Source organism: Zea mays, chromosome 2, assembly GCF_902167145.1.
Source record: "Zea mays cultivar B73 chromosome 2, Zm-B73-REFERENCE-NAM-5.0, whole genome shotgun sequence".
In the NCBI taxonomy this organism is placed as follows: Eukaryota; Viridiplantae; Streptophyta; class Magnoliopsida; order Poales; family Poaceae; genus Zea; species Zea mays.
This window is the reverse complement of record NC_050097.1, coordinates 177,496,367-177,567,783: the sequence shown is the minus strand read 5'-3', so window position 1 is coordinate 177,567,783 and position 71,417 is coordinate 177,496,367. Positions and strand designations below refer to the sequence as shown.

Sequence of the window (71,417 nt, the reverse complement as noted above, 5' to 3'; positions counted from 1 at the left end):
CGGAGTTCCAAAGATGACGGGCATGTAGATGTGGCCCAGCGGGTATTCCCCTTCGGTCGGCATGATGTCGAAGAAAGGAGTGTCTGACTTGTGGAGCTCTTTGAGGTGAATTCCCAAGCCTTGGAGTGTCCGGGGGAAGGTGACGTTGATGCTGCTCCCCCCGTCCACTAACACTTTCTTCACCCTGCTCTCTCGGATCACTGGATCGACGAGGAGCGGATATTTGCCTGGGTGGTCGAAGTTGAGCCATTGATCTGCCCGAGTGAAGATGATCGGGTGCTCCGACCATCGGTACGGAGCGGGAGGACCGGTGGTCGCCACCAATATCTAGCGATCGTTGAGCTTTTGTTGTCTTCTGTTCTCCTGCGATCCGTGTCCGCCGAAGATGACGTTGACCTCCCCGTCAACGCACGGGAAGGCTCCGCCTCCTCCTTCCTCCTGCTTCTGGGGTTGTCGCGGTTCTCCCGGTTCTCCCCGTGGCGGAGGAGGAGGTAGAGGTTGGAAGGGCCGGCCGTGTCCGACGGAGTGCTTGAAGTCCCTGCAGTTCCGAAGGGTGTGGCGCATGTCCTTGTGGTACGGGCACTGGGCGTCGAGGATGTCATCCAGCGTGCGTTTGCCTCCACGAGGTCCTCCTCGGGCGCGAGAGGCAGGTGGTCTAGCGGTGTGCACTTCTTCGCGAGGCCTTTTCTCCCAGCGTTTGCCGGGTTGCTAGTTCGCGTCGCGTCGTGGTGCTGCCAGTGCTGGCTTCGCTCCCCCGATGAGGTCCTGAGCTCGCTCGTCGGTGGTGATGTAGAGGTCGGCTTCCCGGAACAGCTGCTCGGAGGTAGTTGGCGCCTTCTGCAATATGGCTCGGACGAAGGCCGAGTCATTGGATCCTCTGTAGAAGTCCTCGATCACGGCCGCCTCCGTGACCTCGGGGATACAATTTCTCATAGTCTGGAACCTTTTGAGGTACGAACGGAGAGTTTCGTCCCCCCGACGCTTGATGGATTTGAGGTCCCATGGTTGCGCTGGTTTGTCGAAGAGGGACTAAAAGTTGGCGGTGAAGCGTCGACTGAAGTCGCTCCAGTCGTCGATGCAGTGTCGGGGTAGATGTCGCAGCCATTGTAGCGCGTCTTGCCCGAGGACAATGGGTAAGTATGCGGTCATCACGTCCTCGGACGCCCCGGCAGCTCGAGCAATTTGAGATGTCAATGATGGGCGAGTTGAACTACTTCCTTGGGTTCCAAGTGAAGCAACTCAAGGATGGAACCTTCATCTCACAAACGAAGTATACACAAGACTTGCTCAAGAGGTTTGGGATGAAGGACGCCAAGCCCGCAAAGACTCCAATGGGAACCGACGGACACGTCGACCTCAACAAAGGAGGTAAGTCCGTTGATCAAAAGGCATACCGGTCTATAGGGTCTTTACTTTATTTATGTGCTAGTAGACCGGATATTATGCTTAGTGTATGCATGTGTGCTAGATTTCAATCCGATCCAAGGTAGTGTCACTTAGTGGCCGTGAAGCGAACTCTTAGATATTTAGTCGCTACGCCTTGCTTCGGGATCTGGTATCCAAAGGGGTCTACCTTTGACTTAATTGGATATTCAGACTCCGATTATGCTGGATGTAAGGTCGATAGAAGAGTACATCGGGGACGTGCCAATTCTTAGGAAGGTCCCTGGTGTCATGGAGCTCTAAGAAACAAACTTCTGTTGCCCTATCCACCGCTGAGGCCGAGTATGTTGCCGCAGGACAGTGTTGCGCACAACTACTTTGGATGAGGCAAACCCTCAGGGACTTTGGCTACAATCTGAGCAAAGTCCCACTCCTATGTGATAATGAGAGTGCTATCCGCATGGCGGATAATTCTGTTGAACATAGCCACACAAAGCACATAGACATCCGACATCACTTTTTGAGAGACCACCAGCAAAAGGGAGATATCGAAGTGTATTAAGTTAGCACCGAGAACCAGCTAGCCGATATCTTTACCAAGCCTCTAGATGAGAAGACCTTTTGCAAGCTGCGTAGTGAGCTAAATGTCTTAGATTCGTGGAACTTGGATTGATTTATAGCATACATGTGTTTCATGCCTTTGATCATGTTCCTTATGCATTTTGTTGTTTATGTATGGTGATCACGTTGTACAAGCACTCCCCGGACCTCATAAGTCCATTTGCAAGTGATGCACATATTTAGGGGGGGTTGTGCTACAACTTGATCCTTTGAGACTAACCATGTGCTTGAGTGTTCTTAATTTAGTCTCAAAGGTGGATTGAAAGGGAATGTTGGACTTGGACCATGAAAGACTTCCACTGCACTCCGATGAAAGAGTAACTAACTCCAAGTTCATCTTCATGCTCTTATTGCCTTTTCACTGTTAATTGAAGATTTTGGTGAGGCAATGGGGTTTAAGGGCCAAGATTGATCCCGTTTTGGTGCTTGATGCCAAAGGGGGAGAAAATAAGGCCAAAGCAACAAATGGATCAGCTACCACTTGAGAGAATTTTGAAAATAGTAGAATAGAGCTTTTGGTCTGTCAAAAATCTCTTATTGTCTCTTTTGTCAAAAGTTGGCATCTTGTGGGGAGAATGGTTGATTATGGGAAAAGGGGGAGTTTTTGAAATCTTTGATCAATTTCTCTTGGAATATCTTTCTCTATGCATCAACAAGTGTATTTGACTTAGAGATAGGAAATTGAGTTTAATTTGCAAAAACAAACCAAGTGGTGGCAAAGAATGATCCAAATATGCCAAATTTGAATCAAAACAAATTTGTGCTCTCATTTGTATTGATGTTGCACTTCTTTTAGTTGCTTTTTGTTGTGTTGGCATTAATCACCAAAAAGGGGGAGATTGAAAGGGAAATGTACCCTTGGGACATTTCTATAAGATTTTGGTGATTAAATGCTCCACACAAATGCTTTAGAAGTGCAAATCAAGAGTAAACCCTAAACCCTAAACCATTTGTATAAGATTTTGGTGATTAAATGCTCCACACAAATGTGCCAAAGACTTAAGAAGTGCAAATCAAGAGTAAAGGTATGTTTCTAAGACTTAGTACATTGTTTTGGAGACTAATGTATTGTGTCTAAGTGCTAGAAACAGGAAAAGACCAATTTGGAAAAGACTTGGCTGAGCAGCCAAGACTTTGCGCAGTCTGGATGCACCGGACAGTGTCTGGTGCACCAGGCTGGCGTCTGTCAACTGGCTGCTCTTGGGACTACGACGGCGGTGTACGACTATAAATCACCGGACTGTCCGGTGGTGCACCGGACTGTCCGGTGAGCCAACAGTCAGCCGGGCCAACGGTCGGCCGCGTAATCCGCGCGCGACGCGTGGCAGAGCCAACGGTCAGAAGGGCACACCGGACTGTCCGGTGTGCACCGGACAGTGTCCGGTGCGCCAACGGCTTTGAATCTCCAACGGTCGGCTTTGACAAAGAAGGAAAGAAATCCGCATCGGACAGTGTCCGGTGGTGCACCGGACTGTCCGGTGCGCCAGGCGACAGAAGGCAAGAATTGTGTTCCTGGAATGCTCTCAACGGCTCCTAGCTGCCTTGGGGCTATAAAAGGGACCCCTAGGCACATGGAGGAGAACACCAAGTATTCTCTAAGCATTCCTAAGCACCAAGACTCAAATTCCGCGCATTCGATTCTTTGTGATAGCAACTAGAGCTCCATTTGAGTAGAGAACTCTTTGGGTGGTGTTGTGAGCTCGAGTTGTGACTTGTGTGCGTGTTCGTGCTCTGATTTTGTGTCTTGTGTGCGTTGCTCATCCCAGCCTTACTTCCGTGCTTCTTTGTGAACTTCAAATTGTAAGGGCGAGAGGCTCCAAGTTGTGGAGATTCCTCGCAAGCGGGATATAGTAAAGTAAAGCAAAACACCGTGGTATTCAAGTGGGTCTTTGGATCGCTTGAGAGGGGTTGATTGCAACCCTCGTCCGTTGGGACGCCACAACATGGAGTAGGCAAGTGTTGAACTTGGCCGAACCATGGGATAAACCACTGTGTCTATCTTTGTTGATTTTCGTGTGGTTATCGTGTCTTACAAGAACTCCTCTCTAGCCACTTGGCTTTACTGTGCTAACTCCTAATCATGTTTTGTGGCATTAAGTTTCAAGTTTTTACAAGATCACCTATTCACCCCCCCTCTAGGTGCTCTCACAACTTTCACCTCCATGGCTGATGTGTTGCTCTCTCTCTCTCTCGTCTCTCTCTCTCTCAACATCTCCCTAATCGTCGGTTGCCACCATCCTCACTCCTCCCTAGCCGTCGCTCGAGGGTGCCCTTACCGCTACCGCCGGACGTGCCACCGCTCTTATGGTCGACATGCCACCCAGCCTGGAAGCAGAATCCCCTATTCCCCCACCTCACTAGTATGACTCATATGGCAACCGCTGTTGGCGTGCCCATCGGGGGCCTATTGGTCCTAGCCACCAAACCCCTATTCCCCACCCCATCGACTGTGTCCTAGTCGACAAGCTCTGCCAATGGGTGTTATCGCTGGCCATCTCCCTCATGGCTAGGTGGCCCACAACAAGGTGTCCAAAGCGCACTCCATCCCTCATCGTTGCGCTCGCAAGTCGTAGCAACCCGAGAGCGTGAGCATGCTACAACCTTCACCTAAGAACAAGAGAGCAACACCACTGATGCCCTTGCTCTCTAATGTGTAGAGGCTAAGTGCAACTCGGTATTGCCATCGTCACTGACCCCCTAGAGTACCACGAGGTCGAGATCCCTCAAGCGTATAAAGTCATGGTCATCACCAACCACCATGCTCTAGTGACTGGTATTCAGAAGATCCGGTCACTTATTCTCGTCCTCCTAGACCTGAGCTCCTCCTCTTGTGCCCGCTAGTGTGACCTCGTCCTCCTAACCCTTCAGTGATACGTCCTCTATGATCATGTATTCATCAACACTATATGCCCCACATTCCCATCCTAGTGCTAGCCAGACAGTGTGGTCCTCTCTTGGATCATCGAGATTATCGCCATCGAGCTACAAGACATCATCTACAAGCATGGTGGTATTATTCGCTAGGTTTGGGTTGCTATTATGAAGTAGTTCCTCGGGAACCACAGGGCTCATGCCCTCCACCTATATGTCGCTTTCCGCGGCTTCACCAGGGTGACCTCTCTACCATTGAGTACTACTATTACGCATGGCAAACTCCCTCCATGATTGTAAACCCTAAAATACGATTTAGGAGATTAGGAAGTTCCTTTGTTCTTTTTGTGGTATAATAATGGAATTGATCCTAGTACATGAATTATTAAGAAGCATATCTTTTCAAATGAATACATAAATAACAAAGTAATAATGGGAGTTAATAATTAAGATTTAAATTGGACTTATAAAAGTTTGAATTATAATAGTAGGGAGTTCTTCTATTTAATTACTATGAACACTAATATTACATCTAGAAGCATTTATATAAATAAATATTAAAAATAAGATAATAAATAAATATTCTACCTTTGCATAACATGCGAGAGATTCTTGTTTGTGCATATTTGAATTTAAAACCTAGACTCAAAAACAAAATTGAAAATTGAAACCCAAAATAGAAAAGAAAAGGAAAATAGAAAATAACGAGAAAATAAAAAGGGAAGGGGATTTGTCTACGTTGGACCGAAAGCTCCCTGGCCGGTCCAATTGCCTTCTCCACGCCAGCCCAGTTGAAACCTCCACGTTGACAGGTGGGGTCGAGAGATCAATCTCATCCCGCGTGCACGCGCCTACCTCTCCAGCGCTCACTGAGTCGTGGGCCCCGGTCCGCTGTGCTCCGCTTCGCGATGGACGCCGACTGGCGTACCACAATTGCCGCAAAACGCGCTAGACCTAGCTGGCCTTGCAACCACCTCCTCGCGGCTATAAGTATGAGATCACCTCGGCCACGCCCGTGTCACACCGCTTCCATCGGAGTGCTTGGTCGTGCAAAAAACCGAACTACCGAGAGAAGAGAGAGGAAGCCACCACACAATCCTAGGATTATGCGGTACTTTGGCGCCTTTATTGGTGACGGGATCATCATCGAAGAATTGTGGGTGCTGTGGTGGCAGCCAGGAGAGCTGGGAGCCATCGTGGTGCTCATAATTTCTCATAGTCGCTCAGACTCGGTCGCGGATCCACGTGGTGCGAGGGCAGCTACCCTTGTTGCCTAATCTCCGGTAAGTTTTCCCCCACTTGGTTCACCATGATCTTGGGATCGTACAGGGTTGTCCGAGGTGGGTGTCGGTGCAGCGTTGCGCTTGGGCAAGTCTCCAGCGAGTGTCTGCTACGCAGGCTCTGTGCCCCACCGCGGGTCGTGGCCGGAGGAAGAAGATGCTTGCACCACCATCGATGCTTTGAGGGACGGCCTAGATTAGAATCTCGGTACCGGTTGGACCGAATCAACCTGTGTCGTAGATCTATAATAGATGGCTAAGATTAGAAGCACCATAACCCTTCGTCGTATAGAATCACGACCATTGCTAGATAGATGAACGACACAGATTAGGACCCCGATGTCAATTCGGCATGTTTGATCTGAGCCAGTGATCGTAGATCGGAGGGATATGAGTGGTTCGGATTTCGTAAAACCAAGTTCATTTGATTGCTCTCTTGAGATGTGTATTAAACTGGGAGCAATATGAAAGTGAAGTTTAAGCACTAAGGAAGACATAAATCATAGTAAAGTAAAGTGGACAAGAGACAATGATTTTCCCGTGGTTCAGCTAAAGCCTACTCCACGTTGTGGTGACCTCCTTTGGTCAAAGGTTGCACTCAACCCCTCTCAAGTGATCCAAAGATCAAACTTGAGTGCCACAGTATTCTTCCTTATATCTCAACCCGTCTATGAGGAATCTCCATAAGTTGGAGTCTCTCACGCCTTACACAAGATGATCACAATCCAAAATCACATTAAGGGAGGGAGTAAGAACACACACAAGTACACGACGCAGAAACAACACGCATGGAAGCAAAGACAAGAGCGCAACAACAAAACGATAGAGTAACAACTCCAAAATACGCTCAAATCTCTCTCAAATCACTGAACAGCGTGGCCGTGGAGTCTCGGAGTTGTAGTGTGCACTTATGATGCTTGGGTACGAGGAGAGGGCGCATAGGGGCTCCTTTTATAGCCCCAAGAGGCCTCTGAGTCGTTGCCTTCTTCACAAGGAAGCTGGAAAACTTCCCTATTTGCGGGCTCACCGGACAGTCCGGTGCGCCACAAGATTTTTGGCCATCAACGGTTGCCCGACAATCTGATTGGCCGATTTCCTTTTCTGGCGTGGCGTCGGATAGTCTAGTGCGCTACCGAACAGCTGCCACGTCAGTTAGCGTTGGCGGCTGGTGCCCACCCGCATAGTGAACCATTGGAGACTTTGTCCGATGAACCAAACAGTGCATTGTTCACTGACCGATAAATAAAATTCCTGAGAGCGGTATCTTTGGCGTATGCATCACCGGACAGTCCGGTGGGTCTTAGAGTGGCCCAAGTTTGGCTCTTTTGAGCCAAACTTCTCCAGCTTCTTTTGACTCTTCTTGAGAGGTTCCCTAGCACTTAGACAAACATAGTTAGTCTAGAAAACAAATGACTAAGTGTAGGAACCATACCTTTTTCACTTCATTTTAAAAGGATCTGCAATATGTGTAAACTCAAGTTCGAAAAGTGCTTTTCTCTACAAAATAAATTAGAGCCCAAACACAAGTAATAGAAACGTTGTAATGGACCTATGTAACATATTTAAAGTGCAAACCTCATACTTGTACCATTTTACATCAAGTTGCTCACTAGGGTTCATGTTTGTGCTCTTTCGAACCTAATATCTTCAATTTGCTTTCTTTACACCCGTGTTCATTCACTTAGCAATATAGTTAGTTCAAAGTGGTGTGTTGGGCACTTTAATCACCAAAACAACTAGAAATGGCACAAGGGCACATTTACCTTTTAGGTACTATGTTTATCAAACCCGAAGAAACCTAACAGGCGACTATACCTTTGAGGGAACCTTTGTAAAGGCTACATAGTGAGCCCCTAGCCATTCACCTCGGAAGTGAATACCATGTCTTGCAAGACCAGGCTAGAAAAGGAAATCATGGCTCATGGGTAAAGTGTGCGACCTCTACAAAGGGTTAGAAACTGGTATATCAGCCATGCTCACGATTAAGAGCGGTCTTAGAAGCTCCTTTGATTAGAGATACAACAGTTATAATTTACGATGATGGCTTTAGTTATGATGATCCTGATTACATATTCTGGTATTTCCTCTATGAGGAGGTACCCTTTGGGTTAATAACTTGGGATTTATAATAAAATTCGGCTTATATTAATGTCTGAAACTGAATGAAATAAAAGCAATATGCTCTCAGCATAACTCCATATACAACTAGTTCACTTCAGCGAAATGAGGCATTTGTTGAGTACGTTGATGTGTATTCACCCTTGCTTTCACACAAAACATCATGTTGTCCCCATTGCAACCATTGTTTATGAGAAGACGAAGGTCTTGAGGTGGATTTCCAAGAGTTTGAGGATTTCGAGGAGTTCTAGACTTAGATTAGCGTAATCTCTCAGTCAGTTGCCTGTGTGAAAGTGTCACACCCGATTCTAAGGGCAAAACCGAATGCATAGCATATGTGTGCCAGGATCTATTTCCACACATATGTTGACGTCACAAGTGTAATATATCAAAAGAACAATGCATAAAAGCGTAAATAACGATTATATTAACATATTACACTTCGAACAGACATAATGTCTTAACCTTTATTCATCAAAGTACAACGAAACATGGACATCCATCCACAGGAAGATGACCGGGGGTATCACTAGACTAGCATCCATGGAGCTCAGCATCATAACTTCATCTGCAACTTCTGATCAAAATTTAAGCAAGGGTGAGCTCACTTATGGTCGGGGCTCAACAAGTGGGGGAAAATTAATGCAAGTTTAACAAGGTGAGGCTAAGGTTGAGCAGTAAGCATTTTAGTTGGTCAACATTTTATTATCAACACCAGATTACTAAGTATAGGTATATACCAAACCCATATTAAGCATATGAAATATTCATCAGCATATATATCATCAACATAAATAATCACTAGCATAAGCTCAAAACCACTTGAACCAAAAAGGACCACGATTTATTTTCATCTTCAAGTTCAATTATCATGTGAGGAGTCCAGGCTGCTCATAACCGTGAGCACAACTGATATATCAGTTTTACACTCTGCAGAGGTGGTACAACTTTACCCACAAGCCGTGTATCCCCTCTAGCCTGGATCGGCCAAAACCCGTAAACACTTCCGAGGTGAGTGGCTAGGGATCCACTATGAGGCTTCACATAATACTCTTAATACTAAGCAACCCGCTAAGGTTTCTAAGTCGGTGTGGAGGCCCTCTGGGTGAGGTACCTTAGCCAAGAATATGTCCCCATGTTAACGTGAGCTGCCATCACTGCCGCTCCCCCTCTTGCCCATATTTTAGGTAAGGTTGCTAGGTACTAAGCATATAAAGCTAATTACCAAAGCCAGAGCCATGATAGCACTTGTGGTTGCATTGTTTTCCCGGGTGGTCACTCCATGTTCCAATTATCACAATATGATCTGGCTTAGTCATCGGATTAACAACAATAATGTAACTTACCATTTGGAACATTGATATCATCAGTAGGAGTAACATCATAGAGTTAAAGTTGTAGCAATAGCATAGCTACCTGATTACTCATAACCCAGGTTAACAAGGAATAAGGTTGGAAAGGTTAGGTGTGTCTGAATAGGTAACCCATCAAATTATGCATATATATCAAAGAATAAACTTTATTAAATGAATTGTTTGGGATCAAATAGAGTATGCAGAGGGAGAATCCACTTGCCTTGCTTATTGAAAATTTGAGGTTCTTCGACGGAATAGCGCTTGATTCTCAACTATTAAATCAATCACTGAATATCACACAAACAAACAAGAAGAAACAAACACCACTCAATAACATACAACATTCACCATACGTAAAGCTAAAAGAAAGCCTGACGAAAAAAGCGCTCGCTTTTCAAAAACATTACACGCAAGGGTTATAATAAAAAGGTATTCTTTTCAAAAATGTGTCTATACTTTATAAAACAAAACATGAGCTTATAAATATCTTAATTAAAATATACAAATATTAGGTTCACTAATTTAATCTTTTATAAAACGTCGTATGTGATATGTCTAAGATTAATGGTTTATAGGATGATAAAACACGTTATAACAATATTAAAACTATTTAACCTTTTAGAAAAGATATACGTTATATCTAAGGTTAATGAGTTACAAAACACTTTATTAAACATTAATTTATGAAGCATTATGAAACATATTATAAAATATTGTTAACCAATCAATTATGACAAATTAAGATATAAGTCTAAATAGGTTTTATCTGAAAAGATCATTACTATTAAACAACTATTTATGGAAAGCTATGATATATGCCTTAAATGAACTTTTATGCAAAAGGATAATGAACAAACAACTATATTTTATTTTTATTAGAAAGTATATGTCTTATATTCTTTATTAAGAAAGCTATATACAAAACAATATATAAACTAACATTTTAATTATTATTAAAGAACATGAACACTAATTTCATTAGTTTATTCTTTAGGAAAAACTAAGTGATATATATATATATATATATATAATATGGACTAATTTGATGGATAATGTTAATCATGTCTAGAAAACTAGTTGATATATATATATATATATATATATATATATATATATATATATATATATATATATATATATATATATATATATATATATATATGACATGGACTAAGTTTGATTAAATGATTAATTAAGCCAATATAACTAGTTGTGAACAATCTGAAATATAAATCTAATTAACTAGACTATGTGAGAACATAATTACTCTATTACTTATCTTTACCTTTAGTTTAGGAACATGTGACCTAGATATTTAAAATGAATACTATAATCATTGGTATATTATTAACTATCGTTTTAGTTATGATGGTGTGAGTACTTAATTAAGCCATTATATCATTATTAGAAAAGTTATATGACATGTTACTATTGTAAAGCATATAATTATGGATACTTAAATATGAGACTAAATGAGTTTTATGTGAAGGGATAATAAATTATTATCATTCTATTAGAAAAAAACTAAATCTATATTTGTTGAGAAAACTACATTTAAACCGATAGGTCATTATTTTAAAGATATGAACACCAATTTTAGTATCTTTAGAAAACTCTATTCTTTCTGTTTTCTCCTTTCTTTTCTAAATAGAAATTATATGTATAACTAAAAATTGTTTATAATTCTTCTAACAATAATATTCTAAGAAGTAATTGTAAATTACTAAATGGGACTTTTAATAATCTATTCATGGTTATTATGACATAAATAAGTATCTTACTAATTCTAATTAATTAAGTGCTATGCTTATGAATACATTTATCATGAATAGTAATATATATATATATATATATATATATATATATATATATATATATATATATATATATATATATATATATATATATATATATTTTCATTTGACCGGAAATACGTGGCGCAGTAGTCCTTCTATTTTTCTTATATAAAATTATACAATACCAGTACTAACCAATATCGTTCTACACACTAAAGCGAATTTAAATCTGTGAACATTTTCTAGTATGAAAATCATGGCGGTAGTGAATAGTGATCGTACTCATTTTTAAAATTATAAAATCATACACATATTTAAAGTATTGTCGCAGGGTTCGATTTTGGTTACCCGTATACATCGCAATCTCTAAAATCATACACATATTTAAATATGAAATACTTAAATATAATCATAAAAAGGTAATTTTATAGTTGTTTATTTAGTACCTTTGATTAGGAAAAGGTGATCTACATTACTTTTAAACTTCATAATTAGAAAACTACGCATAAAATAATTATAACAGTCACAAATCAGATTTAAATTATGAAAACATGTGAACAATCGTAAATACTAACTTTGAAGGCCATTGATGGTGTGTATCAATGGGGAAGAAACGATCGAGTTAACGCAAGGAAGAACGGACGGGGGCTCGGCGCTTCGGGTCGTGGCTTGAGGCGCAGTCGGCATCGGCTTCATGGCAACGCTGGGTGTCGTGCTCGTGTCGCGGTCGGGCAGGGCGGATCCTGGTGTCGCGTCGGGTGCAGGGGCGCGGGATGGCGCGACTGGTCCTTGCGCGGGGCACGGGTCGAGGCACGACAGCTCGGGGCGGGGTGCCGGGGCCAGGTGGCCAGGGTGCGCGGCACGGCGGCTACAGGCGCGTCGGGCAGAGAGGCAGGGAGGAGGAGAGAGAAGCGGGAGAGGGAAGGAAGGGTGGCGGCTGAGCAGGGAGAGGAAGGGGGGCTGCCAACAGGGAAGGGAGGGGGCGCGGCTAGGGTTAGGGATGGGAGTGCGGCTGGGATGATGGGCCTAATGGGTCGGATGCGGTTAGGTTAGGTTTTCTTTTCTTTTTCTTTTTTTATATTCAGAATATATATATATATACACTACAGAAAAAAAACTCCCAAAATAATATTAACACAAATAAATATTTATTTTGTAGAAGAATATTGTTTTTAGAAAGAATTCTCTTTTAAATAAAAGATCATCACCAAAAGAAATTAAAGTTTAATAAAATGGAGGTTTTGCAAGCACTATTATTTAAATGTTATTAACAAAATAAAATACATATTACAATGGTAATATACTAATAATTCTTTATTATTTTATAAAACGAGATTTCCTTCATATGATTAAATCAAAAATTGTATTTGCAAATCAAGTCAACCAAAATTAATGCTCCAGCATGAATGCTTCAAATACTTGATTAAATTTTATATATTCAAGAAATTCTTCAAATTATATATATCAAGGTTTTCCTTATTTGAAAACATAAATATTTTCTCTTTCTACTAAAATTTAATAATTCAAATATGTTTGTTTGTATTTGCTAGATTTAGGGTGTTACAGAAAGCCTTTATCTTAGCTAGGTTCTACTCCAGCACTTTGATACTTGTTAAGCCAATGACTATGTGGATGTCTTTGACATCTGTTTGTAATAAGTTTAATACTCTTTATGTTATTATTCGAGCATTGTGCAATGATGTTTCATTCTTGTAATCGCTGTGTATATGAGTTCTGATCCTGACACGTATATAGTTAGTATTCGGTTTGCCTTCTAAAATCGGGTGTGACATAAATACTAAAAGACTAAATTCGTAGGTTGTTGATAAGTTTCACCCACATTCTTCAAGTCAAAAATGACAACAATCCACTTAAAGAGACTACCAACAAAACTAGGACATATAAAGTTTGTTTTGGATATTGTCCTCTTCGTCCATAAAAAATGACTGTAAAAAAATTGCTAATACGATGTCCGAAAACACTATTAATGAGTGGAGGACACTATTTTTCGAAGTGGCTCTATCCAATCTTTAAAATCAATATATACTCACAACTTTCCAAAGTCTTTCTTCTTAATAGGCATGCAAAAGGGAATCTAGCCGAGTCGGTTAGATGGTTTGAGTAGCACTCCTCATATCCTGGATTGAACTTCTTGTGGGAGCGAATTTCAGGTTATGGTTAAAAAATCCCCTCGTCTGTCACATTGCCAAAGCACAGGTCTAAGGTCTGGTTCTGGTCGCGATCGTTCTCACATGGGCTACAGTGACGTTGTGTATAGGTGGGCAGGGACAGGGGTTTGGAGGTTTTGTCGACCTGTGTGAGAAGATCTCCTTAATACAATAGCATCGTAGCCCATGTTGAGTTTTTTAATAGACACACACAATATTAGAGACTAACTCCACGCACATATATAGTTTAATGAACCCTGCTTCTAACAACTGATTAATCTTCTCTTTAATATGGTCATATATTGTAAAGTTGAAACGATGTGGGTGTTGTTTGTTAGGCTTGAATCTTAGTTTAATAATGTGTTGTTGAAGATTCCTTTTCCATTCAACTAAAATTCAGGACTATAAGTGGGTTTACTAAAATATTAGAGATACTCTAAGGGCACGTACAATGCCAGTAAATGTGCCGTCGGCAGGGCCGGTCCTGAGGTTTTATGGACCCAGGGCGAAACAAAAAATTGAGGCCCTTTAAAACTCTCTCTATATATTTCTACTTTCTTCTAAGTACATAAGCAAATTTTTGAACGATAAAAGTATATAATGTATCGAAACAACTTCAAATCTTTGTACATATTATCTCAAAAATTTCTAACAATTCTTGATGCGAAGTCATTGATAATAGTGTTATTATCAACCTCGTCTAATAATTTTTCTTAATACATAAAGTAGCCAATCCGTTGAGACGATCTTGAGACGTTGTTGACCTTAAATAGTTCTTCAACAATTTTAACTTTGAAAAGCTTATCTCAGCCGATGCCACAGTCACGTCATGGGCATAGTAAGTAGTATCTGATAAATGATTGAAATATTTGGATACGAATCTATTTGCCGAACATATTAAAAATTCTCCATAGAAGACATTAGTCTTTCAGGGCACGAGGCCGGTGGCCAGCAGCAGGTCGTCAGGCCGATGTCGATCGCCGGCCAACCAGACGGACGAAACTAAGGCGATGGCAGCACAACGATTAAAATTCTAGACACAGTTTTGGTAAGTTAAACAATTGAAAAACAGACCCGTTATAACTTTAGCAGACCATACCTAATACCTAAGACTATATACATGTACACTACTTGAAGGGCCTTTCCAAAATCGGGGGCCACTGGGGCCGCTCTAGTTGCCCCCTCTAGGCCTGGCCCTGGCCGTCGGTAAAACACCACGTAAACAATGATTAAATCAGAGTTATTAAAACCCCACCCAGATTGGGCGCCTCCCCGCACTTCCCGGACTCTCAGCCACACGCGTGCCGACGCGTGCGCAGGGCATCGGACGCAAAAACGTTTCCTCCAATCCAACTCTGAGTCTGAGCGTGTCGCGTTCCATTCCCATCCCGCCGCTACTGCCTTAGTCCCGGCCTCGCCCCCTCTCCGCGGAGCGCAGCCATCTCCCTACCCCGATCCCAAATCGATGCCCAGACACCAACCCGTCCCACCGACGCTGCGAAGCTGGAGGAAGGGGAGCATGAGCTAAGCATCGTCGACATGCTCCTCGAGGTGTTGTCGGGCCGCTGCGAGCTGCGACGAACCTCCTTCGGCTCTTGGCGCCTGTACCGGCGCTTTAGCTTCACCTCCATGGGGGCGCCGCCACGGGGAAGACGCGTGCGCTCCTCCTCGCTCTCCACCAAGTGATAAATTTTCTCAAATTTGTGAGGTTTTGAATGCCTTGTCCATTTGTGCCTTTTGATATTGTCACTCATGTCTTTCTAATGACGGGCGTTGTTCACTGATTGCTAGCTACTTCTCCAGGTTTTCAAATGTATCTATAGATTTGTTTTTTCCCTGAGGGTTAGAGTATTCTAGGTAACAACTTTGCTCGAATTTATGAGGTTTTGAATGCTGTGTTTATTTTGCCTTTTGATATTGTCGCTTCTGTATTTCTGATGACAGGACTAATGTAGGTTGTGAATATGGTGGAATTTCTTGATTAATGTCTTGGCATGGGGATTCAGTTGCCTGGGTACCAGATATAGCGATGAGCGAAATTTAAGGCGTGAATCCCAGGTAGCAGATTCACAGGAAACTTTTGGGGCCTTGATATCGATTCCCTAATGTTTGTTGGGATTGCTTTCATTGGATTTTTCTTTGTTGGATCAGTCACTACCTTGGCGTATCTAGGCCCTAGAGAATCGATTTTGCAGGTTACATCTGATTTGACTCAAGGTAGGGTATGTGTCCACTTCTTTTTCCCCGAACTAAAATTCATGTTTACATTTAAGTTTTAGTTACAAATAATGACAAATATTTGTTGCTCGGAATTTCTATAAAAGAATTAGAAACAGTGCATGTTTTTTATCTAGATCACATACATGCTTACAACTTGTATACCTATTGTTTGCATTGTAAAACAAGAATATGTAAGCCATATAGACTGGTGAAGAGATTCACTCGCTATTGTTTGTTCTTCAGATTTCTTCATGGCTTTTCAGTCCTAGACACAGCAACCCCTGTACTTTTCTTGAACTAAGTTTGGAAGGTATTCTACAAAAGTAGTAAGAGGATTAGGTTCCTTAATACCTTCAGATTCATGCACCGCACTCATATTTCATGTTCGAGAGTGGAAACTGCTCCTTTGGCTGGTCTTGGAACATATTCTAACAAAAATGTTCCTACATTGTATGAGGTTATATATGCTGGGCTGCTGGCAACCTTTCAGGTTATGTTATTCCTTTCATACTTCTGTTATAGTATTCATTAGAACAACAGTCACTCAAAATCATTACTTCATTTTCATTTATCATTTGTTACTCTGATCTCATATGGGCTGCCTTCTTGGAAATAATGCGGGTGAGTTTCAGGCCTCATTGGAATCTATTCAGAATTAACTAGCAGATGAGTTGTCAAAACTGACAGAACAAGTAACTTCTGACAATCGGAGTATTGCATCTTTATCTATATGTATGCACATTGGGTTGAAATTCTATGCAGTGTCAAAAGGTACAGACTTTTTTATACACTTCTCGTTATACATATAAGATCGACAATTTTTTTACAGGAAAAACTGTCGGGGAAGATCCCTACAACGACACATTTTATAAATATAGAAAGACTAAACAACTTTAAGATAGGAAAGCAAATGAAACGAGAAAAAGAAGAAAGAAAAGACTTACCCCACTTACCTAACTAAGCACTATCGTCAATTTTATTCACTCAAGAGGTTGCTATTTGTAGCCACACACCCTCTTTTCTTCTCCACGTGAAACCTAAACTCGACACACTGTTTCCTTTTAGGTGTTGCTAACACAGCTGAGAGACGATTCAGGCATGTGAAGCTCCATAGCAACCCTAAAAACCCATATAGCGGAAGCATCACAATGTTGTTGGCAGGTTTCATCCATCAAAACTGTAAGTAAATAGACTCTGTCATACCTTTTTCTACCCATGCAGTGAATTTTCTAGACTTACTACCCGACCTCTCAGAAGTGATAGCTCTTCACATAGTTCTAACTTAGTGCCTATCAAACAAGGACCATTTTGATTCGGCACTCTCAACCATGGTTTCAGCTTTCAAGTAATTTGTCTGCAATCACCTGAACCATGTCAGACATGGAGCATCTCAACATACCCTGCTCTTCAACAATAGCATCAACCGATGCTCTTGCATAATGCTCTAAATGAGTGTCTGATTCCTTATGTTTCGTCTCCAATAAGCCAGCCCTATCTGATCCACAACTGACTGTGAAACACATAGCTTATTTTCAAGATATAGCTTACTTGCTATCGACTGTCATAACATCTGTAGTGCATTTATCTGATCCCCGGTCTGCATGGTAGTGTGACCTGGCATATGACCATTTTCGTATCCCTTACCCTCACCCGTTTTCGTATCCCTTACCCTCACTATATCATGTAACTTTTCTTCCCATTATGTGCCTGGCCCTGGCATGCCCATATTTCTGCTGCCTTTCTTGAAAGATGTCCATATTTCTACTTTTTCTGAAAGATATTCTTATATGTGATACTTTCATGTTAGCCATGTCTTTCCAGCCTTTTGTATTGTATTGTATCTATTCTTTGATACTTGATATTGATTAGTTCAATTGTTGGCATTTTCTAGAAAAAATAGCCATTACATGCTCCAAAATATTTAACATTTTCATATGCTTGAGTTTCAGCTTGCTTTGGTGTTCATGTCGGAGGTTCAGAGTACATTTCGTCATTCCGCTGCTAGAATCATCAGCAGACCCAAACTATTCTTTTTTGGGTGCCCCCAACTTTAACCAATGAATGTTATGAAGCAAGAACTAATCGAATTTTAAAGGAACTTAGATCAGTGTAAGGGCACTGATTGTGTTAAGGCTACTTTTAGATTCACAAGTTAGGTGTTTGATTTTATCGTTGGTTTATGTTGCACATCTTGAAGTCCGTAAATCCGGCTCCAACATTTGTTTTTCGTCTATTAGTATTGTACTCCATCTATTCTTTAATACTTTATATTGATTCATTCGGTTGCTGGTAGTCATTTTAGAAAAAAAGGTCATTACATGCTCTAAAACATATACCTTGTGCATATGCTTGCGTTTCGGCTTGCTTCAGTGTTCATTTAAGAGGTTCAGAATACATTGCTCTGCTAGAATCATCAGTAGACCTAGACTATTATTTTTTGATGCCCTGGACTTTGACCAATGAATGTTTTCAAGCATAGACTAATTGAGTGTTAGAGGAGGTTAAGTTAGTTTAAGGACACTGGTTGTGTTAGGGCTACTTTTTTGTTCGATGTTAGTTGTTTGATTTTATCATCGATTTATGTTGCATGTCTTCGAGTTTGTAAATCTAGCCCCAACATGGTAACCCAGGCGGATCATGTTCCAAGACAACCTTTTGATACCGCCGACTATTTGAACTGTTCTAATAACATTGTCCGTATCAGCTCAAAGATTTTTCTATGCGTTGGTAGCTCCATTGAAGTTATCCATAAACAAATGTGTACCCCCTCCGGTCAAGATATGGTCATTACTGTCGTGTTCATTCATTATTTTGGGTTACAATGTTTTTCTAACGAATTTGATACTAAAGAAATATTTCCTCTCTTTCAAAATGTCTTCAATTGTTGATTCTTTTGATTTTTCTAGGTACACAGTTTACAAGATTACATTTTCATTACAAGATGCTTGATTACAACCAATATTTTCATTTCTTTGGTGCTTGTGTAGAAGTATCGCCTTGCAAAGTATATACCAAACTCTCATGCTGAAGGTGAATATTGTTGTGGCCTTCAAGTTTTTTTTCCTCCTGTTCATTTTCCTTATGTGAAACACAGGATCTGAATAGCTATTTTCTTCCCTTTTGGTTCGATGGCATCTCATGTAGGTTTCAAGGACGACAAGAAAGTTCGAGTGATTCCCTCTCGAACATGGATTATGTACCGTAAGTGATTTTTTCTCACTTGTATCATGTACCAAATGTTAACTAGCGCCTGGTTCTCATGAATTACATGGTTGACAAATATTCTAAAATGTGTTTAGAGGATTGCAAATCAATGAGGCACTAAAGATGCAAATGGAAGTTCAGAAGCGGCTACACGAGCAACTGGAGGTCTATTATCAAAGGATAATAACTAATTTATTTGTGTTTATTTTTTACATCATTTAGCAAAACATCTTCTATAATTTGATTTTATCTTATTTTGCTTGTGTGTCCTTACCTAATGGAAACCTATAATGACTACATAGGGTTGTTGATTGCTACCCTTAATGGTCTCCATCGACCCTCTTCAGTTTAGGGCTTGTTTGGAGTAAACATGCACTGCAAACATCAGTCCAGAACCATGAATGTTTTGTTGTCTTCATCAAAACATGATTACTTCTAATTCAATCGTTGGACCTGTTGGTTAGTGCCTTTGGTGGTTCACATGTTGTTTGTAATTAGGTTTTGATGTTGTTGATGCTTGTACGCAAATGTTGTTTTTGTCTTTATCTTGTTTGGCACTCCATAGATTCATATTCAGTCTATTTTAAATGTCAGACTATTTTAATCATATTATAACCATCTTGACGCACTAGGATATTCTGTTATATTCATTTTTGGTTAGCTACTCATACTCAGATACAAACTAAACCTACCATCAATGATGTGGCTCAGGCAATCTAACCCGTATGTTGTGCCACTATGAACATTTCCAACTTACAGGATCTAGATCACCTATGCCAGTTATTGTACCCATGTACCTGAGAACATCAAATGATTTTATTAGTAGTATAGAATAGGCAAGATAATAACAACTATAATTTAGAATGCCCTATCCTACTACAAGCGCAAGAGCCCCTGTTTGTGATTTTAACTGCATGCCAATTTGGCTCTGTTGTTTTTCTTTTCATGTAGGAATGCAGACATACATATTTATATAAATATTTAAGTGATTCAACAACGTAAAAAGGCATTCCTAGTTTGAAAATCTCTTTTTCACGTTTAGGTTGTTTCTCATGTTTATCTTTAAAAGACTTGTTTGCCATCCGACATCTTATTTGTAAATTGTGTGCTTCGTGATGATAAATACTTTTCAGCCCTATGTTTGACGAACCTTTTATGCTGCTTGCAGAAATTCTTTATTTATGCTAATGATGAAGATGCTGTAGAAGATGGAGATCAGGATGCTGAATTGCTGATACTTCGGTTTGAAAAAGGTTAGATCTGAACATCTATGGTAGTACATTGTTATGTGACATTGGTAATTATTTTTGGCAATATAGATAATACTTCACACACACAATGCACCTCATATACTGGTTGTGTTGTGATTTGTTTACTAGAGGCCTGTTGTCGGCGTTTCGACCCCGGGGGGTCCCTGGACCGACGAGTAAATTGTCGCTACGTGTCCCAGCCCAGATGGGTCGACGCGAGACGGGACACAAAGGGGGGAGAACAGTAAGGGGAAACCGCAGCCTTCGTGTTGTCCTGCGCCCAGGGCGGATGGATGCGCTTGCAGTAGGGGGTTACAAGCGTTCACGTGGGAGAGAGCGAGAGCGAGAGCCTTATGCATCAGCCCGTTCTCCCGCGCGGCCAACCTTCCGTACGAGAGCCCTGGACCTTCCTTTTATAGACGTAAGGAGAGGGCCCAGGTTTACAATGGGGGTGTAGCAATGTGCTAACGTGTCTAGCAGAGAGGAGCTAGTGCCCTATGTACATGCCGTCGTGGCTATCGGAGAGGTGTTGCTGCCCTGTTCATGTGATGTCGTGGCCGTCGGAGGAGAGCTGGAGCCCTACGAAAGTACAGTTGTCGGGGCTGTCGGATCCTTGCTGACGTCTCCTTGCTGACGTAAGGGGCTGGGAGCTGCCGTCGTCATGGAGCGTGCAGGGTGTCATCATTACTTGTTTACTGGGGCGAGCCAGATGGGACGCCGGTCTTGTTCCCCGTAGCCTGAGCTAGCTAGGGGCAGGGTAATGATGGCCCCCCTGGAGACGTGGCCGGTCCGGACCCGAGTTTGGGCGAGGTGGCGATTCCTCCGAGGTTGAGGTTGAGTCCGAACCCTGGGGTCGGGCGAGGTGGAGTCCATCGTCTTCCGGAGCCGAGGCTGAGTCCGAGCTCTGTGGTCGGGCGAGGCGGAGTTCGTCGTCATCTAAGTCGTGGTTGAGTCCGAGCCCTGGGGTCGGGCGAGGCGAAGTCCATCTTCCGAGGCCGAGACGGGGGCCGAACCCTGGGGTCGGGCGAGGCGGAGCTTCCTATGTCGCCCGAGGCTGGACTTAGCCGCTGTCGACCTCACTCTGGCGAGTGGCACGGCAGTCGGAGCAGGGCAGACGACGCTGTATTCCTGTCAGGTCGGTCAGTGGAGCGGCGAAGTGACTGCGGTCACTTCGGCCCTGTCGACTGAAGAGCGCGCGTCAGGATAAGATGTCAGGCGATCCTTGCATTAAGTGCTCCTACGATATGGTCGGTTGGTGTGGCGATTTGGCCAAGGTTGCTTCTCCGCGAAGCCTACCCGAGCTGTGCCTCGGGCGAGTCGACGGTGCGTCCGTTGCTTGAGGGGATCCTCGGGCGAGGCGTGAATCTTCCGGGGTCGGCTGTCTTTGCCCGAGGTCGGGCTCGGGCGAGGCGGGATCGTGTCCCTTGAGCGGAGCCTTGGCCTGAATCGCGCCCATCAGGCCTTCGCAGCTTTGTGTTGATGGGGTTTACCAGCTGAGATTAGGAGTCTTGGGGGTACCCCTAATTATGGTCCCCAATAGTAGCCCCCGAGCCTCAAAGGGAGTGTTGGCACTCGCTTGGAGGCTTTTGTCGCACTTTTTTGCAAGGGGACCAACCTTTCTCGGTTGCATTTCGTTCCGGTGGGTGCGCGCGAGCGCACCCGCTGGGTGTAGCCCCCGAGGCCTCCGAGGAGTGTTTTGACTCCTTCGACGTCTTAGTGCCTTTTCATGGTGGCTCGGCCGGTTTGGTTGTTCCCTCATGCGAACTGGTCGTTGCCCGGGTGCTTAGTCAGGTCCCAAGTTCTCGGGCTGGTATGTTGACCCTGTCAACGGTTTGGCCAGAGCCGGGTTTGTGAGAGCAGCCCCCGAGCCCCCGCACAGAGCGAGAGGACGGTCAAGGACAGACTCGGCTTTTTTCATACGCCCCTGCGTCGCCTTTCCGCAAGGAGGAGGGGGGGAAAGTTCCATGTTGCCCTCGGAGGGCGCCGAACATGGTGTCTCCAGTGAGTTGCTAATGGGTAATCCGAGTGGACGCCCATGCCCCATTCGTTAGGGGTCGGCTAGTGGCCCAGAGGCGCGCTCCAAAAGTACCTGCGAGTGATTCGCCGGACCCGGTCCCCTTTTGACGGGGTCCGAGGGCTCGATGCCTCCCTCTGGTGGGATTCCGTTACAAAATCGTTCCCGTCGGTCTCAGAAATGTCCTAGGGTACCTCGGGAGCGTAGCCCGAGCCTTGGTTATGTATCGAACGTACCCAGGGTCATCCCTCGCTCTGCGTGCTCTGAGGCGGCTGTCGAACCCTTCGGGGGCCAGCCTACGAACCCCTGATCAGTAGTGGGCGCGAAGCCCGAGTGGCCTGAGGCAGCCGTTGAACCCTTCTGAGGGGCCATCCTTCGAACCTCTGACCAGTAGTGGGCGCGGAGCCCGAGTGCTCTGAGGCAGCTGTTGAACCCTTTCGAGGGGCCAGCCTTCGAACCTCTGATCAGTAGGGGGGCTCGGGGCCCGCTTCCTTCACGGAGAAGGATCCCTTTCGGAGTATCCCCTTTCCCGGTCCCTGTAGCAAGAGAGAGAAAGAGGAAGTATAAAAGGATACGAAATCGAATGACGTGGCGCACCTTTTTTGACGCGGTCATCATGGTGGAGGTGAAGCGTCGCCTGCTTTGCCTGCCAAAAATGCCGCCTGTCCCGCCACAGAGTTAATGCGATGGGACGAGTGGTTCGCAGGGCAGCCGTTGTGCGTGCGCGAGCCGTTCGAGGAATGGAATACGGGCGCATCGTCTTCACGCCGTGGGAGAGGGTTCTCCTGCTGTCCTAGGAGGGGGCGTGAGCTTGCTGACGACTTGACTGCTGCTTCCGCCCGCCTACCACCGCCATTATTGTCGGCCCATTTCTGGCCGTATCGACCGTCGCGCCTTCTCCCGCGGCTGACTGACCCGTGACCGATGTGCTCGGTTGGCACTGTCGGGTCATGCGCAGGGTCACCTCGAGTCGCGGCACCGGTTCCGCAGTCGAGGAGGCACGGTACGGGCGCGAGTGGCGGTGCAGTTTCCCACACGTAGTAACCGACGCGCCGGTTACATGACGTGTGGGCCTGGGCCTCCATGCTGGACGCGTCGAAGTCGAAAGGGTGCGCCCCCTTGGTGCGCTTGCATGCCGCCTGCATGGCGGTCCGCCCTTTCACCCGCTGGTCCGGGCGATAGTGGAGGAATGCTTGTAACCGCTGGGCTGTTGTGCGCTCCGCGCACGGCGGTTTGGCTTCTTCTGTCCTAGACCATCTTGCATGAAGCGTGGGACCCAGCCCCCGTGTCGTAGGGGGAGGATCTTGGAGCGTGTTGGAGAAGACTCAGTCCGCGCCAGCTGAGGACGCAAGTGGGGAGAGTCGCCTTTAAAAAGGGGGTGACTCCCTTAGATGGCAACTGTCGGCGTTCTGAGACCGGGGGGTCCCTTGGGCCGACGAGTGAGTGTCGCCGCGTGCCCCAGCCCAGATGGGTCGAGCACGAGGGCGAGCGCGAAGGGGGGAGAAGCGAGGCGGTCAAAGACCGGCATGAGAGAGGTGGGAATCCCGCGGCCTTCGTGTTCGTCCCACGCCCAGGTCGGGTGCGCTTGCAGTAGGGGGTTACAAGCGTCCACGCGGGAGAGGGAAGCGAGCGGCCCCAAGAGAGCGCCTGTCTCGTCCTCGTCCCCGCGCGGCCAACCCTCTATAAGAGGGCCCTGGTCCTTCCTTTTATAGGCATAAGGAGAGGATCCAGGTGTACAATGGGGGGTGTAGCAGAGTGATACGTGTCTAGCGGGGGAGAGCTAGCGCCCTGAGTACATGCCGATGTGGCAGCCGGAGAGATTTTGGCACCCAGCTGGTGTGATGTCGTGGCCGTCGGAGGAGCGATGGAGCCTGGCGGAGGGACAGCTGTCGGAGCGGTTGGGTCCTTGCTGACGTCCTCTTGCTTCCGTAAGGGGGCTGAAAGCCGCCGTCGTCACAGAGCATGCGGGGCGCCATCATTGCGTATCTGGCGGAGCTAGCCAGATGGGACACCGGTCTTGTTCCCTGCGGCCCGAGTCAGCTCGGGGTAGGGTGATGATGGCGCCTCCTGTTGACGTGGCGAGCCTATGCCCTAGGTTGGGCGATGTGGAGGCTCCTCCGAAGCCGAGGTCGAGTCTGTCTTCCATGGCCGAGGCCGAGTCCGAGCCCCTGGGTCGGGCGAGGCGGAGGTCGTCGGCAGAGGCCAGGGCGGAGTCCGAGCCCTGGGATCGGGCGAAGCGGAGTTCGTCGTCTTCTGGGGCTGAGCCCGAGTCCGAGCCCTGGGGTCGGGCGGAGCGGAGTTCGTCGTCTTCCGGGGCTTAGCCCGAGTCCGAGCCCTGGGTCGGGCGGAGCGGAGTTCGCCGTCTTCCGGGGCTTAGCCCGAGTCCGAGCCCTGGGTCGGGCGGAGCGGAGTTTCCTATGGTGCCTTTGGCAGGGCCTGACTGCCTGTCAGTCTCACTCTGTCAGGTGACACTACAATCGGAGTGGCGCAGGTGGCGCTGTCCTTCTGTCAGGCCGGTCAGTGGAGCGGCGAAGTGACGACGGTCACTTCGGCTCTGCCGGAGGGCGCGCGTCAGGATAAAGGTGTCAGGCTACCTTTGCATTAAATGCTCCTGTGACTTGGTCGGTCAGTGCGACGATTTAGTCAGGGTTGCTTCTTAGCGAAGGCAGGGCCTCGGGCGAGCCGGAGATATGTTCGCCATCGGAGGGGGTGCCTCGGGCGAGACGGAAATCCTCCGGGGTCGGCTGCCCTTGTCCGAGGCTAGGCTCGGGCGAGGCGTGATCGAGTCACTCGAATGGACTGATCCCTGACTTAATCGCACCCATCAGGCCTTAGCAGCTTTATGCTGATGGGGGTTACCAGCTGAGAATTAGGAGTCTTGAGGGTACCCCTAATTATGGTCCCCGACAGTAGCCCCCGAGCCTCGAAGGGAGTGTTAGCACTCACTTGGAGGCTTTCGTCGCACTTTTTTGCAAGGGGACCAGCCTTTCTCGGTTGCATTTTGTTCGGTGGGTGCGCGCGAGCGCACCCGCCGGGTGTAGCCCCCGAGGCCTCGGAGGAGTGGTTTCACTCCTTCGAGGTCTTAATGCCTTGCGTAATGCTTCGGCTGGTCTGGTTGTTCCCTCATGCGAGCTGGCCGTAGCCCGGGTGTACGGTCGGGTCCCAAGTTCTCGGGCTGGTATGTTGACGCTGTCAACGGTTCGGCCGGAGCCGGGTTTGCGAGAGCAGCCCCCGAGCCTCTGCACAGGGCGAGAGGGCGATCAGGGACAGACTCGGCTTTTTTACATACGCCCCTGCGTCGCCTTTCCGCAAGGAGGAGGGGGGGAAAGCGCCATGTTGCCCTCGATGGGCGCCGAACATGGTGTCTCCGGTGAGCTGCAAGCGGGTAATCCGAGTGGACGTCCGTGCCCCGTTCGTTAGGGGTCGGCTAGGGGCCCAGAGGCACGCCCAAAAGTACATGCGGGTGATCTGCCGGACCCGGTCCCCTGGCGACGGGGTCCGAGGGCTCGATGCCTCCCTCTGATGGGATTCCGTTACAAGATCGCTCCCGCTGGTCTCGGAAATGTCCTAGGGTACCTCGAGAGCGCAGCCCGAGCCTTGGTTATGTATCGAACGTACCCATGGTCATCCCTCGCTCGGCGTCTGAGGCGGCTGTGAACCCTTCGGGGGCCAGCCTTCGAACCCCTGATCAGTAATGGGCGCGGAGCCCGAGTAGCCTGAGGCGGCCGTGGAACCCTTCGGGGGGCCGGCCTTCGAACCTCTGACCAGTAGTGGGTGTAGGGCCCACGCGATCTGAGGCGGCTGTCGAACCCTTCGGGGGGCCAGCCTTCGAACCTCTGATCAGTAGGGAGGCTCGGAGCCTGGTTCCTTCACGGGGAAGGATCCTTTTCGGGGTATCCCCCTTTCCCGGTCCCTGTTGCAAGAGAGAGAGAAAGAGGAAAAAAGGAAAAGGATACGAAATCGAATGACGCGGCGTACCTTTTTTGGCGCGGTTATTTCGGCGAAGGCGAAGCGTCGCCCGCTTTTCCTGCCAGAAGCGCCGCCTGTCCCGCCGCGGAGTTAATGCGACGGGGCGAGTGGTTGGCGGGGCGGCCGTTGCGCGTGCGCGAGCCGTTCGAGGAACGGATCACGAGCGCGTTGTCTTCACGCCGTGAGAGGGGGTTCTCTTGCTGCCCCCGGATGGGACGTGAGCTTGGCTGACGACGTGACCGCTGCTCCCGCCCGCCTGCCACCGTCATTACTGCCGGCCCTTTTTTGGCCGCATTGACCGCCGCGCCAGGCTAGCGCTGCTGGGTCGTGCGCTGGGTCGCCTCGAGTTGCAGTATTGGTTCCGCAATCGAGGAGGCGCGGTGGTGGCGCAAGTGGCGGTGCAGTTGCTTGCATGAAGCATCCGGCGCGCCGATTGCGTGACGCGTGGGCCTGGGCCTCCATGCTGGGCGTGTCGGGAGTCGAAGAAGCGCGCCCACTTGGCGCGGTTGCATGCCGCCTGCATGGCTGCCCGCCCCTTCCGCCCGCTGGTCTGGGCAAAAGTGGAGGGTCGCTTGTAACCGCTGGGCGGTCGTGCGCACCGCGTGCAGCGGTTTGGCTTCTTCTGCTCTGAGCCGGTTTGCATGACGTGTGGGACCCAGCCCCCGCGCAGCATGGGAGGGCCTTGGAGCATGTTGGAGAAGACTCAGCCCGTGACGGCTGGGGGCGCAAGTAGGGAGAGTTGCCTTTAAAAGGAGGGTGACCCCCTTCGGAAGGCGACCATGTCTTCGCGCTCCCTTATGCATCGTGTCTTTCCACCTTCCAAGCTCCCGGATGGGGGATACCCGCCGTCTTTCCACCTCATTGTTGGAGGAACGCAACTCCGTGGGAGTTGGTACCTTTCAGCCATTGTTCGGCTTCAAGGATTTTCATCATGCAGCCCGGCTGCACCCCCCCGCCGGCGGTCACTCAAGATGGTGACCTCCAGCTTGATGGTGGGGGAAAGCGAGCCGGGCTGCGGCCTCTGCCCCTCCCTCAGCCTCAAGGATTTTCATCACCAGGGCTAGGGAGGGGAGTGTGCCGAGTTGGGGTCGGCCCCTGCATGGGCGGTGGCCCGCTCCTTCACTCAGTGATCAGAGGGAAGGGCGGTCGTCGTCCGTGGCGCTGGCAGCTGCAGTGTGCCTGGCTTTCGGACGCGAGTGGCTTCGGAGCCGCTTGTGGCGCCGGTGTCTGCCACGGCAGCTGGAAGAGGTTCTTCCGCCGACGAGATAGCCAGGGCCGCCCACGGACCGACCTCCAAGTCTACGGCCTTCTGCCCGTCCTTGCCTCACAAGTTTGGGCATGGGCGGGGGCCTCCTGGCAGTAGCACCCGCCCTGAGGTCAGTGCTGCCGCTGTTCGGCCCCCCGGAGCAGAAGTCGTCGTCGTCGCTGCTGCTGGAGCAGGTGACGGCGCGCCGTTCGTCGGTCTTCTGTTGCTCCGCAGGCCCTCCCCCATGGAGTGGGGTTGTCCGTACCTGCGGAGGGGGAACCAGAGTTCCGTTTGTAATGGCACTTTGAATGCCAGTGTTTTTGTTCATTATGGCTATCGAGGCCTGAACATGTATGTAATTTTGGCACGGAGCCGTGTTTTTTCCTCATTTTCGAGCACTAAGACTCGCCTGTTAGTTGTCTGAACCGCTTCACCAAGCATGAGTCGCCCCGTGTCAAGGTGACGAGTGAGGTATCAGTATCCCGGAGGCGTAGGAGTCCCTCGGCTCGGTCGACCTTGTTGTCCGGGGCTCCTCTAGCTTAGTTAAAGGGACCCCTTGGCCGCTCTTCGATGAGCCGAGGCCAGGGGTAGCGATATCAGCACGAACAGAGGCAGAGTTGGCTCAAAAATGAAACCTGGTTGGCCGGAGCCTAGCCGGGTCGTCCGTTAGCGGGACCGACGCCGAAGTTGACCAGCCGAGGCCTCGGGTCGGGCTGGCGCCCTTGGAAGATGGTTGGCCGAGGCCCCAGGGGTGACCGGCCGAGCCGCCTACTCGGGCTGGATTCCCGGAGAAGACCCTGGCGGCGATGGCCCAGGCGTGGTGATGACGTCGTCCTTCGGAGTGGAGATCTTCAGACCGCGTCACCGTCCGAGGCTAGGTCGAACCTCGCCGAAGGTGTCGTCGATGCCGAGGGTGCTGCTGCCCCCTTCCAGCGTCAAGACCCGAGCCTGCAGGATCAGATTGTCTTGTAGCGTGTGCCTTCTGCGGCCGCCGAGGCCAGAACACACACCCTCGCTGTGTTGTAAAGCTGCGTCTCTTTTCCTCTTGTTTCGAGTATCTGGACTTTTTTGTCGGTAACAGGGTTGTTTGTGCGAGCGAGAGTTGCTTCTCGCGGAAGGTGATGAGTGAGGTATCCGTATCCCGGAGGCGTGGGAGTCCCTCGGCTCGGTCGGCCTTGCCGCTTACGCGCACTTTCACCCGTCCATGAGGCTCTGTCACCGACTCAGTCGAGAAGGCTCGAAAGATCGCTTCGGCAGAAGAGCTTCCGAATCGTGAAGACTTGTTCGGTCCGCGGAATCACTTTATCCGAACGCGAGTTACTTATCGCAGAAGGTGATGAGTGAGGTATCCGTATCCCGGAGGCGTAGGAGTCCCTCGGCTCGGTCAGCCTTGGCTGCTTACGTGTACTCCGTCGTTTTCAGCATCCACTTTTCGAAGCAGTCAAAAAGCACGAAAGATACTCTGGCAGAAGAGATCTTTTTTCGAGGAAAATTTCAACGCAGAGGGGGTCCCCCCCCTTTTAGCCCCCGAGGGAGGGTCGGGCTTTGCCGAGGCGAGGCCGACCCTTCCTTGATGACTAAACTTTGCGTGGGTGCGAGGTATATGAACAACTCGAAAACATCTTAAGGGTAGAAGCGACGTAGCTGTTGGATGTTCCAAGCGTTGCCGTAGACCTCGCCTTGACTGTTGGCCAGCTTGTACGTTCCGGGCTTCAGAACTTTGGCGATGACGAATGGCCCCTCCCAGGGAGGAGTGAGCTTGTGCCTCCCTCGGGCGTCTTGTCGTAGCCGAAGCACCAGGTCGCCCACCTGGAGGTCTCGGGGCCGGACCCCTCGGGCGTGGTATCATCGCAGGGACTGCTGGTACCGCGCCGAGTGTAGTAAGGCCTTGTCCCGAGCCTCTTCCAGCTGGTCCAGCGAGTCTTCTCGGCTAGCTTGGTTGCTTTGATCGCTGTAGGCCCTCGTCCTCGGGGAGCCGTATTCCAGGTCTGTGGGCAAGACGGCCTCGGCCCCGTAGACTAGGAAGAACGTCGTGAAACCCGTGGCTCGGCTCGGCGTCGTCCTTAGGCTCCAAACCACCGAGGGGAGTTCCTTCATCCATCGCTTGCCGAACTTGTTGAGGTCGTTGTAAATCCGAGGCTTGAGCCCTTGTAGAATCGTGCCGTTGGCACGCTCTACTTGCCCATTCGACATGGGATGAGCCACGGCGGCCCAGTCCACCTGGATGTGGTGATCCTCGCAGAAGTCCAAGAACTTTCTGCTGGTGAACTGGGTGCCGTTGTCGGTGATCATGGAGTTCGGGACCCCAAAGCGATGGATGATGTTGGTGAAGAACGCCACCGCCTGCTCGGACCTGATGCTGTTCAGAGGTCGGACCTCGATCCACTTGGAGAATTTGTCGATGGCGACCAGCAGGTGCGTGTAGCCCCTGGGTGCCTTCTGCAAAGGGCCGACGAGGTCCAGACCCCACACGGCAAAAGGCCAGGTGATGGGTATCGTCTGCAGAGCCTGAGCGGGCAGGTGGGTCTGCTTCGCATAGAATTGGCACCCTTCGCAGGTGCGGACAATTCTAGTGGCGTCAGCCACCGCCGTTGGCCAGTAGAAGCCTTGTCGGAAAGCATTCCCGACAAGGGCTCGAGGCGCTGCGTGATGGCCGCAAGCCCCCGAGTCTATTTCTCGCAGGAGTTCCTGACCTTCGGTGATGGAGATGCATCGTTGGAGGATGCCTGAGGGGCTGCGGTGGTAGAGCTCCTTCTCATCGCCCAGCAAGACGAACGACTTGGCGCGCCGCGCCACCCGCCGAGCCTCGGCTTGGTCGAGGGGTAGCTCTCCTTGGCGGAGATATTGCAGGTACGGGGTCTGCCAGTTTCGATCAGGCGTGGCCCCGCTTCGCTCCTCCTCGATGCGCAGTGCCTCACCCTCGGAGGCCGAGGGTACCTCGGGCTGAACCGAGGGTGCCTCGGGCCGAGCTGAGGGTGCCTCGGGCTGTGCCGAGGGTACCTCGGGCTGGACCGAGGGTACCCCGGACTGGGCCGAGGGCGCCTCAGGCTCGGGCGTGTCGTCGATCTTGACGGAGGGTTGATGCAGGTCCCGGGAGAAGACGTCCGGGGGAACCGTTGTTCGCCCCGAGGCTATTTTAGCCAGCTCGTCCGAAGTCTCGTTGTAGCGCCGAGCGATGTGGTTAAGCTCGAGCCTGTAGAACTTGTCTTCCAGGCGCCGAACCTCATCGCAGTAGGCCTCCATCTTCGGGTCGCGGCAGTGGGAGTTCTTCATGACTTGGTCGATGACGAGCTGCGAGTCACCGCGGGCGTCAAGGCGCCGGACCCCTAGCTCGATGGCAATCCGCAACCCGTTGACCAGAGCCTCATACTCGGCCACATTGTTGGACGCCGGGAAATGGAGGCGTAGCACATAGCGTAGGTGCTTCCCGAGGGACGAGATGAAGAATAGGCCCGCGCCGGCTCCCGTCTTCATCAGCGACCCGTCGAAAAACATGGTCCAGAGCTCCGGTTGGATCGGAGCCATCGGTAGCTGGGTGTCGACCCATTCGGCTACGAAGTCCGCCAAGACCTGGGACTTGATGGCCTTCCGAGGGGCGAACGAGATTGTCTCGCCCATGATTTCCACCGTCCACTTTGCGATTCTGCCCGAGGCCTCTCGGCACTGGATGATCTCCCCCAGGGGGAAGGATGACACCACAGTGACCGGATGAGACTCGAAGTAGTGTCGCAACTTTCGCCGTGTCAGAATCACCGCATACAGCAGCTTCTGAACTTGTGGGTAGCGGATCTTGGTTTCGGACAGTACTTCGCTGACGAAGTAAACTGCCCTCTGAACGGGCAATGCATGCCCCTCTTCTTGCCTCTCGACCACAATCGCGGCGCTAACCACCTGAGTGGTCGCGGCGACGTAGACCAAGAGGGCTTCTCCGGCAGCTGGAGGCACCAAGATAGGCGCCTTTGTGAGGAGCGCCTTCAGGTTCCCGAGAGCTTCCTCGGCCTCAGGGGTCCAAGTGAAGCACTCGGCCTTCCTTAAGAGGCGGTACAGAGGCAGACCTCTTTCGCCGAGGCGTGAGATGAAGCGGCTCAGGGCCGCGAGACATCCCATGACCCTTTGTACGCCTTTTAAGTCCTTGATGGGCCCCATGCTGGTGATGGCTGCGATCTTCTCCGGGTTGGCTTCGATGCCCCGCTCGGAGACGATGAACCCCAAGAGCATGCCTCGGGGCACCCCGAAGACACACTTCTCGGGATTGAGCTTGACGCCTTTCGCCTTGAGGCATCAGATTGTCACTTCAAGGTCGGAAAGGAGGTCGGAAGCTTTCCTCGTCTTGACTACGATGTCATCGACGTAGGCCTCGACCGTGCAGCCAATGTGTTCGCCGAACACCTGGTTCATGCACCGCTGGTACGTGTCACACCCGGTTTTTGGAAGGCAAACCGAATGCGAACTATGTACGTGCTAGGATCAGAACTCACGTACACAGCGATTACATAAATGAACATCATCACACAATGCTCGAATAATAACATAAAAGAGTATTAACTTATTACATCACAGTCATAGACATCCACATAGTCATTGTCTTAACAGGTGAATCAAAGTACTAGCGAAACGCAGTAAAGACAAGGCCTTCACAGGCAGCTGACTAGGGGTTGCCGCCAACCCACACCTAGAACTCGTCGTAGTCTTTGAACTCCTGGAAGTCTCCTTCCACTGCTTCGCCTTCTCCTGAGCAGTGGTTACAATGCGGGCAACCTGGTGTTTTGTGGTAAAGCAAGGATGAGTACACATCAACGTACTCAGCAAATGTCCCGTTTGGCTGAAGTGGACTAGCTTTATGTGGGGTTAGGCTCCAGCAGTTGCTTTTAGTTGGTCCAGTATTTATCATTAGTAGAAGCCAGATTTTAGCATTTAACAACCCGTAAACCATTTCCTCATCGAGGAACAACATCATCATAGTCGAACCAAAACCATAACATAATCCTTGTATCTCGAACCATCTGTATCTCTAATCAAAGAGGATCCCAAGGCTGCTCTTAACCGTGAGCACGGCTGATATACCAGTTTCACTACCCTCTGCAGAGGTTGCACACTTTACCCATGAGTCATGATTCCCTTTCCACCCGGGGAGAGCTAATCCCCATTGACCACTACCAAGGTGGTCCGGCAGGGCATCACTACGTAGCTTTTACAAAGATTTCCCTAGAGATCATAGCTGCCCGTTAGGTTTCTCCAGTTTGATAAACACAGTACCCCTCCCCGCAGGAGAGTGACTAACAAAAGCAAAACGAAAGAACCTCGGCACTCAGCCTCGGCAGAGCAAGCACTGTGCCTGGACCCCAATGACGGCACGACGGTGAAGCAACTACACCTCTAGTTCCTCTAATTAATCAGCTAAGGGCACCCCATTCCACCCTCATGGTTGCACTGTTATCCTGGGTGGTCTCTCAACGAACAGGTCCTTACGGAGAGGTACTCAGGAAACAGCCTGAGCCCCCTAGAGTATCACAAGATCATCAACATCATCGGGATAACAGTATCATAAATAGTCACATCATGTTCATTGATTAAGTTAAGGCAATAGCAGAGTGCTAACCATAACAGCCCATAAGGTCATCAAGGATAAAGTAAAGTGTAAAGCTAGTCAATCCTTAGGTTTCAAGTAAGTAATGCGGGGTAGTAAGTTATAAATGAATAGGACATAATGGGACAGAGGACACTTGCCTTCACCAAACTGCTGATCAGGGACTTCCTCTGCAACCTCTTCGGGAAACACAGACTGCTCGTTGTCTACGTAAAGTAATCATTCACACTATGCACTTGGGAAGATAACAAACAAAAAGCAACATACCAAACATATGCAGCAGAGAGATCACAAGTTCATAGTAGAAAAGGGATAGGCACTCTGGTGTTCCCTAGGTCTGGGGTAGAAGACCATACAAAGTGATTCATTATCCACAAATCAGGTTTAAGTCAGTGGTGGGGTTAAATCATTACATGGTTTTAAGTTCCTAAACTCAGGTGTTTAAGTCCATAAACTTAAGTGCTCCAACTTTTATTAAAGTCTACCAACTTCTAATTATCTCAAATAGGGTTCCAAAAACCTTAATCCTATCCTAATGATTAACCATTAATTGGTACATGGAAACAGCAGGGAAACATTGTTTAAATAGATAGACAAAAACACCATGAGCATTTTGCAATTTGAAGCACCTAATTTGGAGTTCATATGACAAAGTTATGAATTTTACAAGTTTAGGGGTTAAAAATATACCCTAAATACCTATTTTGAATTAAATAAAAGGTCCGAGGACCTAACTGTGAGAAACCAGGGACGACGGGTTTAAATTCCAGAAAACCGGGGGTCTATTTAAGAAAACGCGCGGGCGAAGGGGTATCGGGCTCCTACGGCCGTCGGATCTCAGGCGGACGGCCAGGATTCGATCCGTGGGCGGGCGCGCGAGCGCGCGGCGGCCTGCTCGGCCCAGCGCCCCTCCCCAGCCCATCGCGCGCGCGCAGCCCACCCCTGCCCAGGCCGCCAGCCGAGGCCCAGCTCCTCACCGGCCCACCCTGCAGCGCGCAGCCCACCTTCCAAACCCTAGCGCGCCAGCCGCGGCCCAGCAGCGCGCGGGCGCGTTCTTCCCCAGCCGCTGCCTGCGCGCGCGCCAGCACGCGCTCGTCCCTGCCCCGCCGCTCGCCCAGCCGCGTTGCGCGCCTCGCGCGCTTGCCTAGCCGCCTGCACAACCGCTCTCCCAGCCGCCACCACCTAGGGCCCACACGCAAGGGCATCGGCTTCAACTTCCCCGCGCATTCCTCGGTCGAATGGAGCTGAACAACATCGTGGGTGCGCCTGGATCGGTAACCGACCCCACGATCTCGTGCGCCGATTGCTGGGAGCTTTATTCTACTGAAAAACCTGCTCCACGCCTCAGAAAAGAGTTATAGCCAAGCCTCAGTTCGAACGGTTCGTGACTTCTTGCGTTCAAGCTCGCCACGGTGAGAAGACCCCTCCGGTGAGTCGTCTTCTATCTTCCTTTCGTACCCCATCGTGCTATCGTTGCCATCCATGAAATCTCGCACCGCAGTTCGCAACCTTATCTCGCTGTGCGCCACCCGCAGCCACGGAATCATCCTTCGGCGAGCAGCCTCAGCCGTGGTGGTCGGACCCCCCTTGGTGTGCCCTTATAGCCCCTGTAGCACCCCTTCTTCTCCCTTGTCAGACTTCAGCCGTCCCTGTGTCACCAGTGCGCAGCGGCGACCCATGCTCGGGTGTTGGGCTCGTCGCGTCGTCACAAGTCCGTCTTCTAAACGACGTGCGCAGGAGCCACGTCTGCGTGCCCTCTCCCTCGAGGCTCGCCATCGCGGTTGTTTGGCTCGGCTCGGTCGAATGCGTCGCATGCCCCAGCGTGCCTTGCTTCCGTGTGTGAGGGGTAGGCAGAGAGGAAGGGGGCACATTTTGTGAAAAAGACCCCAAAGAATCACGAAAATAACTTAGTTTTTCAGAGTCTTGGCAATCTCGTCTGCTAGCCCCCGGAGTCTACGATTAATTGTGGATAGGCCCTAGTCTGCTAAATTGAACATGTATTTCATGTTATTAATTTGTTTCGGTTTGTTCTAGGCACGATAGTTCCATAATAATATCAGTTGTATGTTAATAATATAGCTTGTCACAATGTATGTTTTCGCTAATTATTTAATTACTGGTTGATCCAATAATTATTAAAATAGCAATCTAGCGAAGACTAGTTTATAATTTGGAGTTACTCTTTGTAAACATAAGCGAGTGTAACTAGGCCACCTCGATTGTTTTATATTCATTAGATATAAATGTTTCGTCAAGCTAGTAGTTCTTGTGAGGCGCACGTGCGGTTTCGTGTGTCGTCATGTGCCATTTCGCTGACACTAGTTATTCAATATATATGTTGCGTTGCGAGTTCGTCTTGACTCGTTTCAGTCGTAGCGATTCCGTAATAACCTCGACTACATGTTAGTACTATTATTTGGTCACAACACATGTTTTCTTAAATTAGGTAGTTAATCCAAGGTTTATTTGAACGATGTTCTATATATAATTAAGATATAGTTTTAAATGGTGATTTTATAGATACAAATTAATGTGGTTAGCGCCGACTCAGATGTTTTCAACTAATATTTGTTTAACGTAAACGTGACGTCTGTTTAGCTTTTCTCGCGTGTCGCGCACGTCGTTTGCGCGCTATCGCGCTGCTAGCACGTTGTCGCGTACGTGTTCGCTTGTCATTCACGTTGGGGTTGGTCTGCTGCTGCGCCATCTTCTTCGGGCACTGCATCGCCCAGTGGCCTTGTTCTCCACAGTGGAAACATCCTCTGCCTCCTCCTTGTGCTGGGACTGCTTGATTGTTCTGATTTGCTGTTGGGGCAGGAAGGCGAGGTGCCTGGTTGTTCTGCTTCTGATACTGATTACCTCCCTGCTGGCTGTGCTGACGATACTGCTGAAGTACATATTCACCCAGTCAGAGTTAAACATGAGGCAGCGAAGATGGTTGGAATTGATCAAGGACTACGAGTTGGAGATACATTACCATCCAGGCAAAGCCAATGTTGTTGCAGATGCTCTGAGCAGGAAGAGTCAAGTCAATATGTTGGCCTCGTACCCGATGCCGTATGAGTTAGCCAAGGAGTTCGACAGACTGAGCCTCGGTTTCCTGAACAGTACGCAAGGAGTAACAGTGGAATTAGAGCCCACCCTAGAGCGGGAGATCAAAGAAGGGCAGAAGGATGATGAAAACATCAACAAGATCCGGCAGCTGATCTTGGAAGGAAGAGGCAAAGACTTTCGAGAGGACGAAGAGGGAGTAATATGGTTCAAGGACCGATTGTGTGTCCCCGACCTCAAACCTATTCGGGAACTAATCCTCAAGGAAGCTCATGAGACAGCCTACTCCATACACCCGGGAAGTGAAAAGATGTATCAGGATTTAAAAAGAAGGTTTTGGTGGTATGGCATGAAAAGAGAGATCGCAGAATATGTCGCCATCTGTGATAGCTATCAAAGAACCAAAGCGGAACATCAGAGGCCTGCCGGATTGTTGCAGCCATTGCGGATTCCTCAGTGGAAGTGGGATGAGATCGGGATGGATTTCATAGTTGGCCTACCTCGTACCCGGGCCGGCTATGATTCCATCTGGGTGGTTGTGGACCGCTTAACAAAGGTGGCCCATTTCATACCCGTGAAGACAACATACACCGGAGCAACGTTAGCTGAGTTATACATGTCACGGATAGTCTGCCTTCATGGCGTGCCGAAGAAGATAGTGTCAGATCGAGGAACGCAGTTCACCTCTCATTTTTGGCAGCAGCTGCAACAAGCTTTGGGCACACATTTGAACTTCAGCTTAGCTTATCACCCACAGACAGACGGTCAGACTGAAAGAACTAATCAGATCCTAGAGGATATGTTGAGAGCCTGTGCGTTGCAAGACAAGTCAGGATGGGACAAAAGGTTACCTTATGCAGAATTCTCCTACAACAATAGTTACCAGGCCAGCTTGAAGATGTCACCGTTTCAGGCACTCTATGGACGGAGTTGTAGGACTCCGCTGCATTGGGACCAGCCTGGAGAGAGACAGGTGTTTGGCCCCGACATCTTGCTTGAAGCCGAAGAGAATATCAAAATGGTTCGGGAGAATCTGAAGATAGCACAATCAAGACAGCAGAGCTATGCAGACAGAAGGAGAAGAGAACTGAGTTTTGAAGTGGGAGACTACGTCTATCTGAAGGTGTCACCTATCAGGGGAGTCAGAAGGTTCGGAGTCAAAGGCAAGCTAGCACCCCGGTACGTCGGACCTTATTAGATTCAAGCAAAACGTGGAGAAGTGGCTTACCAGCTCAACCTACCAGAGAGCTTGTCAGCAGTGCACAATGTGTTCCACGTGTCGCAATTGAAGAAGTGTCTGCGAGTACTAGAAGAACAGTTGCCAGTGGAGGGTTTGGAAGTCCAGGAGGATCTGACATACATAGAGAAGCCAACGCAGATTCTGGAGTTTGCAGACAGAGTCACCCGGAGGAATACCATCAGAATGTGCAAAGTCAGATGGGGTCACCACTCTGAGGAAGAAGCAACCTGGGAACGAGAAGATGATCTGAGGGCCAAATACCCTGAACTCTTTGCTGACCAACCTTGAATCTCAGGGCGAGATTCTTTTAAGGGGGATAGGTTTGTAACACCCTGAATTTAGGGGTATAAAATTTCTTTGCTCATATTCACAAATTCAGGTGTTACTTCCCTTTTCTCATCCTTCCCCAATCTTCTCTTTCTCATTTCTATAGGAGAAAAGTGGTTATTTTATTTGTAATTATAATTTAGTAGGTTAAACTACAAGGGAGTATGAATTGTTGCATCATGTTGAACCCTAGATTTCACTTTTGTTTGGTGCATAATTCTTAGAAAGTCTAATTTGAATTTGTGGCTTATTTGGATTTGAATCAAATAGAGAAAATAAAAAGAAAAGGGAAAACAAATTTCAGAATAAAAAGAAAAGGAAAAAAAGCCCAACCCTGCCGCCCCCTCAGCCTTTCGGCCCAGCTAGGCCCATCCCGCGCGCGCGCTCTTTCCCCCCCGCTCTCTCTGCCCTGGCGGGCCCGCCCGTCAGCGGCCGCCTTCCGCGCGCCCGCCCCCGCTTTCCCCTCTCTCTCTCTGCTCGCGGGCCCGGCTTGTCAGCCCCGTCGTCCTCGCGTAACTACCGCCCGAGCTGCGCGCTGCCGCGGACTCCGCGCCCACGTCGCGCGTGGAGCTCGCAACCGCCCCGCCCCCCGGCCACTTGAGCCAGGACCCCACTCGCCCTCTCCCCCTCCCTCATTTGCGCACCAGCAGACCCCTCTTCCACCTCCCCCTCGCTGCGCGCACGCCAGAGCGCCGCCGCCATAAACCCCCGCCGTCCCGAGCTCGTTTCCCCGTCGCCGTTGGAGCTCCGCCGTGCCCTTTGCCCCGGTGAGCTCCGCCCCGACGTCCGCAACCCGGGACGCGCCCCAATTCCCTCTCCCCCTCCCTATTTCTCTCTGCCCGCGCTCACCCGCCGTCCTCCGTGCAGCCGCTGAGGTCCGCCACCGTCGCCCCGGGCCACCGTCGCGCCATTGCCGCCACCGAGGAGTCCCCGGAGCCCGCCTTGAGGTAAGGGACCTCTCCCGCCCCCTCCCAACCCGTGTATTGCCTCCTGTCGCGTTTGATTCCTCGCCGGAGTTGTTCAACGCCGCCGCCGAGCCGCTTCGCCGTGAACCGCCCCCCTCCGGTGCCCCTGCCTCGACCCAGCCCCCACCGGGCGATTCCCCGTGCCCTCCCCAACCTTCCCGGCCGCTCAGGTCGCCCCAGAGACCCACCGAGCGCCCGCGCCCCTCGTCTCCGGCGAGTCCTCCGCCGCGGGGACGAGCGCCGCCGCCCTAGCTAGCCGTAGGAGAAGCCAAGGCCGGCCACCCGATCCCCGCCGTCCGTCCCTGATCGGGCGGCCCCGTTTTATTTAGGCCGAGCCCAATCCTGGCCGTCCGCCGGAGATCCAGTGGCCCAGGCCCGCTTCCCCCGCGCCCCGCGCTGCCCGCTGGCCCCGCCTGTCAGCCCGCCCGCGCCCGCGCTGCCCGCTGGCCCCGCCTGTCAGTCGCCGCGCTCGCGCTGCCCACCCGGCCCCGCCTGTCAGCCCGCTGGCCCCGCCTGTCAGCCGCCGCGCTCGTGCTGCCCACCCGGCCCCGCCTGTCAGCCGCCCAGGCCGCCGCGCGCTCGCGTGCCCGCCCGCGGATCTAATCCTGGCCGTCCGCCTGAGATCCGACGGCCGTAGGAGCCCGATACCCCTTCGCCCGCGCGTTTTCTTAAAGAGACCCCCAATTTTCTGGAATTTAAACCCGCCGTCCCTGGTTTCTCACAGTTAGGTCCTCGGACCTTTTATTTAATTCAAAATAGGTATTTAGGGTATATTTTTAACCCCTAAACTTGTAAAATTCATAACTTTGTCATATGAACTCCAAATTAGGTGCTTCAAATTGCAAAATGCTCATGGTGTTTTTGTCTATCTATTTAAACAATGTTTCCCTGCTGTTTCCATGTACCAATTAATGGTTAATCATTAGGATAGGATTAAGGTTTTTGGAACCCTATTTGAGATAATTAGAAGTTGGTAGACTTTAATAAAAGTTGGAGCACTTAAGTTTATGGACTTAAACACCTGAGTTTAGGAACTTAAAACCATGTAATGATTTAACCCCACCACTGACTTAAACCTGATTTGTGGATAATGAATCACTTTGTATGGTCTTCTACCCCAGACCTAGGGAACACCAGAGTGCCTATCCCTTTTCTACTATGAACTTGTGATCTCTCTGCTGCATATGTTTGGTATGTTGCTTTTTGTTTGTTATCTTCCCAAGTGCATAGTGTGAATGATTACTTTATGTAGACAACGAGCAGTCTGTGTTTCCCGAAGAGGTTGCAGAGGAAGTCCCTGATCAGCAGTTTGGTGAAGGCAAGTGTCCTTTGTCCCATTATGTCCTATTCATTTATAACTTACTACCCCGCATTACTTACTTGAAACCTAAGGATTGACTAGCTTTACACTTTACTTTATCCTTGATGACCTTATGGGCTGTTATGGTTAGCACTCTGCTATTGCCTTAACTTAATCAATGAACATGATGTGACTATTTATGATACTGTTATCCCGATGATGTTGATGATCTTGTGATACTCTAGGGGGCTCAGGCTGTTTCCTGAGTACCTCTCCGTAAGGACTTGTTCGTTGAGAGACCACCCAGGATAACAGTGCAACCATGAGGGTGAAATGGGATGCCCTTAGCTGATTAATTAGATGAACTAGAGGTGTAGTTGCTTAGCCGTCGTGCCGTCAATGGGGTCCAGGCACAGTGCTTGCTCTGCCGAGGCTGAGTGCCGAGGTTCTTTCGTTTTGCTTTTGTTAGTCACTCTCCTGCGGGGAGGGGTACTGTGTTTATCAAACTGGAGAAACCTAACGGGCAGCTATGATCTCTAGGGAAATCTTTGTAAAAGCTACGTAGTGATGCCCTGCCGGACCACCTTGGTAGTGGTCAATGGGGATTAGCTCTCCCCGGGTGGAAAGGGAATCATGACTCATGGGTAAAGTGTGCAACCTCTGCAGAGGGTAGTGAAACTGGTATATCAGCCGTGCTCACGGTTAAGAGCAGCCTTGGGATCCTCTTTGATTAGAGATACAGATGGTTCGAGATACAAGGATTATGTTATGGTTTTGGTTCGACTATGATGATGTTGTTCCTCGATGAGGAAATGGTTTACGGGTTGTTAAATGCTAAAATCTGGCTTCTACTAATGATAAATACTTGACCAACTAAAAGCAACTGCTGGAGCCTAACCCCACATAAAGCTAGTCCACTTCAGCCAAACGGGACATTTGCTGAGTACGTTGATGTGTACTCATCCTTGCTTTACCACAAAACACCAGGTTGCCCGCATTGTAACCACTGCTCAGGAGAAGGCGAAGCCGTGGAAGGAGACTTCCAGGAGTTCCAAGACTACGACGAGTTCTAGGTGTGGGTTGGCGGCAACCCCCAGTCAGCTGCCTGTGAAGGCCTTGTCTTTACTGCGTTTCGCTAGTACTTTGATTCACCTGTTAAGACAATGACTATGTGGATGTCTATGACTCTGTGATGTAATAAGTTAATACTCTTTTATGTTATTATTCGAGCATTGTGTGATGATGTTCATTTACGTAATCGCTGTGTACGTGAGTTCTGATCCTGGCACGTAGATAGTTCGCATTCGGTTTGCCTTCCAAAAACCGGGTGTGACAGTACGTCGCGCCCGCATTCCTCAAGCCGAACGGCATGGTGACATAGCAGTACATGCCGAAGGGCGTGATGAAAGAAGTCGCGAGCTGGTCGGACTCTTTCATCCTGATTTGATGATACCCTGAGTAGGCATCGAGGAAAGACAAGGTTTTGCACCCAGCAGTGGAATCCACGATTTGATCGATGCAAGGCAGAGGGTAGGGAACCTTCGGACATGCTTTGTTGAGACCAGTGTAGTCTACACACATCCGCCATTTCCCCCCTTTCTTTCTCACAAGCACAGGGTTGGCAAGCCATTCGGGATGGAATACCTCTTTGATGAACCCTGCTGCCATTAGCTTGTGGATCTCCTCGCCTATCACTCTGCGCTTCTCCTCGTCGAATCGGCGCAGAGGCTGCTTGACGGGTCGGGCTCCGGCCCAAATATCCAGCGAGTGCTCGGCGACATCCCTCGGTATGCCGGGCATGTCCGAGGGACTCCACGCGAAGACGTCGGCGTTTGCACGGAGAAAGTCGACGAGCACTGCTTCCTATTTGGGGTCGAGCCCGGAGCCGATCCGGATCTGCTTGGAGGCGTCGCCGCTGGGGTCGAGGGGGACGGCCTTGACCGTCTCCACTGGCTCGAAGTTGCCGGCATGACGCTTCACGTCTGGCACCTCTTTGGAGAGGCTTTCCAGGTCGGCGATGAGGGCCTCGGACTCGGCGAGGGCCTCGGCGTACTCCACGCACTCCACGTCGCATTCGAACGCGTGCTTGTACGTGGGGCCGACGGTGATGACCCCGTTGGGGCCCGACATCTTGAGCTTCAGGTAGGTGTAGTTGGGGACGGCCATGAACTTCATGTAGCATGGCCTTCCCAGTACTGCGGGGTAGGTTCCTCGGAACCCGACCACCTCGAACGTCAGAGTCTCCCTTCGGAAGTTGGAGGGCGTTCCGAAGCAGACAGGAAGGTCGAGTCGTCCGAGGGGCTGGACGCGCTTCCCGGGAATGATCCCGTGGAAGGGCGCAGCGCCTGCTCGGACGGAGGACAGATCGACGCGCAGGAGCCTGAGGGTCTCGGCGTAGATGATGTTGAGGCTGCTGCCTCTGTCCATAAGGACCTTGGTGAGCCTGACGTCGCCGATGACGGGGTCGACGACGAGCGGGTATTTCCCTGGGCTCGGCACGTGGTCGGGGTGGTCAGCTTGGTCGAAGGTGATGGGCTTGTCGGACCAGTCTAGGTAGACTGGCGCCGCCACCTTCACCGAGCAGACCTCCCGGCGCTCTTGTTTGCGGTGCCGAGCCGAGGCATTCGCCGCTTGCCCGCCGTAGATCATGAAGCAGTCGCGGACCTCGGGGAACTCTCCTGCTTGGTGATCTTCCTTCTTGTCATCGTCGCGGGCCCTGCCACCCTCCGCGGGTGGCCCGGCCCTGTGGAAGTGGCGCCGAAGCATGACGCACTCCTCAAGGGTGTGCTTGACGGGCCCCTGATGATAGGGGCACGGCTCCTTGAGCATCTTGTCGAAGAGGTTGGCACCTCCGGGGGGCTTCCGAGGGTTCTTGTACTCGGCGGCAGCGACAAGGTCCGCGTCGGCGGCGTCGCGTTTCGCTTGCGACTTCTTCTTGCCTTTCTTCTTGGCGCCACGCTGAGTAGACGCCTCGGGAGCATCTTCCGATGGGCGGCCCTGGGGCTGCTTGTCCTTTCGGAAGATGGCCTCGACCGCCTCCTGGCCAGAGGCGAACTTGGTGGCGATGTCCATCAGCTCGCTCGCCCTGGTGGGGGTCTTGCGACCCAACTTGCTCACCAGGTCGCGGCAGGTGGTGCCGGCAAGGAACGCGCCGGTGACATCCGAGTCGGTGATGTTGGGCAGCTCGGTGCGCTGCTTCGAGAACCGCCGGATGTAGTCCCGGAGGTCCCAGGAGTTCCCGGTGCACTCGTACGTGCCCTGGAAATTGCCGGCAAAGGCTTGGACCAGGTCGTCCCAGCTGGAGATCTGCCCCGGAGGCAGGTGCTCCAACCAGGCGCGAGCGGTGTCGGAGAGGAACAGGGGGAGGTTGCGGATGATGAGGTTGTTGTCGTCTGTTCCACCCAGTTGGCAGGCCAGACGGTAGTCCGCGAGCCACAGTTCCGGTCTCGTCTCCCCCGAGTACTTGTGATAGTAGTCGGGGGTCGGAACCGGGTCAGGAATGGTGCCCGTCGGATGGCCCGGCTGAAGGCCTGCGGACCGGGCGGTTCGGGCAAGGGACTCCGATCCTCCCCGCTGTCGTAGCGTCCCCCACTCCTGGGGTGATAGCCTCGGCGCACCCTCTCGTCGAGGTGGGCCCGACGGTCGCGATGATGGTGCTCGTTGCCGAGGCGGCCCGGGGCCGCAGGCGCGGTGTTGCGCGTGCGCCCGGTGTAGACTGAGCTTCCCGCATGAATCGGGAAGTCGCGGCATGAGGTTCCGAGGGGTATCCTTGCCTTCGGGAGGCAGAGCTCTCGGCCCGTCGGACCGCGGCGCCTTCCAGGAGATTCTTGAGCTCCCCTGGATTCGCCGACCCTCGGTGGTGGATGGCTCCGGCATCGCGCGGAGGAGCATCGCTGCTGCAGCCAGGTTCTGGCCGACACCACTAGATGTGGGTGGCGGCCTGACCCTGGCGTCGTCGCCGACGCGGTGCTAGAAGCCCTGGGGTAGGTGACGTATTTCTCCGGCCGGGGGTTGGCCCGCCCATGCCTGCCGGACGTCCCGACGGATTGGCTCAAGCGCTCCCGCTCCCTCGTCGAACCTGGCCTGCGCCCCTCGGACTTGCTCAAGCCGTGGGTCGTGACCCCCCGCCAGAACGGGGACCACAGCTAGCTCCCGTGGGATGTCAGCGCGAGGCACCGGCCTAGGGAGATCACCGTCCTCCGGCATGCCGAGATGATTGCCTTTGGAGGGACCCCCTAGATCGACGTGGAAACATTCGCGGCTTGGGCCACAGTCCTCGTCGTCGAGGCTGCGGCTACCGTCGGAACAGTCGGAGAGGCAAAAGTCACATGCGGTCATGAAGTCCCGCATGACACTAGGGTTGCCAAGTCCAGAGAAATCCCAATAGATGCTGGGGTCGTCGTCTTCCTCGGACCCAGAGGGCCCGTAGGTCGAGACGTCCGTCAACCGGTCCCAAGGCGACCGCATGCGAAACCCCAGAGGGTTTGGACTCGCCTCTACGAGAGCGTCCGCCAAAGCGAGGTCGCTAGGCGGGTTGAGGCTGAATCCAAATGACGTAGGATGGGAATCAGTCGGTACCTTTTGGTCGACGAGCGGTGATGAAGTCACGTCGAGGACTGACTGCACCGTCGTCTCAGGTACGAGGGCGACGTCCTGCAAGCTTTTCGCAAGCGCGCTGGCGTCGTCCACTTGCTCGGGTTTGGCGTGTCGCGGGGAGACGGCGCTCGCCTTCGTCTCAGGCGCGAAGTCGATACCCGGTGCGCCCCTTGTTGGGGTGCCGGCGCTGTCGACTCGCTCGACAGCCGACGAGGCGCTGCCTCCTGCTTGGCCTTGGTTGCCCTGCCTTCCCTTCCACCGACGGGGAAGAAGGCGGGACGAGCTCGAAGATTGCTCTTCTGCCACGCGGGGAAGGCGTCGTCGATTCCACCGCCGGCGGGCGGGCTGTCGGCCGCCATTGTCGTTGCCGCACGGCGGTGGAAGGAGTATCATGTCGTAGCTGCCGTCGAAGGACATGAACTCAAGACTCCCGAAATGGAGCACCGTCCCAGGTTGGAGAGGTAGCTGGAGACTGCCCATCTGGAGCTTGACGGGAAGCTGTTCGTCAACACGCAGCAGGCCCCTACCTGGCGCGCCAACTGTCGGCGTTCCGAGACCGGGGGGTCCCTTGGGCCGACGAGTGAGTGTCGCCGCGTGCCCCAGCCCAGATGGGTCGAGCGCGAGGGCGAGCGCGAAGGGGGGAGAAGCGAGGTGACCGGAGACCGGCGTGAGAGAGGTGGGAATCCCGCGGCCTTCGTGTTCGTCCCGCGCCCAGGTCGGGTGCGCTTGCAGTAGGGGGTTACAAGCGTCCACGCGGGAGAGGGAAGCGAGCGGCCCCAAGAGAGCGCCTGTCTCGTCCTCGTCCCCGCGCGGCCAACCTTCTCTAAGAGGGCCCTGGTCCTTCCTTTTATAGGCGTAAGGAGAGGATCCAGGTGTACAATGGGTGGTGTAGCAGAGTGCTACGTGTCTAGCGGGGGAGAGCTAGCGCCCTGAGTACATGCCGATGTGGCAGCCGGAGAGATTTTGGCACCCAGCTGGTGTGATGTTGTGGCCGTCGGAGGAGCGATGGAGCCTGGCGGAGGGACAGCTGTCGGAGCGGTTGGGTCCTTGCTGACGTCCTCTTGCTTCCGTAAGGGGGCTGAGAGCCGCCGTTGTCATAGAGCATGCGGGGCGCCATCATTGCCTATCTAGCAGAGCTAGCCAGATGGGACACCGGTCTTGTTCCCTGCGGCCCGAGTCAGCTCGGGGTAGGGTGATGATGGCGCCTCCTGTTGACGTGGCGAGCCTGTGCCCTAGGTTGGGCGATGTGGAGGCTCCTCCGAAGCCGAGGTCGAGTCTGTCTTCCATGGCCGAGGCCGAGTCCGAGCCCCTGGGTCGGGCGAGGCGGAGGTCGTCGGTAGAGGCCAGGGCGGAGTCCGAGCCCTAGGGTCGGGCGAAGCGGAGTTCGTCGTCTTCTGGGGCTGAGCCCGAGTCCGAGCCCTGGGGTCGGTGTAACACCCCAGGTGTTACCTTGGCTAGAGCCACCTTGGCACTAGAGGCTGTGATCACAAGGAGTAAAGGCTTAGGGCAACACTTGAGAACTTGGAGACCAAGTGCTAATACAGTTGCCAATGACATAAGAAGCATTACTCTAATCCTTGCACACTTACTACCTTGGATCAGGGGGGGAGAAGAACCCTAGACCTCTCCTAAACCCTATCTTCCAAAACCCTAGGTAAGGGGGGAAAGAGAGTGAACAATTGGGCAAAGCATGTGTAACTTTTACCCAAACCCTAACTAACTTTGTAACCATCAATTAGGGGAGGGAAATATTGAAAAAAGACCCCTGGAGAAACCCCAATTCAAATCTCCAAGTGGAGAGAGAGCTAGAGCTCTCTATTTCCCTCTAAGTCAATTTTTAACCCTAACCCAAAGATCAACCGTGTTCACTTTGAAGGTGGCGCCAAAACCACTTGGGTTCTATACCAAAAATGTGGTATACCACTTGAGGCACCCCCTGGAAAAAGTGGAGACCGAGACTCGGACGTTTGACAGCTCTTGACATCAGTTTTGTCGCAATGTGGGCAGTGAGACAAGCCAGATTTGGCGCCCGTCTATCTCCTGATCTAGGGCGTATCCTCCATTGGAACTCACACATGTGAGATAGCCCTAGGTGCCAGGAAGAGGCCTGCGCCGAATTCATGGCAAGATTCACACGTTTGCGATCTCTGGAGACGTTTGAACAATGGAAGAAACACACCTCCACGTGTTCGACGCCTTCTGCCCGTGCCAGAGCACGCTCGCGCGCGCCCCCGCACGCCCAGCGCCGCGCCCGAGCCAAGCCAGCGCCATGGCCCACGCCCGCGCTTATAAAACCCTCCCAGACTTAGATGGTACCCTTCCGCGCACCCTCAAACCTCACCGGAGTCGAGCTCGTCGCCGTTTGCCCGTGCGCAGCGAGTCCGCGGCCGCCCAATCCCTCTGCCACCGTAGACCGGCCGGTGGAGCCATTCTCAACCCCATCCAGCCCCCGGAGAAGACCGTGCACACCTCCGTGAAGCTCCCCGAGCAAGGAATCAGAGTTTGCTTCGCCGGAGAGGCCAGTCCACGCTCGCCGGAGCTCTCAACCCCGCCGGAGTACGTGGACCGGGTAAACCACTCCACCATCCTTCGATTCCTTGTGCACACAGTCGCTACGTTACCCCGTGAAGCTCACCGTGCCCTCGGATTGAACCAGCTCGCCGTGGTTTGGCCGGTATACTCGCCGCCGACGAGGACACCCGCCTGCACGCGTGGACCGGGCGATTCCGGCCATCCCCGACGTCAAGCCGTACCTCGACGTGACCGCCAGAGTCTCCCCGAGCCAACCCCACCCTTCGCCGGACCTCCCTCGCCGCCGGTAAGCCGCTCCACCCTTTTCTTTCCCGCGGTTACTGTTTGCATAAGGGGAAGGACTGCGGGTGAGAGGGAGAGAAGGTCAGGGGGTTTTGTGAAATGTCAGAGACACAGGGGAATAGTGGCGCAAGGGTAGATTTGCGAAGGTGGATTTAGTTTAAACCTAGGGACCTCGGTGTAAACTGTTTTTCCAGAAAACCTTTATTAAATCTGTTTTTAAATTGGACAGAAACTTTGAAAATGCATAACTTCTGTTTAAATCATCCAAATTTGGTCAAACCAATTTTGTCAGACTCTAAATAATGTAACCTACTTAAGAAAAATATAAAACCCCCTATGTACTATAGAAAACTTTGAAGCTCTGATTTAATTATAGTTTTGACCAAAAGCTAAATAATAGGGCCAAAATTAGTTGCACTAATTGACTGGGTTAGAAAAATTTTGAGAAGTTTGTATCTACCTACTAAACCAAATAAAAATGCTAAACCTCTCTGTCCACTCCATTAAGTTAGTTTTTACCCCTTATTTCCTAATATGCTTAAGGGTAAGAAAAATAGAAAATGTACTTTAAACAAAGAACCAGAGAGTACCTCTATTTTTGTTAGGATACTTATTCAATATAGTTCACTGGAAAAATATATCATACCCTGTTTTAGTATAAAATAAGTAGGATCCCTTTTGTTTTAATAAAACAAGTGAAACTTAGAAAAACTCTACAAAAATAACCCCAAGGTAAAAACACCCCCACCCTTGGGATAACTAATGTTTTATTGAGGAGAATTTAGGAAAAATATGAAATTTGCTGTTTGACATTTTTCAAATAATAATGTAGTAGAAAGTGCCTTTTTGACCTTAAACTTAAGAAAATCATAACTAAATAACCACCCCTTAGTTTTCTGTGATTTTTAGCACAGAGACCTATTATTACTATGGGATGCCAGCAAAAATAACCTTTAAGACAGAACCTACCCCTAACTAAGAGATGTAGTGTAAAGTGGCCCATTTTGCATAACTCTTGTCATTTTTGTTTAAAGCCTAGCTCTTGTACTTTAAGCCTCAAATTCTTAAAACAGGCTAGGATAGCAAATGACAACCCACTGTAATTTTTACAGAATTTTTGGGAATTATTAAAACACTGTCGTAGTTCAAACCTACATTAGAAACCCTAAATGAAAATTAAGAAAGGGAAATGAATAATGTAAGTTAATGTCATCCTAAAACCTTTGTAATCTGTCCACTAAAATGTATCCAGGCAATACAAATCCACTATGTTATCCTCCATGAAAACCTAAGCCTAAAGGGTAGTAAGCATAAACCACTTGGAGCCTCGCAGGACTAAGAAAACCCTAAGTTACTTCTTGACTTAGTCTCTTTTCACATAATGTTATTAAATCATGCATAATCATGACATACATGTTCATTGCATTCGATAGACTGTAACCTTGCTGACGGAGAGTACATCCTCGTGCCGGAGCAAGGAGTTGCTCAGGAGGTAGTCCCGGATCCAGCACCAGAGTCTGCACCAGAGGACCTGCCAGCCACTGCTTTGGAAGGCAAGCCCCGGTTTTATGCATAACCAGTTATTTATGCTATTTTACTTCACTTAATGATTGTAGGATTGATTGTGCACTTAAGTGTAGGAGTTGATTGAAAACCCTAGTTGCATGATCTCAGGAATCCTTTTGAGATGAATACTAGTATGACAGGTCGAGTAGTTGCTTTATTTAATTAGGATCTCGGTAGAAGACGAGTGATTTTTCTAGCACTCGCGCGAGATCAGGAAATTGATTGTACCCACTTTCACACTGTCATGATACTAGTTGGTGGACAACAATCCATGGGGATTGGTTGTTCACGAGATGGAAAATGGAATAAGGATTAACGTGCGGATACCTGTGTCAAGCATTTGAACGTACTAAACACATACCGAGAAATATGGTAAATCGGTAAGCCTAGTACCTGAGTGAACCTGCCCGCAGACATATCCCCTCACGCGACCTGAGACGAGGTCTCCCATTCCGGTTATGGTGGGTACAAGTGTGGTCACTGCACGACGGCCAGTCGGGGTCAGTGGGGCATTGTACGCCAAGGCGGTGAGCCCTGATCTATTGCCAGGGAATCGATGGGGACGGTTGATGTGTGTGGGGACGGAGTGCCCCTACATGTCGTGTGTTTAGGTTTACCTTGCAAGGATAAAAACTCGATTCGAATCGTCTGCTTCTCGCAGCTAATGAGACTGCTTGATCCATTGTACTGCATTGAGTAATAAGTGGAAGTATGAGGAGTTGAAATAAGATGTTGATTGCTAATAATGCTTGCTACCATGTATGAGTAGATAGTCCACTTTTAGCCTTAAGAGAGTCACACTTAATTTTGACTAAGTTAAAATCTTGATTTAGAAACTCAGCTAGTGCTTTTGGCAACCAAACCCCACAGCCAAACAGCTGCATGTCTAGAGGTAGAGGAGTAGACTCCTCACACCGGGTAAGTCTAGCTGAGTATTAGTATACTCAGCCTTGCTTGTGGCATAATTTTTATAGGTTCTCTGGAGGAAATGGTTGCTGGAATAACTTGGCCGTCCACCTTGCCACCGGGTTGGACTGTCGAATGGGTCCCTGCCTCGGCTGAGGAGGAGCATGAGGAGTGATGGGACAGGCTTCCCCATCCCTCTATTTATTTACCGTTTGTTTATTTCCGCTGCACTTCGAACAATGATGGTTACTTTTGCAAAAACTCCGATGATGATGATGATGATGATGATGTAATAATTTAACACTCTGACATGTATGGTTTTATGCTTTATTGTATTTGCTCTATGACTCACCTTCGAGTGAGATTGTGGTACTTGATCCTGTCAGTGGCCGTGTCGGACTAGATCCGAGGGATTGACGGGTTATTCCCATTTAAGTGTGGTCTAGCCTCTAAGGCGGGGCTTAGGCACTTAAGTTGGAATAATTCGGGCAGTTCCGCCACAGCTGGTATCGGAGCTTGTACCACCCCAGAGGAATCAATAAAATGTAAATACCATCAATTTTCCCAAATAAAACTTGATAGAAACAATATTGGATAGATAGCAGGACGAGCAGGATAGACCTAGGACGTGAAGCCTTAGGGTAATAAAAGGGTAGCTAGGTGGCTAAGTAACTAGGCCCTACAGGCCACTTTTACAGGATGGGAGTTCCTCCCTATTCCTTTTATCTTGTTGTGAGGTCGTTCAGGACGAGCATGCATGCATTCATAATTAAGCAAATGGATAACTGAGTAAAGGACTTAAAAACAAGATAACAACCAACTAGGTCTCCAGTGCCTTTTCATTTAATTAGAGAAGGGCTGAGTTTTATTTTTCCTTGTTCTTTTTATAATTCTTTTTCTTTTACTTACGCTTAACCGTACACAGATGACTTCCCACGGATCCTCCGATGACGGAAATGCACTGACCCACACTGACGGACTTGCACGAGAGGGCTTTCCCGGCATTTTGTGGGAGGTACTTCAGGGGGCCGGGTACACGACACCCCCTCAGTACGCGGTGCAGCAGTTCGAGAAGCACCGAGTGCCTCGCTGTAGGGTGAGGATGACTTTGGAGCCTCATCCCCTGCAACCAGGCTGGTGCTCTTTGGACTCCGAGTCTTTCGGATACCGAGCAGAGGACACGATCGAGGCAATCGCTCTGCATGGATTAACTACCTTCTGCGGATTCCATCCTTTGGAGCTGGCCACCCACCCTATTGGCTTGTTCCCCGCTGAGAGGGAGGACGACCCAATGTGGAAGGATCGGGTGGAGCATGCCAAGGATATCTGGGCCATCTACCCAGGACAGACCGCACACTTGACCGTACGGTGCATGAATGCTCTGTACCGTCTGCAGGTGATGCGCGGTGAGGCGATGTCCCACCTGATGGCACTACTGGAGGCAACAAAGATTACATTAGACAACAGAGAGGAACTTGTGGTTGGCTTGTCCCAAGAAATGGTGGAGAAGGACTTGCAGGTGGAGCAGCTATCCACTGATATTCAGGAGTTGTAGGAGCTGGTAGGCACCAGGGAGAACACCATCAAGGTTCTGGAGGATCAGCTCCTTAACACTCAGCAGCAGCTCGCTGAGGCTAACGAGCACCTGGACATGCACCACCAGGAGATCCAGGACCAGGAGGCCAACGAGGACGTCGACATCGAGGGAGGAGATGAGCCTGCCTCCAGTGTGGACACTGCCGGCTCGGGAAGACCACCTTCCCCCGAGTCGAGTGTTGCTTCATTCGCTCACTAGGTGTTCAGGATAGGCTTAGAAGTTGGATAGTCGGACTCCTCGCAGCTAGCTTACCTTTTGCACCCTTGGGGCACTAGGCTAGATAGAGTTGAGTCATTTTGGAACAATTTGATGTAATCGTGCTAAACTCTCTTGGGAGCTTGTTTGATGGACGCTGTTATCAGTTTAAATTTGGAAGGAAGAAATTATGCCTCTTTAACATCCTTTTGTTGAAATCGGAGTCTATCATGTTGTTTTAACTTTTTCTCCGTGATAAAATCTTGAACTTGGAACTGTGGTGTTAAGTATGTATGTGGTTTTTCAGATGGCCGGGAGGCAGCGTCGTGGCCAGAACGAGTGCGTTCCTCCACCGCCGCCACCACCTCCCACTCTGCAGGAGCTCATGGCTCAGCAGAATGAGATCCTGAGGCAGCTGGCTCAACGTCAGCCACCACCTCAGCATTATGGTGGTGGAGACCATCAGCGTCACCCCGCGGCGGCTACATACCAGGAATTCCTTAGCACCCAGCCTCCATTGTTCACAAGGGCGGAGGACCCACTTGATGCAGATGTATGGTTGCGAGTGGTGGAATCCAAGTTCCCACTGCTCCATGGAGCCTGCTCAGAGGTCACCAAAGTCAGGTTCGCCACCCAGCAGCTTCGCGGACCCGCCAGGACTTGGTGGGATCATTTTCTTGCTATGCAGCCAGAGGACCGAGAGGTGGAGTGGAGGGAGTTCAAGGCAGCTTTTAGAGGACACCATATACCAGCCTGGATCATGGACAGGAAGCTCAATGAGTTTTTGGCACTCACTCAGGGCAACAGGACAGTGTTGCAGTATGCCCAGGCTTTTAATGATTTGTGCCAGTATGCGGGATATCATGCAGATACAGATGAGAAGAAGAGGGATAGGTTCAGGAGGGGGCTCAGCACTAAGCTCCGTGATCGTCTCAACACCGTCAGGGCCAACAGCTACAATGAGTTGGTCAACATGGCTATCTCCCAAGAGGACTGCATTACAGCTAGACAGGCAGAGAAGAAGAGGAAGACCCCTGTGGCAGGGCCCTCAGCTCAGCCACAACGCTTCAGGATTGTGTCCGACACCCAGGGCAGGGGACCCCAGCAGCAGCAAGGGCGATGGGTGATCCGACCGCAGCAGCAGGCACCCAATCGCACCCAATTTCTAGCTCAGAGGAGCAATCAGCAGCAGCAGCAGTACCGCCAGGCAAATGACAACAGGTGCTTCACATGTGGCAACACTGGGCATTATGCCAAGAATTGCCCCAGGAACCAGCAAAGGCAGGGGCAGAATGTCAATCAGAACCAAGGCAAGAGACAGAAGGTGCAAGTGAGGCAGGGCAGGCTGAACTTCACCACCATGACTGATATTCCAGAGGGAGCACCCGTCATGACTGGTATCTTTACAGTTTTAAATTTTCCCGCTATTATTCTTTTTGATTCTGGTGCATCGCATAGTTTTATCAGTGCAAAATTTAGTGCCAAGTGCCAATTGCCTTTTCACCACACCAATGGAGGTATCACAATTTCAACCCCAGGAGGCAGGGTTGCCACTTACCAAATTAACAAGAATGTGCCTATAAAGTTTGGTAGTCTGATAATTAAAGCCAACCTCCTCATTTTGGGTTTGGAGAGTGTGGATATTATATTGGGAACTGACTGGTTGACCAGAAATCAGGCTGTGATGGATATTGCGGCTAGAGCCATTGAGGTGCACTCACCAACTTGTGGTGAGACCACACTGTATTTGCCTAACCAGGGCTGTACCCGATCTTGTGCCTTTGTTGTGATAGAATCCCCGGTGGAAAAGATCCCAGTGGTCTGCGACTACCCAGATGTTTTCCCAGAAGAATTGCCAGGGATGCCACCTGACCGAGATATTGAGTTCGCCATCGAATTGCAACCTGGGACTGCTCCTATCTCCAAGAGACCCTATAGGATGCCTCCCGCGGAATTGGCAGAATTGAAGAAACAATTGCAAGAATTGTTGGACAAGGGGTTTATTCGCCCAAGCACTTCACCATGGGGATGTCCAGCTTTATTTGTGAAGAAAAAGGATGAGAGTTTGAGGATGTGTGTTGACTACCGCCCTCTCAATGCGGTGACTATCAAGAACAAATACCCACTGCCCCGCATTGATGTTCTGTTTGATCAGTTGGTAGGAGCCAAGGTATTCTCCAAGATAGACCTTCGCTCAGGATACCATCAAATAAAGATCCGTGCCAGCGATATTCCCAAGACGGCTTTCTCTACCAGATATGGACTGTATGAGTTTCTGGTGATGTCTTTTGGGCTGACCAATGCCCCGGCTTATTTCATGTACTTGATGAACTCAGTATTTATGCCAGAGTTAGACAAGTTCGTGGTCGTTTTCATTGATGATATTCTGGTTTATTCCAAGAGTGAAGCCGAGCACACCAAACACTTGCATACTGTACTTCAGAGACTGCGTAATCATCAGTTGTATGCTAAGTTGAGTAAGTGTGAGTTCTGGCTAAAGGAGATTAAATTCTTGGGTCACACAATTTCTCAGGATGGGATATCAGTGGATCCTGAGAAGGTACAAGAGGTAATGGACTGGAAACCCCCGGCTACGGTGAAGCAAATTCGGAGTTTTCTGGGATTGGCAGGGTATTATCGACGATTTATTCCGGATTTCTCCAGAATTGCCAAGCCAATGACTGAACTGTTAAAGAAGAGAGTCAAATTTGAGTGGAGCCAGAAGTGTGAAGATGCCTTTCATACCTTGAGGCAGCATTTGACAACAGCCCCAGTGCTGGCCCAACCTGACAACACCAAGCCATTTGAAGTTTATTGTGATGCTTCTGGTACTGGATTGGGATGTGTCTTGATGCAAGAGAACAGAGTGATTGCTTATGCTTCCCGAGCACTCAGGCCCCATGAGCAGAACTACCCCACTCATGATCTGGAATTGGCAGCTGTGGTGCATGCTCTTAAGATATGGAGACACTACTTGATGGGAGCTCACTGTAACGTCTATACTGATCACAAGAGTCTCAAATACATCTTCACTCAGGCAGATCTGAACATGAGGCAAAGGAGATGGTTAGAGTTGATCAAGGACTATGATTTGGAGGTGCATTACCACCCAGGGAAGGCCAATGTTGTGGCAGATGCCTTAAGCAGAAAGGCCCAGTGCAATTGCATGAGCATGGATGTGGGAGTTACCACCCTGTGTGATGAGTTGAGCAGATTGAACCTGGAAGTTGTTTCTTCGGGTGACCTAAGCTATATCTCGGTGGAGCCCACGTTGCAAGAGCAGATCATCAGGGCACAGGTTGAGGATAAGGGTGTTCAGGTTATCAAGGATATGATCAAGCAAAAGGCAGAAAAATACAAGTGTTTCCGACAGGACAGCAAGGGAATTCTATGGTTTGGAGATCGATTGGTTGTTCCCAAGGACCCTGAGCTCAGAAAGCAAATACTGGATGAAGCTCACCTTTCAAAATTCTCCATGCACCCTGGTAGCAACAAGATGTATCATGATCTCAGATCTCTATATTGGTGGACTAGAATGAAAAGGGAAATTGCCAAGTACATATCCGAATGTGACACCTGCCGGAGAATTAAAGCCAGTCACTTGAAGGCAGCAGGCCCGTTGCAACCCCTTCCCATACCATCTTGGAAATGGGAGGACATTTGCATGGACTTCATAGTGGGATTACCCAATACCTCCAGACACCATGATTCTATTTGGGTTATCATGGACAGATTGACCAAGACTGCTCATTTCTTGCCAGTGCACACCACCCACAAGACAGAGAAGTACGCTGAAATTTATGTTGATCAGATAGTAAGATTGCATGGTATTCCAAAGACCATTATATCTGACAGAGGAGCACTGTTTGTGGCACGCTTTTGGGAGAAACTACAAGAATCACTTGGGACCCAAATAATCCGAAGCTCAGCATATCACCCTCAAACGGATGGCCAGACAGAAAGGGTGAATCAGATTTTGGAAGACATGTTGCGAGCATGTGCACTACAATATGGAAAGGATTGGGACAAGTGTCTGTCTTTGGCGGAGTTTTCTTACAATAACAGCTATCAGTCCAGTCTGAAGATGGCACCTTTTGAGGCATTGTATGGGAGAAGGTGTAGGACCCCACTAAATTGGTCTCAAGCAGGAGAAAGGGAAATTTTTGGGCCAGATTTGGTACTCGAGGCAGAGGCAAAGGTCAGGGTTATTACCAAGAACTTGGAAGCTGCTCAGGCCAGACAAAGGAGCTATCATGACAAGAGGCGGAAGCCTCTACAGTTTGAGGTGGGAGATCATGTCTATCTTAAGGTATCGCCCACCAAGGGTGTGCAGAGATTCGGGATCAAGGGCAAGTTAGCTCCTCGCTACATTGGACCCTATAAGATCAAGACAAGCTGTGGACCCGTAGCCTACCAATTGGAATTACCTCCTCACATGTCAGCAGTTCATAATGTGTTTCATGTATCTCAGCTGCGGAAATGTGTTCGCCTACCCACTGAAGTACTACCGGAACCAGACATTGAGATAGAACCAGACTTATCCTACCAAGAGTACCCCGTCAAGGTATTAGATCAGAAGGAAAGATCAACTCGGGCAAGGTCAGTCCGAATGTACAAGGTTCAGTGGAGTCACCATTCAGCAGAAGAAGCTACATGGGAGACTGAGGATTTTCTACGCTCTCGCTTCCCCGACTTTCTACCCAAAGGAGTCGGTATGTAACCCCGAAACCCCACCCCCACCTGCCCTTTGAATTCAATTATAAGAAAAACTTAGATAACAAGGATAGTCTAAGTTGTGGAATTAACTTAAAAAGGGCTTCCTTCTGAAGTTGCAAAGAGGATGACATTCGAAGAGCAGTTAATAAGAGAAACTTAAGTGTAAAGGAAAAACAGCGCCAGCACACCTTCAAGCACCCTCCAAGGGACTCTCCCTAAAATCTCGGGACGAGATTCCTTTAAGGGGGGAGGGCTGTAACACCCCAGGTGTTACCTTGGCTAGAGCCACCTTGGCACTAGAGGCTGTGATCACAAGGAGTAAAGGCTTAGGGCAACACTTGAGAACTTGGAGACCAGGTGCTAATACAGTTGCCAATGACATAAGAAGCATTACTCTAATCCTTGCACACTTACTACCTTGGATCAGGGGGGGAGAAGAACCCTAGACCTCTCCTAAACCCTATCTTCCAAAACCCTAGGTAAGGGGGGAAAGAGAGTGAACAAGTGGGCAAAGCATGTGTAACTTTTACCCAAACCCTAACTAACTTTGTAACCATCAATTAGGGGAGGGAAATATTGCAAAAAGACCCCTGGAGAAACCCCAATTCAAATCTCCAAGTGGAGAGAGAGCTAGAGCTCTCTATTTCCCTCTAAGTCAATTTTTAACCCTAACCCAAAGATCAACCGTGTTCACTTTGAAGGTGGCGCCAAAACCACTTGGGTTCTATACCAAAAATGTGGTATACCACTTGAGGCACCCCCTGGAAAAAGTGGAGACCGAGACTCGGACGTTTGACAGCTCTTGACATCAGTTTTGTCGCAATGTGGGCAGTGAGACAAGCCAGATTTGGCGCCCGTCTATCTCCTGATCTAGGGCGTATCCTCCATTGGAACTCACACATGTGAGATAGCCCTAGGTGCCAGGAAGAGGCCTGCGCCGGATTCATGGCAAGATTCGCACGTTTGCGATCTCTGGAGACGTTTGAACAATGGAAGAAACACACCTCCACGTGTTCGACGCCTTCTGCCCGCGCCAGAGCACGCTCGCGCGTGACCCCGCACGCCCAGCGCCGCGCCCGAGCCAAGCAAGCGCCATGGCCCGCGCCCGCGCTTATAAAACCTTCCCAGACTTAGATGGTACCCTTCCGCGCACCCTCAAACCTCACCGGAGTCTAGCTCGTCGCCGTTTGCCCGTGCGCAGCGAGTCCGCGGCCGCCCAATCCCTCTGCCACCGTAGACCGGCCGGTGGAGCCATTCTCAACCCCGTCCAGCCCCCGGAGAAGACCGTGCACACCTCCGTGAAGCTCCCCGAGCAAGGAATCGGAGTTTGCTTCGCCGGAGAGGCCAGTCCACGCTCGCCGGAGCTCTCAACCCCGCCGGAGTACGTGGACCGGGTAAACCACTCCACCATCCTTCGATTCCTTGTGCACACAGTCGCTACGTTACCCCGTGAAGCTCACCGTGCCCTCGGATTGAACCAGCTCGCCGTGGTTTGGCCGGTATACTCGCCGCCGACGAGGACACCCGCCTGCACGCGTGGACCGGGCGATTCCGGCCATCCCCGACGTCAAGCCATACCTCGACGTGACCGCCAGAGTCTCCCCGAGCCAACCCCACCCTTCGCCGGACCTCCCTCGCCGCCGGTAAGCCGCTCCACCCTTTTCTTTCCCGCGGTTACTGTTTGCATAAGGGGAAGGACTGCGGGTGAGAGGGAGAGAAGGTCAGGGGGTTTTGTGAAATGTCAGAGACACAGGGGAATAGTGGCGCGAGGGTAGATTTGCGAAGGTGGATTTAGTTTAAACCTAGGGACCTCGGTGTAAACTGTTTTTCCAGAAAACCTTTATTAAATCTGTTTTTAAATTGGACAGAAACTTTGAAAATGCATAACTTCTGTTTAAATCATCCAAATTTGGTCAAACCAATTTTATCAGACTCTAAATAATGTAACCTACTTAAGAAAAATATAAAACCCCCTATGTACTATAGAAAACTTTGAAGCTCTGATTTAATTATAGTTTTGACCAAAAGCTAAATAATAGGGCCAAAATTAGTTGCACTAATTGACTCGGGTTAGAAAAATTTTGAGAAGTTTGTATCTACCTACTAAACCAAATAAAAATGCTAAACCTCTCTGTCCACTCCATTAAGTTAGTTTTTACCCCTTATTTCCTAATATGCTTAAGGGTAAGAAAAATAGAAAATGTACTTTAAACAAAGAACCAGAGAGTACCTCTATTTTTGTTAGGATACTTATTCAATATAGTTCACTAGAAAAATATATCATACCCTGTTTTAGTATAAAATAAGTAGGATCCCTTTTGTTTTAATAAAACAAGTGAAACTTAGAAAAACTCTACAAAAATAACCCCAAGGTAAAAACACCCCCACCCTTGGGATAACTAATGTTTTATTGAGGAGAATTTAGGAAAAATATGAAATCTTCTGTTTGACATTTTTCAAATAATAATGTAGTAGAAAGTGTCTTTTTGGCCTTAAACTTAAGAAAATCATAACTAAATAACCACCCCTTAGTTTTCTGTGAATTTTAGCATAGAGACCTATTATTACTATGGGATGCCAGCAAAAATAACCTTTAAGACAGAACCTACCCCTAACTAAGAGATGTAGTGTAAAGTGGCCCATTTTGCATAACTCTTGTCATTTTTGTTTAAAGCCTAGCTCTTGTACTTTAAGCCTCAAATTCTTAAAACAGGCTAGGATAGCAAATGGCAACCCACTGTAATTTTTACAGAATTTGTGGGAATTATTAAAACACTGTCGTAGTTCAAACCTACACTAGAAACCCTAAATGAAAATTAAGAAAGGGAAATGAATAATGTAAGTTAATGTCATCCTAAAACCTTTGTAATCTGTCCACTAAAATGTATCCAGGCAATACAAATCCACTATGTTATCCTCCATGAAAACCTAAGCCTAAAGGGTAGTAAGCATAAACCACTTGGAGCCTCGCAGGACTAAGAAAACCCTAAGTTACTTCTTGACTTAGTCTCTTTTCACATAATGTTATTAAATCATGCATAATCATGACATACATGTTCATTGCATTCGATAGACTGTAACCTTGCTGACGGAGAGTACATCCTCGTGCCGGAGCAAGGAGTTGCTCAGGAGGTAGTCCCGGATCCAGCACCAGAGTCTGCACCAGAGGACCTGCCAGCCACTGCTTTGGAAGGCAAGCCCCGGTTTTATGCATAACCAGTTATTTATGCTATTTTACTTCACTTAATGATTGTAGGATTGATTGTGCACTTAAGTGTAGGAGTTGATTGAAAACCCTAGTTGCATGATCTCAGGAATCCTTTTGAGATGAATACTAGTATGACAGGTCGAGTAGTTGCTTTATTTAATTAGGATCTCGGTAGAAGACGAGTGATTTTTGTAGCACTCGCGCGAGATCAGGAAATTGATTGTACCCACTTTCACACTGTCATGATACTAGTTGGTGGACAACAATCCATGGGGATTGGTTGTTCACGAGATGGAAAATGGAATAAGGATTAACGTGCGGATACCTGTGTCAAGCGTTTGAACGTACTAAACACATACCGAGAAATATGGTAAATCGGTAAGCCTAGTACCTGAGTGAACCTGCCCGCAGACATATCCCCTCACGCGACCTGAGACGAGGTCTCCCATTCCGGTTATGGTGGGTACAAGTGCGGTCACTGCACGACGGCCAGTCGGGGTCAGTGGGGCATTGTACGCCAAGGCGGTGAGCCCTGATCTGTTGCCAGGGAATCGATGGGGACGGTTGATGTGTGTGGGGACGGAGTGCCCCTACATGTCGTGTGTTTAGGTTTACCTTGCAAGGATAAAAACTCGATTCGAATCGTCTGCTTCTCGCAGCTAATGAGACTGCTTGATCCATTGTACTGCATTGAGTAATAAGTGGAAGTATGAGGAGTTGAAATAAGATGTTGATTGCTAATAATGCTTGCTACCATGTATGAGTAGATAGTCCACTTTTAGCCTTAAGAGAGTCACACTTAATTTTGACTAAGTTAAAATCTTGATTTAGAAACTCAGCTAGTGCTTTTGGCAACCAAACCCCATAGCCAAACAGCTGCATGTCTAGAGGTAGAGGAGTAGACTCCTCACACCGGGTAAGTCTAGCTGAGTATTAGTATACTCAGCCTTGCTTGTGGCATAATTTTTACAGGTTCTCTGGAGGAAATGGTTGCTGGAATAACTTGGCCGTCCACCTTGCCACCGGGTTGGACTGTCGAATGGGACCCTGCCTCGGCTGAGGAGGAGCATGAGGAGTGATGGGACAGGCTTCCCCATCCCTCTATTTATTTACCATTAGTTTATTTCCGCTGCACTTCGAACAATGATGGTTACTTTTGCAAAAACTCCGATGATGATGATGATGATGATGTAATAATTTAACACTCTGACATGTATGGTTTTATACTTTATTGTATTTGCTCTGTGACTCACCTTCGAGTGAGATTGTGGTACTTGATCCTGTCAGTGGCCGTGTCGGACTAGATCCGAGGGATTGACGGGTTATTCCCATTTAAGTGTGGTCTAGCCTCTAAGGCGGAGCTTAGGCACTTAAGTTGGAATAATTCGGGCAGTTCCGCCACAGTCGGGCGGAGCGGAGTTCGTCGTCTTCTGGGGCTGAGCCCGAGTCCGAGCCCTGGGTCGGGCGGAGCGGAGTTCGCCGTCTTCCGGGGCTTAGCCCGAGTCCGAGCCCTGGGTCGGGTGGAGCGGAGTTCGCCGTCTTCCGGGGCTTAGCCCGAGTCCGAGCCCTGGGCCGGGCGGAGCGGAGTTCGTCATCTTCCGGGGCTTAGCCCGAGTCCGAGCCCTGGGTCGGGCGGAGCGGAGTTCGCCGTCTTCCGGGGCTTAGCCCGAGTCCGAGCCCTGGGTCGGGCGGAGCCGAGTTTCCTATGGTGCCTTTGGCAGGGCCTGACTGCCTGTCAGTCTCACTCTGTCAGGTGACACTGCAGTCGGACTGGCGCAGGCGGCGCTGTCCTTCTGTCAGGCCGGTCAGTGGAGCGGCAAAGTGACGGCTGTCACTTCGGCTCTGCCGGAGGGCGCGCGTCAGGATAAAGGTGTCAGGCTACCTTTGCATTAAATGCTCCTGCGACTTGGTCGGTCGGTGCGGCGATTTAGTCAGGGTTGCTTCTTAGCGAAGGCAGGGCCTCGGGCGAGCCGGAGATATGTTCGCCGTCGGACGGGGGGCCTCGGGCGAGACGGAAATCCTCCGGGGTCGGCTGCCCTTGTCCGAGGCTAGGCTCGGGCGAGGCATGATCGAGTCACTCGAATGGACTGATCCCTGACTTAATCGCACCCATCAGGCCTTAGCAGCTTTATGCTGATGGGGGTTACCAGCTGAGAATTAGGAGTCTTGAGGGTACCCCTAATTATGGTCCCCGACAGCAACCATGTCTTCGTACTCCCTTCATGCGTCGCGTCCTTCCACCTTTCGAGCCCCTGGATGGAGAGCGCCCGCGGTTCTTCCGTCTTGTCGTCGTTGGAGGAACGCAACTTCGCGGAAGTTGGTACCTTTCAGCCATCGCTCGGCTTCAAGGATTTTCATCAGGCAGCCCGGCTGCATCCCCTCGCCGGTGGTCACCCAAGACGGTGACCACCAGTTCGATGGTGGGGAGAAGCGAGCCGGGCTGCGGCCTCTGCCCCTCCCTCAGCTTCAAGGATGTTCATCATCAGTGCTGGGGAGGGGAGTGCGCCGAGTTGGGGCCCGTCTCCGCGCGGGCAGCGGCCCGCTCCTTCCCTCAGTGATCGGGGGGAAGGGCGTTCACCGTCCGTGGCGCTGGCAGCTGCCGCGTGTCTGGCTCTCCGGCCTGAGCGGCTTCGGCGCTGTTTCCGGTGCCACCTCCCACCGAGGCAGCCGGAAGAGGTTTCTCCGCCGACGAGATAGTCGGAGCCACCCGCGGACTGACCTCCAACTCTACGGCCTTCTGCTTGTCCTCGCCCCTCGGGTGGGGACACGGGCGAGGGCCTTGTCACAGCAGTGTCTGCCCTAAGGTCATCGCTGCTGCTGTTCAGCCACCCAGAGCGGAGGTCGTTGTCGCTGCTGCCGGAGCGGGCATCGGCAAACCGTCTGGGGTTTCGTCGCCCCACAGGCCCTCCAATGTGGGGGGTTGTTCGTACCTGCGGGAGCGGAACCGGAGTTCCGTTTGTAATGGCACCTTGAGTGCCGGTGTTTGTTCATTGTGGTTGTCGGGGCCTGAACAATATTTTTGGGTGTAATACCGTGTTTTTTCCTCATTTTCGAGCACTGGAACTCGCCTGTCGGCTAGCCGAACCGCTTGACCAAATGTGAGTTGCTCTGTGCGGAAGGTGACGAGTGTGGTATCCGTATCCCGGAGGGTTAAGGAATCCCTCGGCTCAGTCGGCCTTGCCGCCTGAGGCTTCACTTGCTTAGTCTAAGAAACCCTCGGCCGCTCTGCGGTGAGCCGGGGCCGAGGGCAGCGGTGTCAGCGTGGACAGAGGCGGAGTTGGCTCGAAAAAGGAAGCTTCGTCGGCCGGGGCTTGGCCGGGTCATCCACTGGCGAGACCAACGCCGGAGTCGAGTTGTCGAGGCCACGAGCCGGGCTGGTGTCCTCGGGGGACAGCTGGCTGAGGCTTCGGGGCGGCCGGCCGAGCCATCTGCTCGGGCCGGGTTCCTGGAGGAGACCCTGGCAGCGATGGCCCGGGCGTGGTGCTGACGTCGTCCTTCGGAGCGGAGATCCTTCGCCCGTGTTGCCGTCCGAGGCTCGGTCGGACTTCGCCGAAGGTGGAGTTGACGCCGAGGGTGCTGCTGCTCCCCCTCCATCGACGTCTGAGCCTGCAGGATCGGTTCGCCTGTAGTATGCATATGTTTTTTGCGGCCGCCGAGGCCCAAACATACTGTCGTCGCGTTGTAAAGCTGTGTTTCTTTTCCTCTTGTTTCGAGTATCAGGGCTTGCTCGTCGGTAGCAGAATCGTTTATCCGAGCTAGAGTTACTTCTCACGGAAGGTGATGAGTGAGGTATCTGTATCCCGGAGGCGTAGGAATCCCTCGGCTCGGTCGGCCTTGCCGCTTACGTGTACTCTTGCTCGTCCGCGGGATTCTATTATCGACGTAGCCGAGAAAACCCGAAAAACCATTTTGGCAGAAAGTCTTTTGAGCGTTAAGGCTTGTTCGGTCAGCAGGATCGCTCATCTGAACGCGAGTTACTTCTTGCAAAAGGTGATGAGTGAGGTATCCGTATCCCGGAGGCGTAGGAGTCCCTCGGCTCGGTCGGCCTTGCCTGCTTACGTGTACTCCGTCGTTTTCATGATCCCACTACCGAAGTAGTCGAAAAGCACGAAAGATATTCTGGCAGAAAGACCTTTTCCGAGGAAAATTTTCACGCGGAGGGGGTTCCCCCCTTCTAGCCCCCGAGGGAGGGTCAGGCTTTGCCGAGGCAAGGCTGACCCTTCCTTGATGGTTAGACTTCACATGTAAACGAGGTATATGAATGGCTTGAAAACATCTTAAGGGTAGAAGCGACGTAGCTGTCGGATGTTCCAAGCGTTGCTGTAGACCTCGCCTTGACTGTTGGCCAGCTTGTACGTCCCGAGCTTCAAAACCTTGGCGATGATGAACGGCCCTGTCGGCGTTCCGAGACCGGGGGGTCCCTTGGGCCGACGAGTGAGTGTCGTCGCGTGCCCCAGCCCAGATGGGTCGAGCGCGAGGGCGAGCGCGAAGGGGGAGAAGCGAGGCGGCCGGAGACCGGCGTGAGAGAGGTGGGAATCCCGCTGCCTTCATGTTCGTCCCGCGCCCAGGTCGGGTGCGCTTGCAGTAGGGGGTTACAAGCGTCCACGCGGGAGAGGAAAGCGAGCGGCCCCAAGAGAGCGCCTGTCTCGTCCTCGTCCCCGCGCGGCCAACCCTCTCTAAGAGGGCCCTAGTCCTTCCTTTTATAGGCGTAAGGAGAGGATCCAGGTGTACAATGGGGGGTGTAGCAGAGTGCTACGTGTCTAGCGGGGGAGAGCTAGCGCCCTAAGTACATGCCGATGTGGCAGCTGGAGAGATTTTGGCACCCAGCTGGTGTGATGTCGTGGCCGTCGGAGGAGCGATGGAGCCAGGCGGAGGGACAGCTGTCGGAGCGGTTGGGTCCTTGCTGACGTCCTCTTGCTTCCGTAAGGGGGCTGAGAGCCGCCGTCGTCACAGAGCATGCGGGGCGCCATCATTGCCTATCTGGCGGAGCTAGCCAGATGGGACACCGGTCTTGTTCCCTACGGCCCGAGTCAGCTCGGGGTAGGGTGATGATGGCGCCTCCTGTTGACGTGGCGAGCCTGTGCCCTAGGTTGGGCGATGTGGAGGCTCCTCCGAAGCCTAGGTCGAGTCTGTCTTCAATGGCCGAGGCCGAGTCCGAGCCCCTGGGTCGGGCGAGGCGGAGGTCGTCGGCAGAGGCCAGGGCGGAGTCCGAGCCCTGGGGTCGGGCGAAGCGGAGTTCGTCGTCTTCTTGGGCTGAGCCCGAGTCCGAGCCCTGGGGTCGGGCGGAGCGGAGTTCATCGTCTTCTGGGGCTGAGCCCGAGTCCGAGCCCTGGGTCGGGCGGAGCGGAGTTCGCCGTCTTCCGGGGCTTAGCCCGAGTCCGAGCCCTGGGTCGGGCGGAGCGGAGTTCGTCGTCTTCCGGGGCTTAGCCCGAGTCCGAGCCCTGGGTCGGGCGGAGCGGAGTTCGCCGTCTTCCGGGGCTTAACCCGAGTCCGAGCCCTGGGTCGGGCAGAGCGGAGTTTCCTATGGTGCCTTTGGCAGGGCCTGACTGCCTGTCAGTCTCACTCTGTCAGGTGACACTGCAATCGGAGTGGCGCAGGCGGCGCTGTCCTTCTGTCAGGCCGGTCAGTGGAGCGGCGAAGTGACGGCGGTCACTTCGGCTCTGCCGGAGGGCGCGCGTCAGGATAAAGGTGTCAGGCTACCTTTGCATTAAATGCTCCTGCGACTTGGTCGGTCGTTGCGGCGATTTAGTGCGTTGCTTCTTAGCGAAGGCAGGGCCTCGGGCGAGCCGGAGATATGTTCGCCGTCGGAGGCGGGGCCTCGGGTGAGACGGAAATCCTCCGGGGTCGGCTGCCCTTGTCCGAGGCTAGGCTCGGGCGAGGCGTGATCGAGTCACTCAAATGGACTGATCCCTGACTTAATCGCACCCATCAGGCCTTAGCAGCTTTATGCTGATGGGGGTTACCAGCTGAGAATTAGGAGTCTTGAGGGTACCCCTAATTATGGTCCCCGACAGTAGCCCCCGAGCCTCGAAGGGAGTGTTAGCACTCGCTTGGAGGCTTTCGTCGCACTTTTTTGCAAGGGGACCAGCCTTTCTCGGTTGCATTTTGTTCCGGTGGGTGCGCGCGAGCGCACCCGCCGGGTGTAGCCCCTGAGGCCTCGGAGGAGTGGTTTCACTCCTTCGAGGTCTTAATGCCTTGCGTAATGCTTCGGCTGGTCTGGTTGTTCCCTCATGCGAGCTGGCCGTAGCCCGGGTGTACGGTCGGGTCCCATGTTCTCGGGCTGGTATGTTGACGCTGTCAACGGTTCGGCCGGAGCTGGGTTTGCGAGAGCAGCCCCCGAGCCTCTGCACAGGGCGAGAGGGCGATCTGGGACAGACTCGGCTTTTTTACATACGCCCCTGCGTCGCCTTTCCGCAAGGAGGAGGGGGGGGGGAAGCGCCATGTTGCCCTCGATGGGCGCCGAACATGGTGTCTCCGGTGAGCTGCAAGCGGGTAATCCGAGTGGACGTCCGTGCCCCGTTCGTTAGGGGTCGGCTAGGGGCCCAGAGGCACGCCCAAAAGTACCTGCGGGTGATCTGCCGGACCCGGTCCCCTGGCGACGGGGTCCGAGGGCTCGATGCCTCCCTCTGATGGGATTCCGTTACAAGATCGCTCCCGCTAGTCTCGGAAATGTCCTAGGGTACCTCGGGAGCGCAGCCCGAGCCTTGGTTATGTATCGAACGTACCCATGGTCATCCCTCGCTCGGCGTCTGAGGCGGCTGTGAACCCTTCGAGGGCCAGTCTTCGAACCCCTGATCAGTAATGGGCGCGGAGCCCGAGTAGCCTGAGGCGGCCGTGGAACCCTTCGGGGGGCCGGCCTTCGAACCTCTGACCAGTAGTGGGTGTAGGGCCCACGCGATCTGAGGCGGCTGTCGAACCCTTCGGGGGGCCAGCCTTCGAACCTCTGATCAGTAGGGAGGCTCGGAGCCTGGTTCCTTCACGGGGAAGGATCCTTTTCAGGGTATCCCCCTTTCCCGGTCCCTGTTGCAAGAGAGAGAGAGAAAGAGGAAAAAAGGAAAAGGATACGAAATTGAATGACGCGTCGTACCTTTTTTGGCGCGGTTATTTCGGCGAAGGCGAAGCGTCGCCCGCTTTTCCTGCCAGAAGCGCCGCCTGTCCCGCCGCGGAGTTAATGCGACGGGGCGAGTGGTTGGCGGGGCGGCCGTTGCGCGTGCGCGAGCCGTTCGAGGAACGGATCACGGGCGCGTTGTCTTCACGCCGTGAGAGGGGGTTCTCTTGCTGCCCCCGGATGGGACGTGAGCTTGGCTGACGACGTGACCGCTGCTCTCGCCCGCCTGCCACCGTCATTACTGCCGGCCCTTTTTTGGCCGCATTGACCGCCGCGCCAGGCTGGCGCTGCTGGGTCGTGCGCTGGGTCGCCTCGAGTCGCGGTATTGGTTCCGCAATCGAGGAGGCGCGGTGGTGGCGCAAGTGGCGGTGCAGTTGCTTGCATGAAGCATCCGGCGCGCTGGTTGCGTGACGCGTGGGCCTAGGCCTCCATGCTGGGCGTGTCGGGAGTCGAAGAAGCGCACCCACTTGGCGCGGTTGCATGCCGCCTGCATGGCTGCCCGCCCCTTCCGCCCGCTAGTCTGGGCAAAAGTGGAGGGTCGCTTGTAACCGCTGGGCGGTCGTGCGCACCGCGCGCGGCGGTTTGGCTTCTTCTGCTCTGAGCCGGTTTGCATGACGTGTGGGACCCAGCCCCCGCGCCGCAGAGGAGGGCCTTGGAGCGTGTTGGAGAAGACTCAGCCCGTGACGGCTGGGGCGCAAGTAGGGAGAGTTGCCTTTAAAAGGAGGGTGACCCCCTTCGGAAGGCGACCATGTCTTCGCGCTCCCTTATACATCGTGTCTTTCCACCTTCCAAGCCCCCGGATGGGGGATACCCGCCGTCTTTCCGCCTCATCGTTGGAGAAACGCAACTCTGTGGGAGTTGGTACCTTTCAGCCATCGTTCGGCTTCAAGGATTTTCATCTCACAGCGCGGTTGCACCCCTCCGCTGGTGGTCACCCAAGACGGTGACCTCCAGCTCCTGGATGGGGAGAGGCAAGCCAGGCTGTGATCTCGATCCCGCCCTCAGCGTCGAGGGTGTTCGTCATCCTCACTGGGGCGAGGAACGAGGCAAGCCGGGGCTCTACCTCCTGCACGGGTCAGCGGGACACCTCTTCTTCCAGCTTCTGGTGGTGGCAATCGCCCTCCAGCCCTGTGGTGGAGACGTCCTCTAGCCATGCCGGGGAAGGCGAATTGTTGCTGCCTAGCTAGGATGCAACATTCCGCCCTCTCCCTCGCATTCGCGGCGAGGACGGCAGCGAGGACCTGCCGGTGTGCTTGGGAGCGGCCCGCTCTTTGGCTTTAATAGCTGGTTCGCGTCCCTTGAGTGGGAACGCGAACGAAAGCCCTCCGGCGGCCGCGTCCACCCGGGATCATGGCCGCTGCCGCAGAGGTCGCTGGCGGGTCTCCCAACGTCCGTCGCCCCGCAGGCTCGAGGTTGCTCATACCCGCGGGGACGGAACCAGAGTTCCGTTTGTAATGGCACTTTGAATGCCAGTGTTTTTGTTCATTATGGTTGTCGAGGCCTGAACATGTATGTAATTTTGGCACGGAGCCGTGTTTTTTCCTCATTTTCGAGCACTAAGACTCGCCTGTTGGTTGTCTGAACCGCTTCACCAAGCATGAGTCGCCCCGTGCCAAGGTGACGAGTGAGGTATCCGTATCCCGGAGGCATAGGAGTCCCTCGGCTCGGTCGGCCTTGTTGTCCGGGGCTCCTCTAGCTTAGTTAAAGGGACCCCTTGGCCGCTCTTCAATGAGCCGAGGCCAGGGGTAGAAATATCAGCACGAACAGAGGCAGAGTTGGCTCAAAAATGAAACCTGGTTGGCCGGAGCCTAGCCGGGTCGTCCGTTAGCGGGACCGACGCCGGAGTTGACCAGCCGAGGCCTCGGGTCGGGCTGGCGCCCTTGGAAGATGGTTGGCCGAGGCCCCAGGGGTGACCGGCCGAGCCGCCTGCTCGGGCCGGATTCCCGGAGAAGACCCTGGCGGCGATGGCCCGGGCGTGGTGATGACGTCGTCCTTCGGAGTGGAGATCTTCAGACCGCGTCGCCGTCCGAGGCTAGGTCGAACCTCGCCGAAGGTGTCGTCGATGCCGAGGGTGCTGCTGCCCCCTTCCAGCGTCAAGACCCGAGCCTGCAGGATCAGATTGTCTTGTAGTGTGTGCCTTCTGCGGCCGCCGAGGCCAGAACACACACCCTCGCTGTGTTGTAAAGCTGCGTCTCTTTTCCTCTTGTTTCGAGTATCTGGACTTTTTTGTCGCTAACAGGGTTGTTTGTGCGAGCGAGAGTTGCTTCTTGCGGAAGGTGATGAGTGAGGTATCCGTATCCCGGAGGCGTGGGAGTCCCTCGGCTCGGTCGGCCTTGCCGCTTACGCGCACTTTCACCCGTCCATGAGGCTCTGTAACCGACTCAGTCGAGAAGGCTCGAAAGATCGCTTCGGTAGAAGAGCTTCCGAATCGTGAAGACTTGTTCAGTCCGCGGAATCACTTTATCCGAACGCGAGTTACTTATCGCAGAAGGTGATGAGTGAGGTATCCGTATCCCGGAGGCATAGGAGTCCCTCGGCTCGGTTAGCCTTGGCTGCTTACGTATACTCCGTCGTTTTCAGCATCCACTTTTTGAAGCAGTCAAAAAGCACGAAAGATACTCTGGCAGAAGAGATCTTTTTTCGAGAAAAATTTCGACGCAGAGGGGGTTCCCCCCCTTTTAGCCCCCGAGGGAGGGTCGGGCTTTGCCGAGGCGAGGCCGACCCTTCCTTGATGACTAAACTTTGCGTGGGTGCGAGGTATATGAACAACTCGAAAACATCTTAAGGGTAGAAGTGACGTAGCTATTGGATGTTCCAAGCGTTGTCGTAGACCTTGCCTTGACTGTTGCCCAGCTTGTACGTTCCGGTCTTTAGAACTTTGGCGATGACGAATGGCCCTTCCCAGGGAGGCGTGAGCTTGTGCCTCCCTCGGGCGTCTTGTCGCAGCCGAAGCACTAGGTCGCCCACCTGGAGGTCTCGGGGCCGGACCCCTCAGGCGTGGTAGCATCGCAGGGACTGCTGGTACCGCGCCGAGTGTAGTAAGGCCTTGTCCCGAGCCTCTTCCAGCTGGTCCAGCGAGTCTTCTCGGCTAGCTTGGTTGCTTTGATCGCTGTAGGACCTCGTCCTCGGGGAGCCGTATTCCAGGTCTGTGGGCAAGACAGCCTCGGCCCCGTAGACTAGGAAGAACGGCGTGAAACCCGTGGCTCGGCTCGGCGTCGTCCTCAGGCTCCAGACCACCGAGGGGAGTTCCTTCATCCATCGCTTGTCGAACTTGTTGAGGTCGTTGTAAATTCGAGGCTTGAGCCCTTGTAGAATCATGCCGTTGGCACGCTCTACTTGCCCATTCGACATGGGATGAGCCACGGCGGCCCAGTCCACCTGGATGTGGTGATCCTCGCAGAAGTCCAAGAACTTTCTGCCGGTGAACTGGGTGCCGTTGTCGGTGATGATGGAGTTCAGGACCCCGAAGCGATGGATGATGTTGGTGAAGAACGCCACCGCCTGCTCGGACCTGATGCTGTTCAGAGGTCGGACCTCGATCCACTTGGAGAATTTGTCGATGGCGACCAGCAGGTGCGTGTAGCCCCCGGGTGCCTTCTGCAAAGGGCCGACGAGGTCCAGACCCCACACGGCAAAAGGCCAGGTGATGGGTATCGTCTGCAGAGCCTGAGCGGGCAGGTGGGTCTGCTTCGCATAGAATTGGCACCCTTCGCAGGTGCGGACAATTCTAGTGGCGTCAGCCACCACCGTTGGCCAGTAGAAGCCTTGTCGGAAAGCATTCCCGACAAGGGCTCGAGGCGCTGCGTGATGGCCGCAAGCCCCCGAGTGTATTTCTCGCAGGAGTTCCTGACCTTCGGTGACAGAGATGCATCGCTGGAGGATGCCTGAGGGGCTGCGGTGGTAGAGCTCCTTCTCATCGCTCAGCAAGACGAACGACTTGGCGCGCCGCGCCACCCGCCGAGCCTTGGCTTGGTCGAGGGGTAGCTCTCCTTGGCGGAGATATTGCAGGTACGGGGTCTGCCAGTTTCGATCAGGCGTGGCCCCGCTTCGCTCCACCTCGATGCGCAGTGCCTCACCCTCGGAGGCGAGGGTACCTCGGGCTGAACCGAGGGTGCCTCGGGTCGAGCTGAGGGTGCCTCAGGCTCGGGCGTGTCGTCGACCTTGACGGAGGGTTGATGCAGGTCCCGGGAGAAGACGTCCGGGGGAACCGTTGTTCGCCCCGAGGCTATTTTAGCCAGCTCGTCCGCAGTCTCGTTGTAGCGCCGAGCGATGTGGTTAAGCTCGAGCCCGTAGAACTTGTCTTCCAGGCGCCGAACCTCATCGCAGTAGGCCTCCATCTTCGGGTCGTGGCAGTGGGAGTTCTTCATGACTTGGTCGATGACGAGCTGCGAGTCACCGCGGGCGTCAAGGCGCCGGACCCCTAGCTCGATGGCAATCCGCAACCCGTTGACCAGAGCCTCATACTCGGCCACATTGTTGGACGCCGGGAAATGGAGGCGTAGCACATAGCGTAGGTGCTTCCTGAGGGTCGAGATGAAGAGTAGGCCCGCGCCGGCTCCCGTCTTCATCAGCGACCCGTCGAAAAACATGGTCCAGAGCTCCGGTTGGATCGGAGCCGTCTGTAGCTGGGTGTCGACCCATTCGGCTACGAAGTCCGCCAAGACCTGGGACTTGATGGCCTTCCGAGGGGCGAACGAGATTGTCTCGCCCATGATTTCCACCGCCCACTTTGCGATTCTGCCCGAG

The 71,417-nt window shown here is 51.3% G+C and overlaps 2 long non-coding RNA genes across 2 annotated transcripts; both read left to right on the top strand.

Moving 5' to 3' along the window:
• Positions 1–14,867: 14,867 nt before the first annotated feature.
• LOC118476390 (uncharacterized) lies at positions 14,868–16,144 on the top strand. Its single transcript, XR_004856380.1, has 4 exons — positions 14,868–15,295; positions 15,396–15,449; positions 15,537–15,809; positions 16,056–16,144. It is a non-coding gene; the product is annotated as an uncharacterized lncRNA (long non-coding RNA).
• A 25-nt stretch (positions 16,145–16,169) lies between these two features.
• On the top strand, positions 16,170–20,269 carry LOC103647346 (uncharacterized). Its single transcript, XR_002267671.2, has 7 exons — positions 16,170–16,302; positions 16,445–16,583; positions 16,878–16,991; positions 18,719–18,842; positions 18,957–19,013; positions 19,112–19,181; positions 20,185–20,269. It is a non-coding gene; the product is annotated as an uncharacterized lncRNA (long non-coding RNA).
• Positions 20,270–71,417: the final 51,148 nt, after the last annotated feature.